At 42.6% G+C, this 60,948-nt stretch overlaps 12 protein-coding genes across 12 annotated transcripts in view; 6 read left to right on the top strand and 6 right to left on the bottom strand.

The window, feature by feature from the left end:
- Positions 1-12,297, bottom strand: part of slco2b1 (solute carrier organic anion transporter family, member 2B1) — a 26,296-nt gene extending 13,999 nt beyond the window's left edge. The window contains exons 1-7 of the mRNA XM_070917366.1: positions 12,182-12,297; positions 9,932-10,046; positions 9,171-9,308; positions 8,296-8,458; positions 7,988-8,212; positions 6,540-6,638; positions 950-1,080 (exon numbers count right to left, since the gene is read on the bottom strand). Coding sequence (XP_070773467.1) covers positions 950-1,080; positions 6,540-6,638; positions 7,988-8,212; positions 8,296-8,458; positions 9,171-9,308; positions 9,932-10,012 — 837 coding nt within the window. The 5' untranslated portion in view covers positions 10,013-10,046; positions 12,182-12,297. The remainder of the gene's footprint in view (positions 1-949; positions 1,081-6,539; positions 6,639-7,987; positions 8,213-8,295; positions 8,459-9,170; positions 9,309-9,931; positions 10,047-12,181) is intronic.
- An 8,325-nt stretch (positions 12,298-20,622) lies between these two features.
- Positions 20,623-21,567, top strand: LOC139295405 (olfactory receptor 52N4-like). The gene has a single exon (XM_070917599.1). It carries the CDS (start codon positions 20,623-20,625, stop codon positions 21,565-21,567), a length of 945 nt encoding a protein of 314 aa, XP_070773700.1.
- A 1,692-nt stretch (positions 21,568-23,259) lies between these two features.
- Positions 23,260-24,192, top strand: LOC139294980 (olfactory receptor 52D1-like). Its single transcript, XM_070917015.1, has one exon. It carries the CDS (start codon positions 23,260-23,262, stop codon positions 24,190-24,192), a length of 933 nt encoding a protein of 310 aa, XP_070773116.1.
- Positions 24,193-26,125: 1,933 nt separating this feature from the next.
- LOC139294971 (olfactory receptor 52N5-like) lies at positions 26,126-28,299 on the top strand. The gene is made up of 2 exons (XM_070916998.1): positions 26,126-26,148; positions 27,327-28,299. The coding sequence occupies exon 2, from the start codon at positions 27,349-27,351 to the stop codon at positions 28,297-28,299; it is 951 nt and encodes a 316-aa protein (XP_070773099.1). The 5' UTR covers positions 26,126-26,148; positions 27,327-27,348.
- Positions 28,300-31,210: 2,911 nt separating this feature from the next.
- On the top strand, positions 31,211-32,161 carry LOC139294941 (olfactory receptor 5B17-like). Its single transcript, XM_070916947.1, has one exon. The coding sequence runs from the start codon at positions 31,211-31,213 to the stop codon at positions 32,159-32,161; it is 951 nt and encodes a 316-aa protein (XP_070773048.1).
- Positions 32,162-34,834: 2,673 nt separating this feature from the next.
- Positions 34,835-35,764, top strand: LOC139294953 (olfactory receptor 52N5-like). Its single transcript, XM_070916970.1, has one exon. It carries the CDS (start codon positions 34,835-34,837, stop codon positions 35,762-35,764), a length of 930 nt encoding a protein of 309 aa, XP_070773071.1.
- Positions 35,765-38,308: 2,544 nt separating this feature from the next.
- LOC139294831 (olfactory receptor 5B17-like) lies at positions 38,309-39,265 on the top strand. The gene has a single exon (XM_070916768.1). The coding sequence runs from the start codon at positions 38,309-38,311 to the stop codon at positions 39,263-39,265; it is 957 nt and encodes a 318-aa protein (XP_070772869.1).
- A 1,058-nt stretch (positions 39,266-40,323) lies between these two features.
- On the bottom strand, positions 40,324-44,481 carry or6at1 (odorant receptor, family 6, subfamily AT, member 1). Its single transcript, XM_070917600.1, has 4 exons — positions 44,439-44,481; positions 41,984-42,165; positions 41,235-41,897; positions 40,324-40,452 (listed from the first exon to the last, which is right to left on the bottom strand). The coding sequence occupies exons 1-4, from the start codon at positions 44,479-44,481 to the stop codon at positions 40,324-40,326; spliced, it is 1,017 nt and encodes a 338-aa protein (XP_070773701.1).
- A 3,642-nt stretch (positions 44,482-48,123) lies between these two features.
- On the bottom strand, positions 48,124-49,068 carry LOC139294947 (olfactory receptor 52K1-like). The gene has a single exon (XM_070916954.1). The coding sequence runs from the start codon at positions 49,066-49,068 to the stop codon at positions 48,124-48,126; it is 945 nt and encodes a 314-aa protein (XP_070773055.1).
- A 2,804-nt stretch (positions 49,069-51,872) lies between these two features.
- On the bottom strand, positions 51,873-52,820 carry LOC139294968 (olfactory receptor 8G17-like). Its single transcript, XM_070916995.1, has one exon. The coding sequence runs from the start codon at positions 52,815-52,817 to the stop codon at positions 51,873-51,875; it is 945 nt and encodes a 314-aa protein (XP_070773096.1). The 5' UTR covers positions 52,818-52,820.
- Positions 52,821-55,114: 2,294 nt separating this feature from the next.
- LOC139294930 (olfactory receptor 8G17-like) lies at positions 55,115-56,068 on the bottom strand. Its single transcript, XM_070916933.1, has one exon. It carries the CDS (start codon positions 56,063-56,065, stop codon positions 55,115-55,117), a length of 951 nt encoding a protein of 316 aa, XP_070773034.1. The 5' UTR covers positions 56,066-56,068.
- Positions 56,069-59,603: 3,535 nt separating this feature from the next.
- Positions 59,604-60,548, bottom strand: LOC139294963 (olfactory receptor 8G17-like). The gene has a single exon (XM_070916989.1). It carries the CDS (start codon positions 60,543-60,545, stop codon positions 59,604-59,606), a length of 942 nt encoding a protein of 313 aa, XP_070773090.1. The 5' UTR covers positions 60,546-60,548.
- Between the last annotated feature and the right edge of the window lie 400 nt (positions 60,549-60,948).

Here is a 60,948-nt window from a genome sequence, read left to right on the forward strand (position 1 = left end):
AGATGCATAATATGAATAATATGCCAAATGCATACAAGACTTATTACAAGTCTGTGTCAAGTTAAATGTGTTAAATTAAACCCATAAGATAAATACGTGATTTTTCAAACATGACCAACATGGACGCCTCACTTCAGCTAAAGTCTGATGTTCAACGTCACTAAACATATTTTTAATTTATACACTGCTTCACTGCTAATGCACAGTATTTTTAACCTTCATGACCAACTTTCTTGAGTTGAAAATAACTCTATAACAGCTCAGAGGACAAAACTAATGGTGCATTCAGGTGCATCACATTAACTAATAGAGTCTGAAAAGTTTTCCCAGCAGGAAGTTTTTATTTCTAAGAGTTCTCTGATCCAAGTTTCTAAATTGTGACGTTGGATTTGAGCACATGATGGACAGCTGTCAGTCAGTGCAGCAGGTTTAAATGTGTCCATCTCACTTCCATTAGTGTGTATCCCATTGTGTGTAAATAAATGTACCGGCCTGTAGTGATGAACAACACGTCCAGGCTGCTAACAAGAACAAACGGTGGATCTTTCTTGGATAAACAAATGTTCACTGCTGTTCAACTGATTATTCATCATCAGCACCTGTCAGGTACAGTCAGTTCTGGTTAAGATTAGACAAATATAGTTGTCATGGTGAAATATTAAATCTAACATCTATGTAGAGTTGCCCCCTGAAAGTTGAAGATTTGAATCATCAGTCATCAGTGTGTTTCTGGGGACATTACGGTCCCCAGAAGTAGCTGCAGAGTGAGCGCTCCTCACTTTTATGTGATATGAAAAAACAGTATAGAAGTGTATCTGACTGGAACTTGTTTTTATGACCTATTATCATGTCTCTAAAGGAGACTCTAAAGGAGTGGCGCATTAACGAGACATGGCTGCAGAGTATAACACCTGCAGGCTTTAGATCAGGTGGGACGTGTTCTGCTCACCTCTTTGAGCATGTTTCTGGGGAAGAAGAGGTAAGGCAGCGCAGCGAGGAAGAGGAAGCAGGACGCCACCAGGAAGCCGAGCCACCAGGCTCCCACCCAGCGCAGGTCCTTGTGGTTCAACTCGATTTGGTCTGGAAAAAGAAGAGAGCACCCTGTGAGTCCCAGCAGAACGCACTGCCGATCAACACTTTGATGTAGCCTGGAGCCTCTAGCCTCTAGAGATGAGCAGCGGCCGACTGGTCAGCTCACTTCTTTCTAACTCCACTATTTTCAAACTTGTAGTTTTCAAGTGACCGCCGCTGACTCAAGTGACATCACTTGAGGACATTTATCAGACATCAGACTCCTGAGCTTCACCAGCTCGTCTCTAACGGTGTCTGTCTGCAGTTTAGGTCGTGTACAGTGACTTTTTACAGCTTTTATAAGGGTGCTGAGAGTGAACCAGAACAGTAAAGCTGTGGGTCCTTAACCTGAGGGGCACTTATGTAACATCAATGTACTTAAAATAAGACAAATAATTCTAAAGATGTTTTTTCTCGTTACCTTGATGAATTAATTCATCAAGTATGTTGGGTTTGTAAGGTCCACAGAGAAGCTGCATGATGAAACAGATGGCTGCACCACTGCCACACCTAAACAGGTCTGACAACACTGAGCTATTTAATATGTTTTAGATTACATGTAACCTGAGCTGTAGCTTTTTTCCAACATAAGGAAGTAAAGCTTCAGTCCACAAAGACAATCAAGTAATGAGAAGTGTTGTATAAGAAGTTGCTGCAGGTTCAGAGTTTAGATCGCTCCTGTCTCTGTCTCTGCAGTGGTCGGTTTCAGGACAACTCAAGAAGGGTTTTGTTTGTTTTTACATCCTTTCATGGATTTCTCCTCACATTTAAAGGTTTTCTTACTTTAATTATTCCTCCAAAAATGACCACTTATTATATTTTTAGCTCTGTTCATACTTACAATTAATTAGAATTGATTTCAATCTTTGTAATTTCCCAGATCTTTCTCACAGTGATCTTCAAACATCTCTCCAGCTTCCTTCTGTCTGACTTTGTAATTCACACAAATAAAGTTTGCTGGATTGATATCCAAAACTTTTAAATTGTCTGCAGAACTACACGACGTCTATTTTATGTTTCTTCCTTCTGTCTTGGTTTGGTCCTCACTGATCTATCTGGTCCCACAATCCAGCTGTTTTCATTGGCAAAGCTTTGTGTTTCAGTTGTCATGACAACCATGGCAGCACGGTAAAGTGACTAGCACATAGTGTTCATAAGCTTCCAGCTAAATTGCTGTTTTACTGCTGCAGTCGACGATGGTGACAGAAGCACAAACGTGTCAATGAAAAGAGCTGGATAAGAGATATCAAGAGTCAAAAAAGACAAAACAGAGCGACCACACAGCAAACTGCTATCAAACTAGAAGAGAAGGAAAAATAGAGATTTAAACGAGGGCTGCAAACAACATTTCTTTTCTTGGCTAATTCATTTATTGTTTGGTCTTTTTAATGTCAGAAAATACTAAACATGCCCATCAAAGTTTCCAAAAGGCTTATTGCTTGTTTTGTCCAATTGATACTGAAAAATCCAACAGATATTAGAACCTCAGCGTTTAAGCCAACATGGATGAGAAGTCTTTAAAGTGCTCAAAGATCTAATGATGTGATATAATCGAAAGCTCCAGAGCAGCTACCTAATGAACCTTGTGGTGAGATTGTTTTCTCAAAGATATTTAATTTACGATCACATAAGACAAAGAAAAACAGCAAATCCTCACAATTTAGAAGCTGGAAATAGTGAATGTTTCATTTAATTTAAAATCAATCAATAATCAAAATGGTTGCTAATTATCTATTTGTCACTTGACAAGACAATTAATTGAGTAATTGAATCAGCTTTAATTTAAACGTAACCGTTGTTTTTGTGTCACAAATGAGTCACATAACATCAACAGTAATAAATGACTGGTTTAGCAATAAAATACTGGTTTATATCCAGAACAAAGACCAGCTGAGTGACTCAATCATTCCTCAGTCCTTTATGGACACGCAAGCATGCTCATACACAAACGCTTTTCCTTGTGGGGATCCATACTTTTTAATTGTTATATATATGTAAGTAAAGTGAAAGTTACACTAATCTGAACCTCAAACAGCCATTTGAAGAAGAGAAAACCAGACAGGTCCTCACTATTCAAAGTGTCCTCACTTACCAGGTGAAGGTTTTCAAAGTGGTCCTCACAAAGATAGATGTACACACACACACACACACACACACACAGTTGTGTTTCCATTACATTGACCTACATTCATTTCCTGGAGACTTACCCTAACCATGACCACTACTTGCCTCATCCTGAAGTGAACAAACTTACAGCATTCCTCAAACCATCCTCTTCAATAAAAAGAAAGAAAGGATGAAGACCACCACTCTTCAAACCTAATCTTAATCTAAACCTAACCTTACCCTAACCTTAAACCAAGTCTTCGCTCTAAAATGTAATGAATTACCTTACGGGGACTTGCGTACATCCAGCATATTCAAACACATTCTCCTAAATCTACATATTATACGTGTATACATAAACACATACAAACTCTTTCCTGCACACATACACACAACATTACGCACACACACACACACACACGCTCACTTACACAATCCCCTCCTCCCTCCATTCACACACCCAGTGTGGTTTAAGGAAGCAGGTTTGTGTTTGAACAAGCCTGTAAAGAAAGTTGAATGCCTTTAATCTTAAAAGCTCTCTAACACTCGGAGCGTCTGAGTTTCACTGAACATCAACAAACTCTCCCAACATCGTTTCCTGAAACGGATCCCGAAATATGAGCAGAGGTGACCGAAATGCTTTGTGTTTCTGATGATTCTGCAAAGACACCTAAGATGCGCCTCATCTTCTTTCCACAAAACTAGCCAAGTCCAAACATTTGTTGCTTGCTTTAGCTTCTGTTCCACTTGCCTCTGTTGATCAGTATATTTTTCTCATAGGGAGGGTTTCAAAAGCTGAAACATATTACTGAGGTTTTCTGTTCATGCTGAACTCATTCTAACAAAGAAACAAAACAATTATCAGTTTGTTAGCATTCAGCTACAGCTACCGTTTGACAAAGCACCTGTGGTTAACTTTGGAGATGTTTTAAATAGTGACAAAATAATCATTTTTTATGTTTATGTGATAAAAAGATATTTAAAGAGGGTTTAGACTGTGTACAATAAAGTAGAGCAAAAGCTAAACCACAGTAGAGATTTGATTTTGAGGAGGTGAGCAGAGGTCAACACAGAATACCTGCAATGTCTTCTGTACACTTCCATGATGATGTTGTAATAAAAATGATCTTGAGTCAGTTTATTTAAAATGTCTGACTGAGAAGAGGACAGGTTGAGCTTTCAAGTGTAGTTGTTTTTAAGCAACTTCAGTTTGAGTAACAGATCCATTCGTCAATGTCAAGTCCACCATTTCAAAATGCTCGTCTGTTTCCAACGTGAACAAAAGGAGATCAGCAGGGTGTGAAGTAACTGTTTGCTTGAAACCTGTTAAACAAACACACAGCAGCCTCTGACCCACATTGACTCAGTGCTGAGCTTCAAACCTCCCTGCAGCCTGAGGCAATGTTCTGCCGTCAGTGTCTCTGGTGTGTTAAATCAAACTAAAATCACAGACCGGACTGAGTAGGTCGTGTTTACTTGTAATAATTAATAATACTAGTTAGAGCTATCAGCTACAGGTTAGCTTAGAACAGCTGGAACACTTATTTTGACTTGTTTGTTGACTGACGAGGGACTGGCTTGTGATTGACTGGAGGTGCGGACATTGAGGGCAACCTTTTAGTCTTTTTTCACAGAGGACATGTTAATGTCACGGCAGGAAAATCACAGGTGTATATTAAATGTAATGATGGCTGAATTCCATTTAGCTGCTTCAGTCTGAGGGCATTCTGACTTGGACCTGGATGTTTTGACTCTGACAAGTCTCTGTCTTGTGGACGATTTAACTCGAACTTGACCCGGCCTTGTCTTTGTGTTGTGGATGTTCTGACTCGACTTGTTTCGAGCTTGTCTGTGTTGTTCTAACTTGGCGTGGGTGTTTTGTATCTGACTTGTCCAAGCGTCTTTTTGGTCTCCTGGGTGTCTCGACTCGAACTGTCTCAGTCTTGTGGGTGTTTTGTATCTGACTTGTCCCAGCCTCTTTTTGGTCTCCTGGGTGTCTCGACTCGAACTCGTCTCAGTCTTGTGGGTGTTTTGTATCTGACTTGTCCCAGCCTCTTTTTGGTCTCCTGGGTGTCTCGACTCGAACTGTCTCAGTCTTGTGGGTGTTTTGTATCTGACTTGTCCCAGCCTCTTTTTGGTCTCCTGGGTGTCTCGACTCGAACTCGTCTCAGTCTTGTGGGTGTTTTGTATCTGACTTGTCCCAGCCTCTTTTTGGTCTCCTGGGTGTCTCGACTCGAACTGTCTCAGTCTTGTGGGTGTTTTGTATCTGACTTGTCCCAGCCTCTTTTTGGTCTCCTGGGTGTCTCGACTCGAACTCGTCTCAGTCTTGTGGGTGTTTTGTATCTGACTTGTCCCAGCCTCTTTTTGGTCTCCTGGGTGTCTCGACTCGAACTCGTCTCAGTCTTGTGGGTGTTTTGTATCTGACTTGTCCCAGCCTCTTTTTGGTCTCCTGGGTGTCTCGACTCGAACTCGTCTCAGTCTTGTGGGTGTTTTGTATCTGACTTGTCCCAGCCTCTTTTTGGTCTCCTGGGTGTCTCGACTCGAACTCGTCTCAGTCTTGTGGGTGTTTTGTATCTGACTTGTCCCAGCCTCTTTTTGGTCTCCTGGGTGTCTCGACTCGAACTCGTCTCAGTCTTGTGGGTGTTTTGTATCTGACTTGTCCCAGCCTCTTTTTGGTCTCCTGGGTGTCTTGACTGGAACTCGTCTCAGTCTTGTGGGTTTTTTGATTCGGATTTTGTGACTGAGAATGTCGAGTAACAACCAAATATCCTTCATTTTAGATGTGTAGTTTTATACATAAATGTGTGGAAGACATCAGAACTTCATACTTAATGCAACAATATTTTGTTTTTAATTAATTATTTTTTTTTTTTAAAAAGAATGCAGCATTTTGGAGATTTTCGTTGTTGACTCCAAAGGGCTGCCAGTTATTTGTCTGTTTTTATAGTGACTTGGTCTTATTCGTGGTCCTTGATTTGGTCTCAGGCCAGTTTGGAACTGGTATTGACTCAGATTTGACAAATAACTTAACACCAGGTGTGCAAAAAGGTTAAGGGAGTGGAAACCTTTTAAAGCAAGGCAGCATGAAAATGTTATTTCCTTGTAGCTTTGACTATATGTCAGTTATTTGTCTTCTTTCGCAGCAGCTCTCTGTTCTTATAGTTGGTACTGAGGAAATGACCAGCATTAATCAGCTTTTCACAGTTTTTCTTTCTCACTTAAACAGACTTAATGAGCGACTGCATGCAGGAAATCCTCCCCTTCCTTTCAAAATAAGTGTTATAAATGAGCTTGACTTTACTCGAGGTATTACACAGTATTTCAGTCCAGCTGTGAATCATCAGTGCAGTGTGTTTCCTCACCTTTGGATAACTTGTCAAAGTCGACGTAAAATCGCAGCATTAAGGAGCCGGTGATGAAGCCAAAGGCCGGGCCGATGGAGGTCACAGCGAGGAGGATGCCTGAAAAACAGACGGATGTCGTCAGATGAGAAGTGACATGCCTGAGGTTTAGTCTATCTGCTTCCACCACCTTAAATAATAAATCTTAAACTACTATCCACACTGTATGACAATATCACTTGTACATGTTCCATCACACATCGTGACCTTTAATTACAGCTTTCAAGCTGACATTTGATCTAAAATGAAACTGGTTCAAACTGTTTTTAGACAAGCTATTCACATTTTGTGAAGGTTTATTTTCAGTTTAATTTATTATTGACCATATAATAAGAAAAAGAAAAGGTTTAAAGGTTTAAAGTCACTTTATAACTTGGTTCGAGAAGGTTTTACCAGCAAAGCACCAATCAGTGTTTGGACTGTACACAGGAGGACCAATAATAATTAATTAATTCAGTAATTAATACATTGGTTTTGTGTATTAAAACAAAGTAAGTCTAAATTGTCGACTTGATTTTTGAAGCTAACAATATATTAGTCTTACTGCATAAAAATACTGCTACAGTTAATGAACAGTGACCTGGTTCAGTCTCAGACTGGTTCCAGGAAACCAATAAAAACTGGTTTATGATGTAAGCAGAGAGCCTGCAGATGCCACAGACTGGTGTTACCGTGCAGGACATGCACACGCTGCATGGAGGCTGCAACATCCCCAACATCAACCTGTTAACGTGGACAAAAAGCAGACGTGCTCTCCCGCTCTGACAGCGAGCATCAGTTCTGCAGATACAGCGGCCATGTTGTCCAGTCAGATGCTTTATGACAGAGTCTGATGTGATTTGTGTGTTTTGACGTTGGATTGATCACATGACATGATGATCTGCTCCTCACATGGTTTCATTTCTTTTCATGATACACAGCTAAACTGTAATGCGAGTACAGTGTGGACCTGCCAGCATGGAAAATATTACATAACCTGATTCAAGTTTCCATCTTCCACTTAGAAAATACCTCTCATGCCAACCACGTGACCAGGAGGGAGTCGTTTTTATCAGCGCTGTTATGAAGCAGTGGACATGTTTGAGGAGCATGAAGTACAAACATGACTGGATGACTGACCAAAGACACATGAAGTGACTAAATGTAAACGGGGTATGTGATGCTCCACACCTGGTGCTTATCAGCCAATCAGTGATGGGTAGACGAACAGGTGTTTGTCTTGTGTTGTTGCAGTTGATTCTGGCAAGTTGCAACTTTTCCCGTTATATGGGATATTTTCTATGAATAATTGTCTTTTGACTAGAACCTCCGTCCTGGTGGAAACCATTTAATCTGGTGTCACATAACTTTACTAATCAGGACTGGACTGTTTGGATGAAGACGATTCACAGTGTCCTCAGCGGGCGTACCGAGGTAGAGCGGTGAGTTCTTCTTGCTGGCGTAGTCGTCGATGTAGGAGATGCCGAAGGGCTGGATGGGGACGGCTCCGATACCCAGCAGCAGCTGACCCAGCAGCAGCAGAGGGTACACCACCTGCTGGGCGGGGCTGTCCTGCCGGCTGCAGCTCTGATTGGAGGATGAGGTGGTGAGCGTGCTCTCTGATCTGCAGAGTCCAGAGCTGTTATCGCTGGAGGCTGTTGGGAAACAGAGGGAACTGAGTTTTACAGTGTATTTCAGTGGGGGCAATGAAACTACATGTGTGTGTGTGTGATCTCACAGCTGATGCGGTCGGTGTATTCATACGGTCCGCTCAGGAAGTGCGGCATCGCCATCAGCAGCGAGGCCAGGCAGGCCAGCAGAGCTCCGCCTCCGATGAACCGCGGCCTGTGAACTCGACTCCCCAAGAAACTCACAAAGACGATGAGGACCGTGTTCCCCACCTGGACACACAGGAGACAGGCATGACATCCTGGACAATCCAACAGGCTACAATGATGAGAAAGTGCACCTATTTGTATTCTGACAGTAAAATAAAGAAGAACCAGAATCAGACGTGAACGTGCAGAAGAGCTGTTGTTCATGCAGATTAGGGTTAAAGGTTTTCCTGAGATCATAAAATGAATTCATGAAATCATTCTTTTCTCCGGGATTCCCGAGATAAGTGAAGTTTGATTTTTAACACAGAACTATAGATACATGCAATTAATCATAAAATAATGTTGTTAGATGTCTGCTAGATGATGAGGTGATACTTTAAGTAGGACAACAATGCATACAGGATGATGTAGTGTGCAAATAACCAAGCACCACACCGGCTCAAAATCCCGAGATCCTGCAGCTAAGTGGACCAGATACTTCCCAGTAATTCCCAGGAAATACTGGGATTTCAATTCCACGTATTCAACCGTCACGCAGACTGCAAAGTTGAGTTTTAAATGGGGTTTTTTTGTAAACAAGAAAATTAACTGGTTTTTATAACCTTTGCTTGCGTTTGTGAAAGGAGTTGGTCTGAGCAGGTGGAAATGGAATTATATGCCAAAATCTGTACCTAAATGACATGTTACAAGTACAAACGCAAAGCTGGAGAGACCAGCAGCAGACATCTTAACAAGCAGAGACGGGAACAAACTGCAGAAAGCTTCCCGTACTGACCTCGTTGAAGGAAGCCAGGAGCCCCGACTTCTGGCTGGAGAAGCCGTAACGTCTCTCGATGGTGGAGATGGAGCTCTTCATGTAGCCCGACACCAACAGCTGCGCCAGCTGCAGCAAACTGTGGCAAAACACAAAGAACTGCAGAGACAAGAAGAAGAAGAAGAAGAAGAAGAAAGGTCAGAAAAAGAAGGAGGAAGATGAATAAAAAGACCCGACTTGGCAGTTGGGTTTGGCTTTCTGCAGATGTGATGCTTTTCCACTTTTTTAATCAAGTTAATATGATTAAATCTGCATTAAACAAACTCCTGATATAAATGAATCAAGTACAAGAGTGCAAGTGCAGAAACAAGGACCAAAGATGAAAAGTGAATTTCTGATGTGCAACTCAGTGAGCTCATCAGAACTACGAGAGACGACCTGCAGAGAGGAAATGTTGTGACCACAAGAACAATACCAGGATGGACTTCAGGAAGTGAAGTTTCTCCTCAGACACGCAGACATCAGCTCAGCTGAACACAGTGTGAAAGCAACAAAACCTCTGCAACACCAACTCCCAAAGACTGCAGTGCTTTCCCTGATCTTTCCCTTCTTCCTCACAGCAGGGTCTTCCTCTCCCAGGAGAGCATCTGCCTTCTGCCTGATTTCAATCATTAGCATGATTTCACTCTCTGGTTCTGAAGTTAAAACCCAACACAGTAGATGCAGCAGTAGAGTTTCTGAATCATAGTTCATCAAAGTCTGGATGTGAAGCAGAGACAAACCTTGATGCTGTTGAAGAGACTCTGGTGCCGGGCAGGAGGTCGTGACCCCGCGGGGTCGGACTTGAGGTCGTTGGCCCCCATGATTTAATTTTTAGACTGAAGAACAGAACAAACCCTGTAAAATACAAACACAGTCCGTCAGAAGTTAAACCCACACTGATATCTAAGAAACGAGTATTTACTGCAGTCAGAAGTCACATTTCCACATCCAGACTCTCATCATGTGACGGCTCAGTTCCTGCTGTCGTAACACATTAACTTTTATGGCAGAAGGACCTGATTCTGAGCACAAGTGCAGCCCACAAACACTCGCTGTTCTCCAGAGCTCCACACATTCACGTTGCAGTTTTCCAGAATCACCGAGAGCACGTGTTCACACAAAGAGAGAGAGAGCTGGTGGCTGCGAGTGGACTGAAGTCTAAACCAAAGCAAAAAAGGAAAATATCAAAAACAAGAAAACGAAAAGAGAAAGAGATTAAAACGACTAAAATGGATACAACTCAAACAACTAATGGACGCAGGGTTGGTTTGTGTGATTTAACACAAACTATTTATTTTCAATGTCTACATGTAAAAAAGCTACAACCAGAGACATATTTGTTCTCTAATTGGATCTCAAATATTCATCGTATGTAACACGTAAATACTGCTCATTTTCTTTACATCATGCAGCGCTATTCTGAATTTTGAATAAAAAGTTTAGTCACAGAAATAAAAGGGACACAGATAAAGAAAAAAAACAATGGAAGATAAAGAGAAAGAAAGAGGTGGGCGTCAACTTCAGAGGAACAGGAAGCTAGAGGCTTCTTATCGGCAGAGGAATGTCAACAGAGGGAAAGCCTCTGAGTCTGGACTGTTTTGTCTCCTCTGAGCCCAAACAAAACAACGACGGAGCGACACGAGGGGCTCAACACTGAGGCCTCCAACACACTGAAAGAGCAACTCCACCCAGGCTGCAACTAGACACTGTGTTTGATTTACAAGGTCATCATTGGTACAGAGTGCCCGCTAGCTATGCTAGCTGCATGGCTCTATGAATGGTAATGTCAGTCTGTCAGTCCAGACTGAAATATCTCTATAGGATGGATTAAGATTTAATTTTGTTCAGACCTTCATGGTCCCCTCTCTGGTAACTCTGGTGATCCTCTGACTCTTCATCAGCGCCACCATCAGGTCAACATGTTCATGTGTCCAACACTTTGGTTTATGACCAAATACCTGCAGAACTGATGGCGTTCATCAGCCTCAGCTGGACTCTGTGTTTACTGCTAATTAGCAAATGTTAGCATAGTAACACGCTAACAGTAAACTGGCTCACTCACAGTATTTTCTTTGTGCAAAGGAGCTAATACTTCAGTGATGTATTACTGTGCTCTTAAGGAACCCACAGAGGTCAATGCAGCAGTGTTTTGTTCCACAATAAATGAATGAAAATGAGCTGAGAGGATTTTCCTGAATTTAGGGTACTAGTATTTTTTTTATCACTTTAGTTTAATAAAGATATTGTAGAGCAGCATCTAGTGGCCATTAGAGGAACTGCAGTGTTGCCTCAGTGAATCGGGCTTTTCTCTCTGTGAACTTCACTACACTGATGATAACTTGAGTGTATTTTCAGTCAGAGTTTGGTGAAGCTGGTTTACAAACCAGAGAGCATCTGAATTGAGTTTAGCTCCACGTGGTCACAGCTCATTATGACTTACTGAGTGAGCGTTGCTCTCGAAGCAGACACGTTTTATTGGCATTAAAAAGAGCTTAAATGTGTTTTACTGTCTTCATTCAGTTTTAAGCAGAATTACTGTGTTAATATAAAAACTGATATTATGTGATTTTGTTACTTGTCAAACATAAAAGCACAAAATGTCAAACTTACTGAAGAATGTTTTGCCTTTTACAAATGAAGTGCTCAATCTGAACTGTAGTGAGGTAGAAGTGTAAAGTAGCATAAAATGGAATGGAAAGTGAAGTACAAGTACCTCAATGTACTCAAACTGTAATCAAGTATAGTACTTGAGTGAATGTACTGTTGTAGTACCTGCAAACATAAACACAGTAACACAGCGGGAGAGTCAATCAATCAAATGATTGGACTTCTGGTTTCTGAGACTTTGTATTGCTTGATTTTAGTTTGGAAAGTGAGAGAACCAGCAACTCTCCTGCTTTTACAAACCAGCTCTAATGAAGCAGAGTCCCATTAGTCCCAGTAAAAACCTGACAGGTCCCAGACAGACGAGACAGAAATGATGAACTCACTGTGTGAAAGCAGCAGCTCGCCTCAGTGTCTCTGTTTCTTCCTTTCAATTTGCTGCAGCTCTGATTTTCTCTCGTGGTGTTGAAGCCATCCAGTCCTTCCAGCAGCTGACAGTCCTCCAGCCCCACAGTCGAGGGAGGAGGGAGGAACTGGAATTTGAACCCTGGGTGTTGGAGGCAGGACTCTGAGAAAGAGTGAAAGAAGGAGGAGGGTGAGCCACAGGAAGGTTTTCAGACCCACATGTATAATCTACCAGCCTGAGAACTGAACAGGTTTCTATCTGTTTGATCTCACTCTTTTGCTTGTTTATTTATTTTAACTTTCACTTATAGGGACAAGTGCAAAGTACATTGTACAAAGCATGGATCAGGGGTTTTGGAAGTGTAACCCCAAGTCAGTTAATAGTCAGTTAATAAACTGAAAAAAGACCTCAATACCACAAAAAAATGTTTTCCTGTTGGCTGATGTAGAAAACTTGTCTGTAAAGAGACGAAGTGATGAAATCTGATGGAAAAACATTTGTGGAATACAAAATGTCTGCTTCTTCTTCTTCAGGGTATGTTGTCAAACTTCCTCCAGAAAGACTGAAAAATAAGAAGAGCATCAAGGAGTCCTCGTGGTCCTCGTGGTCCTCGTGGTCTGGGACAAACACAAGTCCTCAGTTTCCGCTCTGAACTGTCACTCTCTACGGTGAAGTGAATAAAGGCAACATGCTCAATTATAATAACAGTTATAAAAACACTTATTGTCAAAAAGATTCATCTGCCAAATATTTTCTTGGTTTTGTTCAATAAGACGCACGAAAACAGTGAAACACGTCTGATTGTGAACGAGCTCTAATGTCCAAGTTACCATTCAAACTATCAGCTGATGGAAAGTGGCTCATGTGGATGATGTCACCTCATGAGCTGAGCTGACAGTGCAGTCATGTGACCAGCAGGTGGAGCCAAAGTCTTCAACTAGACACGGGCGGATGACTGTATTAATAGGTTTATTAATTATTTTACTGCAACATGTGGCACAATAACATCTTCATTTAACGCAGCACTTCAGAACAAAAGTATTACAGATTCAATAATAACACGCAGGCTTTTTTTGCACATATGAGACTCAAGCTGTTAAAACTCTGCTGCAGAGCTTCAGCTCCGGTCTTGAAGGACTGCGATGAGTCACCAGATGTCACGGTGTTGAATCTTTTCTCTAAAGGCTCAAAGCTCCACGAGCCTTCATCCTCCCGTCATCTCCGACCTGCTGGAACATCAGTTTATATCACATGCGTGCTTTCCTCCATATCTATAGAATAACTGATGATCAGTGGTGGAAGTAACTCAGTACATTTACTCAAGTACTGTACAGCTCTGACGTACTTGTACTTGACTTGAGTATTTGCATTTTATGCAACTTTATACTTTTACTCCACTACATTTATCTGACAGCTATAGTTACTGGTTACTTGTCAGATTCCTATTTTACATAAAAACATATGAAAAGCATAGACATACAGTGGGGTCCAAAAGTCTGAGACCACTAGTCGAGATACAAAATACTTTTTTCATTACAAATGATAATATTAGCTCAACAATTTGAGTGAAAAGTTGAATCTTTGAATAATGTTCAGGGAATTCAGAGAATCTCAGTCTTCGGTATGTCCCCCTTTTGCTTTAATGACAGCATGGACTCCACAGGTTTGTGCCAGACCTGATGACCCATGTTATCCCAGCATGACCTGACAATGTTCCAGAGGGCTTCTTGTGATGTCACAGAACGCTTGGCTTTCTCAGTCTTCAAGTGCCCCCATAAATAGTTCAATGGGGTTGAGGTCAGGTGACTGTGGAGGAAAGTCCAAGACAGTCAGGACTCCTTGGTCTTCTTTGGTCTTCAAGTAGTTCTTGCAAAGCTCTGAGGTGTGTTTGGGGTCCTTATCCTGCTGCAGTATGAAGCCCTCTCCACAAAGATGCAGACTAGAGGGTCCAGCATGTCTCTGAAGGATGGAGTGGTGCTTCTCCTTGGTCAGGGTGTAGTCGATTCACTGCAGGGGTCCAGCTCCAGAGTAGGCAAACCCCCCCAGACTTGAATATTTCCACCATGTTTCCCTGTTGGTTTGATCCACTGCGGTATCATTCTCTCTCGTCTCCTTACATACACCCTTCTGTTACTGCCAGAAGTCTCTCACCTGGATTCATCAGTAAATAGGACTTTTCTTTTTCATCCACAGTAAAATGCTGCTGTTTCTTAGCCCACCCCAAGAGTTTGGCCTTGTTTCCCCTTCTGAGAAGTGGTTTAGAAACTGCTACTGGTCCTCTGAGACCACTGCAAGACCGCTTTCTTTTGACAGGCCTTTTGCTGATTGGAGTCTGGCGTTCTTTATTTAGCAGATTGTGTATCTGTAATGAAGGTGCTCTTCTATCTCTCTGGGAACGAAGCTTGACGTATTGATCTTCTGATGGTGTGGTCACTGTTGGTCTGCCTGATCGAGCTTTGGATACAACTGATCCCGTTTCTGCAAAGTGTTTTTGAGAAAGCCCCTCTTTGCTCAGAATACCAGTTTGACTTCTGACACTTTCACTTAGTTCTGATGCCATGTTTCCAACTATCACAATGCTGCTTAGTGAGCAATGACCTGCTGGAAACTTGAGGCGCAGCCATATTTAGAACAGGTGAACACCGGCTGCAAGCTGAGGTCACTGAACGAGACTCCGATGAGGAGATCAGATCCACCTGAGAGTAACTGAGAGTCCATGCTTCGATGGAAGGACACAACTCAAAGACATCTGACCTTTTGGACGAAGGAGTTCAGTTGGTCACTACATGTCGTAACTTCTTGTGTTTTTAAATGTTTCTGAATCCTCAAACTTTGTAATTATTTCCAGGTTTACAAGAAAATATTTTTATATTTTCAATGTGGTCTGACTTTTGGACCCCATATATTATATTTATATGCATTACATATGAGACATTTTTCCAAACAGAGAAAGATGAAAACAAAACCAAGATACGAGCTATGAGAAAATATGATTTTAAAGCATTAAAATGTTTATTTACCTACAGTGAGATCGAATCCTCGACTCACGTCTGTTCCCTCATGTCGTTTCCAGATGTCTGCTGAGGTACAGATGCCGATGACGTCACCAGCAGTGAATCAGCCTTTTTTTCTGTAATGATTCACACAGAGAGGTTGCAGAGTAATTACCAGGTCTCTGTGTTAGTGTGACTGTTTCTGTTTACATCCACCAAAACGTAACCGATGAAGAATGAACATGAACATGAAGACAGAGAAACCAGAAGCTTTTGTGGGCGTTTAGATAAAAAGCTCTGATGGTGTTTCTGCTGTTTACAACATTTTCCACAAGTTCCTCGACACAAAACATAGTGGAGGTTTTTACTGGCTGAGACGTCTGAAAACTAGAAACTAGAACTCCCTCAAATCATGATGGACTGATGTGAAAACTGCTGTTCTGGGTTCAGATATCTCAGTAAACATCCTGCCTCTCGTCTGGTTGTTTGTATTAACACATTAAGATCACTAACTTTTGTTCAGATCTTTGTCGTACTTTTTGTCAAATTGTTGAAAATGTTTCTTGATGACGCTTCGCTTAAATCAATAAATCACCTTGTTTGCTGCAGAATTTCTCACCACAAACTGCCCTGGAAAGGTCCGTCTGAACCCCCCCTCCCCTCAAACCTTCTCTCTCAGCTCACTTTCGGTGTGAACAAACAGAACAGCTATACTCTCTGATGTGTTTGGATGACATGTTGTATGAACTTGTTCTTTTCAAGCTTACCTCAACCTTCAGGGCCTACAGCCATGCTAGCAGCTCTGCTGTGATCCCATCACTACACAGTCTACGACTAGATTTGGACTGGTTTCTGTTTTTGGTTTTAAATGAGGTTTTTCAAAAATGTAGAGGAGGAAATATACACACAAAATGTTACAGTTACTGATGTGACCTCTTCACGTTTGTTCAGACGCTGAAGGAGCTCATTGTGTTTGTTTGTGGTTAGAAACTCAAAGTTTGTTTCAGCTGTTGCGTGTTGGGAGCTCAGGGGACTACACTGCCCCCTGATGGTCCACCAGTTTAATCACTGTGTGTTCCAGTTGCCACAGCAGCCAGTAATGATGTTAATGTTTCTGAAACAAAGGTGATTATTAATGAGGTCCTGAGCAAACACTTACAACAGTTTCTGATGGTAATTAGTCCTCCGGGAGCAAAGACGGAGGCCCAGTAATAGATGTTTATCAGAGCTCAGGGGACAACACTGATTACGGGGGCTAATGAAAGCTCCTGGGATCTACAGGGACTCGATTCACAGCAAAACCTCTGACTGTGGATTTTCTACCATCGTCTAATACCTCCTTTCCACTAACATGAACCTAGTCCTGGTTCTGGGCTGGTTGCTGTTCGAACCTTCTAAGAACCGGTTTGCTTTTCAACGAGCTTCACAGCCACGTCATTACATCACTGTGTCCATCTCTGCTTTACCAGCAACACTAGCGCCAACTTCAAGCACAACAACAACAACAACAACAACAACAACAACGGTGGACTACATCTCTTTATAAGTGCTGGTCCTTGTTCTGAGAGTCTACACTGGCATTCAAACAGGACTGGTCCAACACATTTGTGCTGCTCGTCCTGATTGCTATGGTCGTCTCACAAGTGAGATTAAAGACAGAAGGCCGGTCTGCAGGCTGGAGTCTCTCCAGAGACAGAGAGCGGCTCCCTGTCCTTCGCCCCCTGAACGCCTCACTGCAGCTTTTAATTCTATTAACCTGCTGGTCACTGAGACACCTGGGAGGTCCGAGGCCTCCAGGACACTCATTACAGCCCAGTAACAACACACATGTATGCACAAAGCAGCGTGGACTTTAACACAATACTGTGCACATGTGGCTGCCATTCATTCAGTGTCATGACAGGACAGACTGCAGGCCACCTTTTGAAAAACAACATTACAGCAACTCAGTTAAATCAACAATCCCCTGATTTCAGAAGAAAGTGTCATTGTTTAAACTCAACAAACAACATAACACATGCAGCATAAACAGCAGCTGGTTCATGCAGTGTTTGCTCCATTCAAACAACCTCTTCTTCTTCTTCTTCTTCTTCTCATGCCATGATCTGAATTAAAGCAACATCTTCTAAATCACTTAGATGGTACGCTGACTTGTAATGTGGAGAATGGTGCCTCTGTCATTCTCACTCTGCGTCCTGAACGTCTGTTCCTGCTCTATGTAACTTGGTTAAACGGGTACGATCTCCCACGAGAGACAAGAGTCAATCTCAGACTGGCTTTAAGTTGTTGGCGAGAGATTCCAGAAATAAAAGGCTGCAGGACAGACGGCGAGCTGGCCTGATGGCTGCAGGAGTAGGAAGTAATGTTAGTCTTCCACGTCTCGTGTTGTTGCTCTTTCTTGATGTTTGGCTGTTAGCAAAGTTGGCGACTCGCTAGTTTTGGATCATAAGCAAAGTCAGCCCATCAAATCCTTCAGCTTGTCAACAAATGCTCGTGTCCAGCGGTCCATGAGGGTGAACTGCTCTCCGAAAACTGCAGGAGGCGCCAAGTTACATAAAGTAGTTTCAACTCTGTCGCCAGACAAGAACATTCTGCAGATCCCCAGATTACATTCAGTGACATCACTGACACGCTTCATGCTACACCCATCCACCACCCCGACCTCCAGACCGTCATAAAGGACACACTAATTCCAGCATTGGAACTGAACCTTAGTGGACACGTCCAATATGGATGGATGTTTACCTCTTCAGTTTGGACTGGGACCACTTCCTGTGATCAAACTGGCACCACTGGGAGACGATCTACAGCCGGTCTCCTACTGACCCCTGCCACTCCCTGTCACCGCCAAGTTCCCATTAACTATAATGAAGAGAGCAAACGATAACAAACGTTTTCTGTCTATCTGTCTGTGTTAGTTTGTGTTAATTAAACACAACTTTAATTGGGAATATTTGCATAAAACCAGCTAAAACTAACTACTGTTTTGACACAGGGTGTCTGTGTCAAAACGAGATTAGCTAATAATGCAATTAATATGCAATTTCACAATTTTTATTAGTTGCCCTCTTTGCCCTTTTTGCCCAACTGGCAATGCAGTCTTGCCTGGATGCCCTATGGTACAAACACCAAACCATAGTATTAAATAAGGTACATTCATAATTATTAACACAAAAACCAAATGGAAAGGTAGGAGAAAGCCAATGAATTGTGTCATTCTGTGATGTCAAATCATGAACTGTGTTTTGCACAGAGTTGAAGTCACAATATTAAGGTTAATAATGTTGTTTGAGTGTCTAAAACCCTTGGGGGGGGGGGCTTGTTGATTCAGTTGTTGGGGTGGGAGGTCAGGGTTAGCGGAGGATTCCCTGCAGAGTTTCTTCGGCTTATGGTACCAATTAGCAACAGCAAATAAACATTGGTGGTGAAACAGTGAGGTCATATTTACAACACATTAGTCGGCGTGGGAGGCCTCATGGCTCAGCCCGCACCAAAGCAGTTATCATTTTACAACTTCTTTTTGACCTTTAATCCAAACCGAGTTCATTTTCTGTTTCCGTTATGAAAGATGGCTCATGAGCACAAAACAGTAATTTTACATCCAGTGGCTGAAATCATACATCACTAGAAGACCTTTAATCACTGTCTTTGTCCGATAAAAACCTACAGTCCTCTAACTGACTAATCTCTGCAGAGAAAAGCCTGTTCTGCCTACTGGCCATTCAAGAGGGACACTGTCTCAGACAAATGACTGTAGCATCCTTCACCCATCACCACGTACTCCGAGTACTCCCATAACACTGCAGCACTTACACTAATCTGAGACAGAGAACAGGAGACAAACAGGAAAGGGTTCAAGTGTAGAATCAAGAAGATATATAACAGAGTCGGTAAACAGATGCAGAGAAATCAAGCAACGTATATGTAGCCAGACCCAACAGCCGATGACCAGAGGAACTGGGCTGTGGAGAAACCAGATTCAAAAAAACTCATGGGTTCCTGTCAAAATTGTTCCAGTCCTGAAAGGTTTTACCATCATTTTAATTTAAATACAAATTCGTTTTTGAACATAATTTAGAAGAAATGTGTTCGTCTTCCCTTTTTAGCTCTCCTTTATCTTCATTTTTAATGACCGGCATATTACTTAAATCCTGATGGACATGGATGTGTCAAATACGTATTATGTTCTTAATAGATTCCAGGCCTTTAAATTTCAGCACACTTCAATCAGCTATTGCATTTTCTTATATATAGTTTCATTCTTAATATGGGGGAAGTTCCCTAAGCCTAGGGGCCCTCGGCCTCTCCTGTCACGTCTGTTTAAATGCAAAATACATACATTACATGCTGTCTGTGAACTGGCCGTTTTCTTTGTCCATCAAGAGCAAATATTTTGGATTTTCAACATTTGCAGAAAACATTTGTTCTGGTGCAAAATGTTGAATGTAAGAAAACAATCAACAATCAAAAGTCCACAGTATTCTGGATGAAAACCTGTCAAGGCTAAAATAAATAAATAAACTCCAGTTCTGTGAATACAGGCACGGTTGTATATTTTGTTCAGTGACCCCCGTTCAGGATAGCGACACCAACATTTTGTTTTGTAATTGAAGTGTTGAATTGAAAGTGGCCAGAAATGACCTTCTCGGAGAGGTGAGGGCTGGAACGTAGATCTTCTGGCTTTCAAAAGCTTTGCCTTCAGGATCAGCTCCCTTATGACGGCCACGTTACTGCTGCCGTCGCACCGATCCATGTTGATGTTGGATACACTGGTGTCACTGGTTGCTAAGTGATAGATGACCTGTCAACATGTGACGCTAAATAAAACTGTCTGCTGTCTCAGTACTGGTCCAGGGTGGAGGGGGTTCATGGTGCACAAGGTAATGCTAATAAACACACCGTAACCTCTGCAGCTGGAAAGATATCTGTAGTTTATCATTGCGTGGCTGTATTGTATTGTGGAGTTAGAATTCCCTCCTTTCCTTTACAATCTGCTCATTCACTTCTCAAGCTGTTTTCAAATCTCTCTCAGGATGATGACTCTGACAAGTGTGACAAAATGCAAATAATATGTTGGCTTTATTCGTCTTCATTAGGACTGTTGCTTAAATGTTTCTTTCCTAGTCTGTAACCAGGGATGCATCGATCAGACTTTACTATCAGTGCTCTCTTTTCCCCAAATGTTATATCTGTAAGCTGAATGGAAATCATTGGGATCATTTTATGTAACATGTGGACAGACACTGAGTCAGCAGCCTGCTGTGACTTCACTGATTGAAGCAGAAACACTGAATCTGAATGACATTTACGAAGAAACTATTAGTTTCAGAACGGTCACAGCTGGCCGATACCTGGTCTGCTTAATAAGGTCAGTGTCAGTCTGTATGAATCTTTGTTGTTGTATCACAGACTGCGGTTTTACACAGATATGGGAAAGCAGAATTTAAGTGAGGATATGCTACTCTTGGAGGGGTTAAAGGTCTCCTCCCAGTCCTCCATTCCTACCTTCACCTTTCTTCTCCTCCTCTACATCTTTGCCATGGTGTCCAACATCAGTTTGGTGGTCCTGATCCTTCGGAGCAGGAGCCTCCACCAGCCCATGTACCTGCTCTTCTGCAACATGAGTATTAATGACATTTTTGGGGCTACGATTGTCACACCGCATGTACTCAGATATATTTTCACACCACATTCTCAGCGGTTCATTCATTACATCGACTGTGCCGTTCAGGCCTTCTGTCTTCACCTCTATGCGGGCGCCACTCACACCGTGCTCATGATCATGGCCTTTGACCGCTACGTGGCCATCTGCAACCCCATGCGATACGCCTCCATCATGACCAACCAAATGGTGGTGAAGCTGTCGGTGGGGGCCTGGATGGCAGCCTTAGTCTTGGTGGCGATCCTGGTGGGCCTCAGCGTCCGGCTGTCGCGCTGCAGGTCAGTTATATTCAACCCGTTCTGCGACAACGCCTCCTTGTTCAAGCTGTCCTGTGAAAGCGTCCTCATCAACAACATCTACGGCCTCGGCTACACGGTGGTCCTGCTGGGCTCCTCCGTCGGCAGCGTAACTCTCACCTACCTGAAAATTGCTGCAGTGTGTGTGAGCAGCAAGAACAAGGTGCTGAACAGCCGGGCGCTGCAGACCTGCGCCACCCACCTGGCCGTGTACGTCTTCCTGCTGGCGTCGGCCTTCATCATCGTCATCCTGCACCGTTTCCCTCAGCTGTCAGACCACAGGAAGGTGGTGTCGGTCTTATGTGGAGTGGCTCTGCCTGCCCTGAACGCTGTTATCTACGGGCTGCAAATGAAAGAGATCAAGCAGAGGATTATCGCTTTGTGTTCCAACAGTAAAGTGACTCAGAAGAAATGAAATGATATCAACTGAATCATTTCTGCAGGGTTCGTGTTGAAATGACTCTCTTGCCTGTGAATTTCACAGAAGTAAATATTGATGCCATTTGAGTATGACAGGCTTGATGGACTTTGTTGTATCTGTAATATTGTTTAATCTATCTCTTAAATGAATCACTGTTTGGCTGTCATATGATTCCATGATGGTTCTGTTATCTGCCACCAGTCAGCTACAGTCCTGTGTTAGAACAATGAACAGAAACAGAAACAGTTTTCAGCTGTGATCAAGAAGGAAAATGGTTTTGGTTTGTGATCGACAATATTCATTTAATATAACAAAGATGTTTTTGAGCAAAAATAAGCACACACACACACACACACACACACACACACACGCACAATACATAAAAACAATCTAAAATGAACTCAGTACGCTGAAAGAACCTTTGACTTTGAGATTTTATTTGATCACCAACAAAGTGCCTTAAATACAAGGTTCAATGTGTCTGTTCATTTCTTCTGGTCAGACACGAAAACACTGCACAGTTTAGTCATCGCGGCTGGAACATTCCTCACATGTCCACTCAGAGTTTCCTGATGTTTGAGGATTTCATGAAATCAATGAGTGCAAATGAGCTTCAAACTAAAAATGAGGTTGACTCAAAAAGCTTAATTGACCGATAAGAACTAAATGTTTCGAAAACATACACAAGCAAATATTTAGTGGTTTATACATTCATACACAAAATATCTGTCGCACACTTTATGCAAATATGTTGAATTAACACCCAGCGTCATCGTGCTGGGTGCCGAGAATCAACGGTTGCCAAGCAACAGTTGACGTGTCAGCATGGGATGCTACAGGCCGCTGAGGCACCAAATAAAAAGTGTCTGCTGTTCCAGTGCTGGTCCGGGGTCGGAGGGCAGTTTGTGTCGTGACGGACGCTGAAAGACCCTCAGCTGCTGCCTCATCAGTCAGTTACTGTTTGTCTAAACGAGTCGACAGCATGCTGTGAGAAGAATCTATGCTTCAGTTCCTGCAGCAGCAAAGAAATCAAACCTTCTACTGAGCACAAAACTTTATCTTTACTTGTCTTTAAGCTTTTTTAAAGAGTCGGTTCACCCAAATTATAGATCTAGTTTTAGTTTTATTTGCCATGTTTTCTGCCATCACTTCGGAGGTGAGCGGAGTTTAGTTTGTGCCGTTCACAGCGTCGTATCTGTCTTCCACTGTCTTCCCACTAAGAGAAGAAAGTGCCCCACCCGGGGAGCTTTCCCTGCAGGTCGAGGGTCTGAGGAAAGCGGAAGATTGTAAAACCCCTTGATTCTAACTTATTGACTTGTCTGTTACTCTGGACTGACACACACTGTCAGCGGTTTGCTTTAGTAGAAATGGCTTCCGGTGAAAAGGGTTTGTAGCATAACTGTTCCTGGAAACACTGTTCCTGGAAACACTGTTCCTGGAAATCTTTATATGCCATGTTAGGTGAGGAAAAGTTTTTTTGTAATTTAGGTGAAACAACCCTTTAATCAAATGGCAAAATATCTTGGACGTCTTATTCAGAATAACAGCAGCTCAGAGTAACAACGTTCTGTGTCTAAATATTTAGGTTGACTGTGAGTCAAAGTGAGATCCTCTCGCTTCTCTGTCACCGTAGACATCGCAGTTGTTATCCAGACAAAAGTCTTTATTGTTTGTGACAGATGAGATATGGAAAACCAGACTTTCAGTGAGGATATCCTAATCCTGGAGCGGTTAAAGGTCGCCCCCCAGTCCTTCATTCCTGCCTTTATCCTCTTCCTTCTCGTCTACGTCTTCATCATAGTGTCCAACATCGGCCTGGTGGTCCTGATCCGTCGGAGCAGGAGCCTCCACCAGCCCATGTATCTGCTGCTCTGCAACATGAGCATTAATGATGTTTTTGGGGCCTCGATAATTATCCCTCATGTGCTCCGAGATCTTTTAAGACCAAACTCAGAGCGGTTCATTCATTACGTCGACTGTGCCGTTCAGGCCTTCTGTGTTCATCTCCATGCAAGCGCCTCTCACACCGTGCTCATGATCATGGCCTTCGATCGCTACGTGGCCATCTGCAACCCCCTGCGATACGCCTCCATCATGACCAACAGGATGGTGGTGACGCTGTCGCTGTCGGCCTGGGGAACGGCGTTCGTGCTGGTGGCGATCCTGGTGGGCCTCAGCGTCCGGCTGTCGCGCTGCAGGTCAGTTATATTCAACCCGTTCTGCGACAACGCCTCCTTGTTCAAGCTGTCCTGTGAAAGCGTCCTCATCAACAACATCTACGGCCTCGGCTACACGGTGGTCCTGCTGGGCTCCTCCGTCGGCAGCGTAACTCTCACCTACCTGAAAATTGCTGCAGTGTGTGTGAGCAGCAAGAACAAGGTGCTGAACAGCCGGGCGCTGCAGACCTGCGCCACCCACCTGGCCGTGTACGTCTTCCTGCTGGCGTCGGCCTTCATCATCGTCATCCTGCACCGTTTCCCTCAGCTGTCAGACCACAGGAAGGTGGTGGCCGTCCTGGGACACGTTGCCTTGCCTGCCCTGAATGCTGTTATCTACGGGTTACAAATTAAAGAGGTCAGGCAGAGGATTATGGCTTTGTTCCACAACAATGAAGTGTGATCAGAGGACAGGATGCTTTTACAGTATAATAATAATAATATATTTTCTAATAATAATATATGCAGCAGGGTCGAGGAATAACCATAACATTGTATGCGCTGCCTGTTCATCACTCATTGTTACTGAACTTCTGTCTTATTGATCAAAGGTGTTTCACATGAAACACATGATTCCAATCCAGTATAATCTTTATAAAATCTTATGAACTAGCTTTTCTTTTTTTTTTTAAGGTTCCTTTAATGAGTTTTATTTTTTCAAATGGTTTTTTGAGGAATTGTGACTGTTTACTCTGACAAGAAGTATTAAAAGATATATGGACATGTTTTCATCACTGATGAAGTTATGTTGTTCGGAGTAAAGGGACACTTACTGCACTTCTAGGACTCACAAGGGACAGATCAAGGGAAGACAACTGAAGCAGCTTTAGGTTATCAGGGTTATTTTCTCCAAGGCAATTTACAGCTCAATACGGCAAATATTTTATATATAAATACATTAATGAAAACATTGTAAAAACAATAATAACTAATTTATAAAACATAATTGGATATTTATTGGCCATTGGTGAAGCCATTTGCCAACAAAGAATATGTAAACATGTCAGATTCATCACACACTGACTTGTAGGACACAAATGAGATCGTTCATTACATGTTGATGTATGAGATTTATTTGATTGATTTGTGCTGTTTTTCATTATGAGAAAAATATAAACTGTATTAAAGCAGTAAACAAGCAGCAGTTCTGGAGGCCTCGAATAAATGCATTCAGGACAAAACCTACACATGTGGATTTTGAACGCTCTCTAGTGCTTTTTAAATAACAGTAATGATTCTGGAACGCTGAAGACGCGTCCTTCGTGCCGAGTATACGTCACAGCTCTCACTGTTTATATAAGGACCGGAGGACCAGCGACAATGGCTCTGGTACCCCGTACTGCACACCGGGGACATGGTCGTAAGCCTTCTCCAAGTCCACCAAACACATGTAGACTGGTTGGGCAAACTCCCATGACCCCCCAGTAACTCTGCGAGGGTAAAGATCTGGTCCACTGGTCTACTGGTCCACGGCCAGGACGGAATCCGCATTGTTCCTCCTGTCTCTGAGGTTTGACAATCGGTCAGAGCCTCTTTTCCAGCACCCTGGAATAAACTTTCCCGGTGAGGCTGAGCAGTGTGATACACTGATAATTGGAACCACCACCCCTGCCACTGCACAGGCACTATCCTGGACCTCCACAGTCTGGCGCCTTGCCGCTGAGGAGCTTCTTGACTACCTCAATGACCTCTGCCAAGGATATGGATGAGGCTTCCCCTGGGTCTACAATCTCTGCCTCCTCAACAGAGGACGTGTTGGTCGGGTTCAGGAGTTCCTCAAAGTGCTCTTTCCACCGCTCGGCAATAAGCCCAGTCAGGGTCAAGCCCTGCTTTCCCCTCCGTCTAACAGTTAGCCAGAACTTCCTCGAGGCCAACTGAAAGTCCTTCTCCACAGCGTCCTGCTATGACAAGTCAAAATGTCTGCGGTGAAAAAGGTCTATGGTGAAACTAGCTACCCCAGCAGGCTGTATTAATATACTTTGATGCTAGCAGGACCAAAAATAACTAAATCAGCCACGTTGTCTGCCGGCCAGTTAGTGCCACTTAGTGGTGGACTCTCTCGCTGTCTGAGGGGCAGGACCAGCAGCATGCGGTGGGCCACCAAAATACAACGCCTCTGTAATAAAACACACAGGGAACTGTTATCTATTTTACCATTTAGAGGCTAACTAGTTTTCTAGCATGTAGGAGCATCCAAGGCACCAAAAGGAAACACAGTGTTGTTCATGCCACAAGTTGCCTGGTGACAAACTGTTCAGAGTGATGCAACAAACCCTGGAGTATGGGGGGGCAGTCATCCAGTTTATAAAAGGTGTCGGACCACCTCGCGTCTGAGCGGAGGAGGTTCATGTCAACAGAGGTAAGCATGACACTCATCGTACAAGGTCGAGAAATGATGTCGTTTGTTTACTGAACAATGCCAATCATGTTTTTATACTTCATGAAACGTTGCCTCAATTACTGCAACAGCCTTTATACTTAAATGAACATGTATTAATGGGCCACAGAGCTCAGTGAACATCACACCTGTTCCAGCCTCCTTAAAGTGGCTCCCAGTATGTTTCTGATTTGTTCTAATATCTTACTGGCTGAGTCATCCTCTAAATGTCTTCTTAAAACACACTTTAATCGGAGAGCGTATCCTGATTTTATGTGTTTTAACTATTTTACTCTTTTGTTACCTAAAGGTTCCCCATCTGATTAGACATTTAACACTTGAAATGAAATCTTGAAAACATGAAAATAATTGAATCAGAATCAGAAATACTTTATTGATCCCCGGGGGGAAATTATACACTTTACAAATATACAATTTGTATACATTGATGAACAAAAGTAACTTGGAATTAAATCAAAAAGGAAAAGGATTAAAATCTGGAATATAGCATTCAGTCAAATCTTCTACTGCAAAAGTAAAAATAAATGATGTTTAAAAGCAGTGAAAAGCAGCTGGTTCAACATTCACCACAACACTCTTTCTATTCCCAGACTGCACACAGCAGAGTTATTAAACCATCTGCAGATTGTTGTCTGTAGACTCACAGACGGACCTTGATGGTTCCCGACTGAACTGCTGCAGAGAAACCAGAGCTGCTGTTCTAAAATATGTCTGACAAATATATTGTTGTCTGTTGTTGATTGACTGATGTTGTATCCAGCCTATGACATTAAATCACAACCTAAATCAAATTCAAACTCTGTGAAATAGCAGGTTTATACTTTGGCGTTCAATGGAAGTTATTTGTCAAAAAGATTTCTATGTTGTTTCATTGTGTTGTACATCATGTGCACACAAAACAAATTACTTTATTTATTATTTGTAATTTCTGGACATACATTAAGTCCTGTTTCAATATGAACATATTGTTGTCTATTGTTACTAAGTGCTCACATTTCTAGCACTGAACGTCTACCCCTCCGTTCTTCCACTGTTTGTGTAGATTACTATCTACCCAGTTATTATTATCCTAAAGAACTTGTTATATATTTGATATTAAACGCAATTCAAATCATTCTTCTCTCTCCCATCCTCACTAGGCTTAAATCAACCCTCTTCACGATGGAGAACCAGACTTCAAGTACAGACATTCTGCTCCTGGAGGGGTTAAAGGTCACCCCCCAGTCTTCCATTCCCGCCTTCATCCTCCTCTTCCTCATCTACAACTTCATCATGGTGTCCAACATCGGCCTGGTGGTCCTGATCACCATGGAGAGGAGCCTCCACCAGCCCATGTATCTGCTCTTCTGCAACATGAGCATTAATGATGCGTTCGGGGCCACGACGATCATTCCTCACTTGTTAAGTGACATTTTTGTTCCAAGCGCAGACCGGCACGTTCACTACATCGGCTGTGTCATTCAGGCTTTTTGTGCTCACTTTCATGCAAGCGCCACTCACACCGTGCTCATGATCATGGCCTTCGATCGCTACGTGGCCATCTGCAACCCCCTGCGGTACGCCTCCATCATGACCAACCGGATGGTGGTGACGCTGTCGCTGTCGGCCTGGGCGGTGGCTTTATTGATGGTGGTGATCCTGGTGGGCCTCAGCGTCCGGCTGTCGCGCTGCAGGTCAGTTATATTCAACCCGTTCTGCGACAACGCCTCCTTGTTCAAGCTGTCCTGTGAAAGCGTCCTCATCAACAACATCTACGGCCTCGGCTACACGGTGGTCCTGCTGGGCTCCTCCGTCGGCAGCGTAACTCTCACCTACCTGAAAATTGCTGCAGTGTGTGTGAGCAGCAAGAACAAGGTGCTGAACAGCCGGGCGCTGCAGACCTGCGCCACCCACCTGGCCGTGTACATCATCATGTTTGTGTCAGGCTTCATCATCATCATCCTCCATCGCTTCCCTCACTTATCAGACCACAGGAAGCTGGCGTCCATCTTGTTCCACGTGGTCCCTCCTGCTATGAACGCTGTTATCTACGGACTGCAAATCAAAGCGGTCAGACAAAAAATATTCATCATGTTCACCAGGAATACAATGAGTGTGACGGAGGTGAAGTGACTCAACAGTGAATGAAATGTAAATAATTGTTAATAATTAAAAAACATGTTCTTACTCTACGTCATTTCTCTTTCTTACTTTTCAAATTAATTTCACTTATCTACACACCCATTCAGTCATTCATTCATTGTGTAAAAGTACTTTTAATTCATATAATCAAATAGTTTGACTTGCATGTTTCACAGCTGATGTAACTTACTGTGTTCACAAACACGGCTGTTTCGAACAAACCAGAAATCATAAAAGATGTATATTTGACTCGTTGTAGTTGCTGTGTTAAATGACCTGCCAGTCAGTTTGGAGGGATAACTGCTTCCAAATATGATACATATTTGAGTTTAAACATGATGTTTTGAATCTTTATATATATATTTATATGTACAATTACACAACATCTCTTCATACCATAAGTATTACATGCAGTGTGGATTTTTTTCCTGAATCAACTTAGTTTAAGCTTTCAACAAGTGACAAACATTCAAACAGATGAGATCTGTAATCACATTTTGCCGTCTCAGAGGGCTGAAACATGATTACAGGCTGGAAGAGACACTTTGCCTTCTCATTAAGGGGGGTCCCACAATGCACAATGCTAATATACAAGACTAAAGTCTGCCGTCATGCAAGCAGCTGTGAGGCTGCACTTTGGCACAGTGGTGCTTGGAGCTAAATGCTAACGGCAGCATGCTAACATGCTCACAATGACAACGCTAACATGTTGATGCTAGGCTGGGTAGGTATAATATTTACAATGCTGATCATTTCAGTTTAGCGTGTTAGCATCTTAGCAAGTTAACATTTGCTAATTGATCTCCAAATGTATGAATGTGAAGCACATTTCATGACTGTTGAGACACTCAAAACGGTGGCAACAGAACAAGTCAGAGGATCACGTAAGTCCGTAGGATTATGAACGTATGTGCAAACATTTGTGCCAATCCATCGAGTATATGTTGAGTTATCTCGCAGGAGAAGTGTAAAGTTTGACCTGCTGGTGCTGCTACTGGAGAAGTCAAAGGATCACCAAAGTCATTTGGATTCATCCTCTGGGGACAATGGATATAGTGTATGAACCAAACGTCATAATCCATCCAATAGTTCAGTCAAGACCCAGGTGGTGGACCGACCGACAGACCTGCATTACCTTCCATGGAGCGATGCCACTTGTATGTCTAGGAGACGCAGGGGAGACAAAAGAATATATGAGACATTTGTTAGTTATTTTATCAACCTGGAACCAGATCCAAAATGGACCCGGTTATCAAAACCCAGCCTTAAAAGCGGACTACTCATGTTCCATGTAACGCCAAATCTGGAATACGATCAAGTCTGACGTAAGACGACAGCGGACACGAGTTGAGAGAAGTTGAATAAAGTTGAATGAAAGGAAAACATCATTAACCATGCCATGCAGAGACAAAAGCCCTCAGGGGTGTGAAGGCCTACAGGGCACCAAGACGGCCAGAAACGGCCCTGATTGGAGAAGCAGGGGCCGTTCAGTCAGCTTATAAAAAGTCTGTGCCAGACCACCACTGGTCTGGCTGGTGGAGGTTCACATGAACAGAGGTATATCTGACTCACACACTCATACAGTCTAGCAATGTTGTCCTCTGCCGTTCACTGACTGTGTCTGATGTGTTTTGTTGAGAAAGAAAACAGTGAAATGTAAATCTACATGAAAGAACTCAAATCTGAAATGAAATGGACTGAAAGCAGGAAAACAATAATCAGTTTTATCCACAATTAATACTTGAAAGAATTCAACGTTCCTTAAATGAAACTTGATAAATGCATCAGAGACGCTTCGCATGAAAGATTCCTTCTGTCCTTTAAACACGGGATGAATCTGCTGTTTGTCTGAAGAAGCAACACCTTTAAGCAGTGAAGACAAAATAAATCTGAACTATACTTACATGAAGTGGTGACTTGTTTCCTGGCATTACATAATATTTTCACCAACAGTCAGACTGGTTGATTTATTGAACTGATAACATAACTCAGTTCAGTGGCGTCAGTGCTGCTGTGCTTCTGTGTCCCAGCTGTTTCGCTGCCGATCGAACATCTTCGAGCTTCGAGTGTTTTCAGGATTTGAATTTGTCGTTCACTGAAACAGGCACAGCTTGTGAAGGGTGAAGTGCAAAATACTCATGACTCTGGTTTTAGATACAAAGCTTTTATGTAACAGGTCTGATAATGTGACTTTATTCTCTGAAGGTTTTAAGACGTCCAAATGCTGTAGTCTTCTTTTACATGTTGGTGTCCTGAGTGACTCAGCAGCTGGTTAGTACCATAGTACTAATAGTACTACTATTAGTACCATAGTACTATTAATACTATAGTACTAATAGTACTATTAGTACTAGTAACATTCAACATTCAACAAGTGTCTAAAACAACGTCAGACAGAAATACACTCATACTGTGAGGGCAGGGGGGCCTTTTCACTCTAAATCCTGGAGTTATGATTTTTAAATCAGATTTGTTTAGTGACAATTTTGAGATTCATCTGGAAATAGGAAACGTGCAGCACACACACACACACACACACACACACACACACACACACACACACACACACATATTAAACTCTTAAACATCGAAGGATCTCCAGGATGTTGGTTGGATTTCAGTGTTTCAGCAGACACAAGAGCATGTAAAGGTGTTACGGTGCCTGTACGTAGAGTTCAGATAGAACAATAGAATAAAAGGGTTCTGTTAGAACATGCAGGATATTTAGACTTTACTGTAATTTCTTTGTACATTTTTCAAACTCGTCGCTGCCTCTTTCAGAGCTGCTCTCATGAAACAGCCCAGAAATGATGATGATGATCTTTATTGACACATCAGGTTTTGATGACTGAACTCTCTGTCTGTGATCCTCTCCAGGCCCCCCCCCCCACCCCCCTGCAGTATGGAGAACCAAACTTTCAATATGGATGTTCTACAGCTGGAGGGGTTAAAGGTCAGCCCCCAGTCCTCCATTCCCACATTCGTCCTCCTCCTCCTCATCTACATCTTCATCATGGTGTCCAACATCGGCCTGGTGGTCCTGATCCTCATGGAGAGGAGCCTCCATGAGCCCATGTATCTGCTCTTCTGCAACATGAGTGTTAACGATGCGTTCGGGGCCACGGCCGTCATTCCTCGTGTCCTGAGTGACGTTTTTATTCCAAACACAGACCGCTACATCCGTTACATCGACTGCGCCATTCAGGCCTTCTGTGCTCACTTTCATGGAGGCACCTCTCACACCGTGCTCATCATCATGGCCTTCGACCGCTACGTGGCCATCTGCAACCCCCTGCGATACGCCTCCATCATGACCAACCGGCTGGTGGTGACGCTGTCGCTGTCGGCCTGGGCGGTGGCCTTTCTCATGATTTCAGTGAGTGTAGGTCTCAGCGTCCGCTTGTCGCGCTGCCGGCGGGTTGTACTCAACCCGTTCTGCGACAACGCCTCCTTGTTCAAGCTGTCCTGTGAAAACGTTATTATCAACCACATCTACGGCCTCATCAGTGCCATGGTCACCATGTCAGCGTCCCTGTGCAGCGTCTCGCTCACCTACCTGAGGATCGTCATGGTGTGTTTGAGCAGTAAGAACAAGGCTCTGAACAGCAAAGCTCTGCAGACCTGCGCCACCCACCTGGCCGTGTACATCATCCTGCTCATGTCAGGCAACATCATCATCATCCTCCATCGCTTCCCTCACTTATCGGACCACAGGAAGCTGGCGTCCATCTTGTTCCACGTGGTCCCTCCTTCCATGAACGCTGTTATCTACGGACTGCAAATCAAAGCCGTCAGAGAAAAACTTCTGATCGTATTTAACAGGAATAAAATGACTGTGTCAGAGGTGAAATGACAAGACTGGAATAAATGTAAGGACAGTTAATGAAATACTTGACAAACGTAAATCCCACCATGTGTAGGATTTAAAAGTTCCTTAATCAGGTATATTCTAAAATGTAAAACAGCGTAGGTGGACTTTGTAGAACATTAACACAGTAAAGAGGTCTGTAAGCATTGCAGTGGCCCCTGCAACACAAGTGCATGATGGGACCATATGGGATGGGTCCCTGGAGACGAAGAAAACTGAGCATCACGTTGGGACTGATGGCTGCCTGTGTTCATGCTAATATGCTAACCGCATTTGAGCGTGACAAACTGGATGTTTTGTCTCCTTTATATTGTAATATTTTCTGATATACCATCATTGATTCGAGTGTAATTACACAAGCTCTTCATGAGATAAGTATTACATCTAGCATGGATGTGTTTTCATCATGAATCATCTTTAATTCAAAGAGAAAGGGTCCAGGCTAAACTCTGTGACCCTGTCTCCCCTCAACCCCCGATCGTCTCCAAACATTACAGCTGAACTGCATTGTCTCTGATAATGATTCTCTTTGAATAATAAATGAACAAAATTAGCAAAATGTCTTAAACAGGTTCGGTTGATGTACTTTGTGGGCAGCCCGAGTAAAGTCTGTCTGTGGGAAACACTAAAAGACATTATGCAGAAAGTTGAAAACCTTCAAAGGAAAGCTGTGAGGCTGTTCATGTTTGACTGGAAGCTATTCAGCTCATTCACATTTGTTTCATTTGAATATTTGAATAATATATAAAATGACTTCATCATGGAAACTGAGTCATTACAAAGTGCACAAAATGGTTTCTTCCTGTCGAAGGTGAGACGATAGTTGACGACAGTAGTTGTCTTGTGTTACTTCTGTAAACTGTCACCTATCGCACGCCGCAGCGCAGAGGCTGTTAGCTTTAGCTCGCTTGTGCTATTTCGTAGTGAACCTTGTGATGGATGAACGTTGTGTTATCACTGCTGCTGAAGAGTGAAGCCACAGTGGACTGATCAACGTGTGGATTTTACTTTGTTCAGTCTGTCTGTAGCCGGGTAGCTAAGGCTAGCTAGCTCTCTGGAGATATCGATGTCTTGTCCTGCACCGGTCCTCCTGAGTGGCTCCGCATGTCTTCCCTGAGACTAATATCCACGTTACAGTCGGCACTCGTGCGTCACAACAGTCGAAGAAAGTTAACTTCTGTAAAGAACGCATGTACTTGATACGAGTTTAACAAAGATGGATGCAACTTAAAAACATCATTAAGGTGTTTGGCTATGACGAAATCAAAGCCCTCAGGAGCGGAGGCCCAAAGTGGCCCGGAGCATCGTGAACCAGGGGCCGCTGAGTCGTCTCATAAAAGGCGTCAGTCAGTCCAAGTCTGGTCTGGCTTGGGGAGGTTCACGTCAACGGAGGTAAACCTGACGCACACTCATAAAGTTTAACAGTGGTGTCGTCGGTACTGAATGTGCTGCGTCGTATGTTACGTTGAGAAAGACGACGAGAGTTAAAGGTTAACACTGATGAACAAAATGATCTGTAGTCTGGAGAACTGGAAAAGAATCCAAGATGAAATGGAACGACAGCAGGAAAACAATAATCTGATGAAATGACTGAAAGGGTGAATGTTTCAGAGCTGCTTTTTTATTAAATGTTCATATTTGTTCTGTAAAAATGGTCACAGAGTCACGTGTGAACTCTTAAATATGAGATTTAAAGACCCTGTTGTTGCTGCTTCACTGCTGGACGGGTTGAATGTTGATTGAAATGTTGTTAATGGTGTTGCGTCTCACCAGTGAGGCTGTACGTTCCCAGGCTGCTGTGGAAATGAGTGAAATCACAGTGAACATAGAGCTGACCTTTGAGTTGTCTTTGAGGTGTTTTTAGGATCTGTAATTATTGAGATTCACTGTTGACTGTTGGCTTTTTGTACAACCTGACTTCTGTTTGGTGTCTATTTGTCCTGTTTTGACTTGAGAGACAGGTTGGACATTGTCCTGAAGCTAACCGTAAGACTTTCTCTTTGTGCCTGGATATGTGACATCTCAGCACGCAGTGAGAACGTTTATGTTTGAAGCCGGTTTCGTTCCTCCTTTAGGTTTAGAACGTGTCTCTGATTCTACATGCGATATTCACCTGTGACAGCGCTGATAACAAAGCTAATATAACTGCTGTGAAAACCTAAAATGATCTTGAAATGTTTGGATTTCAGTGCACCCTCCATGTTTTACTGGGTGCCTTGGCAACAGACCAAACTTACATTCAACCAGTGAAAACAAATATATTGAAAAATTAAAAGATATTCTAAATAATAGTGATAAACAGAACTGTGAGTGAAAAATGATCTTGATTTCAGTGTGACTAACTTTTACTGAAATTAAACAATTAAACAACTTCAAAATCACCTTAACAGGAGTTTTTTTTTTACGTTTGATTACTTTATTACGTGTACACACCTGTTACCTGTGTCAAAGAACTGAATCATGAAAACAATGTTTTTAATTTTTCAGGACGGGACTTTGGCTCTGTTGAATCAAGAGGTCACTTTATTCAACTTTCACCTTTTTAAACTCCTGATGATGATGATGATGATCTTCATTGACACATCAGATTTTGATGACTGAACTCTCTGTCTGTGATCCTCTCCAGCCCCCCCCCCCCCCCCCCCACCCCCCTGCAGTATGGAGAACCAAACTTTCAATATGGATGTTCTACAGCTGGAGGGGTTAAAGGTCAGCCCCCAGTCCTCCATTCCCACATTCGTCCTCCTCCTCCTCATCTACATCTTCATCATGGTGTCCAACATCGGCCTGGTGGTCCTGATCCTCATGGAGAGGAGCCTCCATGAGCCCATGTATCTGCTCTTCTGCAACATGAGTGTTAACGATGCGTTCGGGGCCACGGCCGTCATTCCTCGTGTCCTGAGTGACGTCTTCACTCCGGTCGCGCAGCGCTACATCCATTATTATGAGTGCGTCATTCAGGCCTTCTGTGCTCACTTTCACGCAGGCATCTCTCACGCCGTGCTCATCATCATGGCCTTCGATCGCTACGTGGCCATCTGCAACCCCCTGCGATACGCCTCCATCATGACCAACAGGGTGGTGGTGACGCTGTCGCTGTCGGCCTGGGGGGCAGCTTTCTTTTTGATTGTAATCCTCCTGAGCCTCAGCGTCCGCTTGTCGCGCTGCCGGCGGGTTGTACTCAACCCGTTCTGCGACAACGCCTCCTTGTTCAAGCTGTCCTGTGAAAACGTTATTATCAACCACATCTACGGCCTCATCAGTGCCATGGTCACCATGTCAGCGTCCCTGTGCAGCGTCTCGCTCACCTACCTGAGGATCGTCATGGTGTGTTTGAGCAGTAAGAACAAGGCTCTGAACAGCAAAGCTCTGCAGACCTGCGCCACCCACCTGGCCGTGTACATCATCCTGCTCATGTCAGGCAACATCATCATCATCCTCCATCGCTTCCCTCACTTATCGGACCACAGGAAGCTGGCGTCCATCTTGTTCCACGTGGTCCCTCCTTCCATGAACGCTGTTATCTACGGACTGCAAATCAAAGCCGTCAGAGAAAAAATTATCATCATATTTAAAAGGAAAAAATGACTTTGTGTGAGCTGAAATGACAAAACTGAGTTAAATGTAGAGGAAATGGTAATTAAAGTAGTGAAACGTTCCGTTTATATATATCTATATATCTATATATTTAGATAAACAGAATATCTGCCCGGCTGAAGCTGAAGGGTTGGCGGTTTGATCCCCGTCAGTGTGAGCAGCTGAATGAGATTAAGGAATATATATAAGAACTTCTGCTGTAACAGAAATAAAACCCCTCTGCACATTTCTGCTGTTATCTGTGAGGTTGTTGTCTTTATAGTCAGAAAACATTCAGACGCTAGCTTTAGCAGCTGTCAAGTCTATGCTATGACTTTATGCTCAGTATTTCAAATAACTGAATAAACTTTACGCATTAATATCTCCTTGTAACAGCTTCTTTATGGGAATGAATCCACTAGTGATAATAGTTCAGTTTCTTTATGCCAAAGTATTACAATATGGACGCGTCGTCACTATGTATTGTTCAAAGAAAGGACGGGTTGCTGGCCTTCACGTATGTGTGCGATGATAAAGACTGAGGACTCAAACGTCTGCCATGAAAATAAAGCAGCAGCATCGTTCTTGTGCACTAAAACAGCTGACGGCCAAAACCCCCGTGAGTCCACACAAACACTGACAACCTGCAGGATGATGCTGATGCCAAGTTGACAGCAACAGTCGCCTGGTGACTGTTGAGCAGCAGTATAAAGTGTCTGTCAGTCCACCTCCGGTCTGGCTGAAGGAGGTTCTCGTCAACAGAGGTAAACCTGACACACACACACACACACAAGCTAGCCAGGATGTCTTGATTGTGTCTGCTGTGTTTTAAAGGCAGAAAGCTGTGACAGAAACTGGTTTCCTGAAGAAAGCAGCGAGGTGTGTTTGTTCTGATGCTTTCAAGCTGCTTTGTTTTTTCATCAAAGCTACAGTTGGTAATATTATTGAATCATAACTTCAGTTGAAATAACTCATTTTTGGCCTTTGCATGACACTAACAATATCTAATTGAGGGGCTCCTTTAAAAAAATGTGTCTGTGATTCAAATTTAAACGTCAATGAAAGGAGAAGAAATGAAATAATATGAAACATGAATCTGTCCATGACGTGTTTACTGACCACATGACAACATTTTCATAAGCAGCATCTCTGGTTGATTAACTGAAATGATCTTTTTTCAGTCCTGTCGGTGGCACCGTGTCTGCAGACCGACTGACGAGACTCTCGAGTGTTTTCATGTGTTTTTAAGGCGCAGCAGCCGGAAGTGAAATCAGTTTGATGACACATGTTCATAAAGCTGAAAACAGGACTTTTGTGTCGATACCTGAGAACTTGATTCATGATTTCAGACTCCACGGTTTAATGCACTTCATCATGTTTTCTGTTGAAGGTTTCTGCTTAATTTCTCTTTTGACTTCAATATTTGTATATTTGAAACTTGTTTTATTTCTAATGTAAAGTCTAAAGTTGACTACAGAGTGAAAAGTGAAGGCAGTTTTCTTCAACTGCAGTGAAATTGTTTTGTTTTGTGACTGATTTTCTGTGACAGTGCTGCTTTTATTTTACACGTTAAAACGTACAAGTTCCTTTATCGACCATCGTCAGCATGTTGATGTAAATGTGTTACAACAAGTTGGACACAAACGCCAGAAAGACGAAACAGGAGAACATAAATGTATGAACTCATTTCCATTGTTTGATTTTCACATCAGATTTTGAAGCAGTGATATGTAAATAAATGGATATTTACATTCAAAGATGTGAAAACCTGAAATAGATTTCAGTTCAACCTCCATGTTGTTTTGGTGACGATGATGTCGTCCAACACGAACACATAAAGCAGCTTCGGTTATTTCAGATTTCTGGTTTGCAGTCAGCGGGTGTGTGTGATGTTTGTCCTCCACCACCATGATACATTTATTTATTTATTTTAAAATATAAAATAACTGAGGATGTTTGTTTTTTTCAAACTGTGTTGTGTTGTTATGTTTTTTGATTGTTGCTCATGAAGACATGAATATTGAGTATTTTGGAGAAGAGCGTCGAGGGAAACGTTGGCGGGGAGTGACTTCCCGGATCGAGAGGGGGGCGACATCACGACACCCTGTTTAAAATCAAGTCACTGTGTAAGGAGTGGCCTCGGAAGGCAACGGGCCCAGTGCATTCTGGTTGTTGTAGGTTTTCTACCTTTGGAGCAAAAGGGAATACCACAGCCCCGTTTCTCTGTTTTCTCTGGTCATGTAGCATCAGTTTCAAACATGTTAGCGTCTTTCTGCTGCACAGACAGCCGAAAAGGGACAAGGGGACAATGAGACAAATAACTACGTTATTTATATATAATCTGTGTGAAATATCTGAAGTCAATGAAAAACAGGTGTGTTCTTTTGTTCCTGTTCTTTTTTTGCCGTACTCAGGCTCTATTGGATTTTTCTCAAGACATTTCGAGGTTATTTCACACACGTGACTTCTTGTCAGCTCCTCTTTATTAGCAGCATCACGGACACAGTGCTGACTGAACTCTGTCTGTGGTCCTCTCCAGGTTCCTCCCCCTGCAGGATGGAGAACCAGACTTTCAATGCAGACATTATATTCATCGAGGGGTTAAAGGTCAGCCCCCAGTCCTCTGTTCCCGCCTTCGTCCTCCTCCTCCTCATCTACATCTTCATCATGGTGTCCAACATCGGCCTGGTGGTCCTGATCTTCATGGAGAGGAGCCTCCATGAGCCCATGTATCTGCTCTTCTGCAACATGAGTGTTAACGATGCGTTCGGGGCCACGGCCGTCGTTCCTCGCCTGCTCAGTAATGTTTTCACTCCGATCGCAGACCGGTACATCCGTTACGTAGACTGTGTCGTTCAGGCCTTCGCCTCTCACTTTCACGCAGGCACTTCTCACGCCGTGCTCATGATCATGGCCTTCGATCGCTACGTGGCCATCTGCAACCCCCTGCGATACGCCACCATCATGACCAACAGGATGGTGGCGAAGCTGTCGGTGGGGGCCTGGGTGGTGGCCTTCATCTCTGTTGCGATCCTCCTGGGTCTCACCATCCGCCTGACGCGCTGCAGGCGGGTTATAATCAACCCGTTCTGCGACAACGCCTCCTTGTTCAAGCTGTCCTGCCAGAACCTTCTCATCAACCACATCTACGGCCTCGGCAGCGCCGTGGTCATCCTGGGCTCCTCCCTGTGCAGCGTCTCGCTCACCTACCTGAGGATCGCCATGGTGTGTTTGAGCAGTAGGAACAAGGCTCTGAACAGCCGGGCGCTGCAGACCTGCGCCACCCACCTGGCCGTGTACCTGATCATGTTGGTTGCGTCCTTCACCCCCATGATCATGCACCGCAGCCCCGAGTGGGCGGACAACGGGAAAGTGGCGTCCGTCATGTTCCACGTCGCCCCCCCGGCCCTGAACCCCATCATCTACGGGCTGCAGTGTAAAGAGCTGAGACAGAAGATCGCCAGCGTGCTTCACAAGAATAAAGTCATGGAAGTGAAAACTTTGCATAAATAAAAATGCACACGGCCCCTAAAACAAAGGTCTCATCAGTCAAGAACCTTGAGTTCTCCTCAACAGTTTCAGGGGAATTTAAGGTCAAATTTGTTCTCACCAAAGCTTTTTCTTTAACATCAAGTTGAATTTGAGCGTATTTTGATGTCTGCAGTGAAATGTCTCAAACTTTACAGAAAATCATAAAAATTGGATTATACTCAATTGTTTTTTCTATTTTTAATCTGACTTTGTCATATTTCACGTTGACAACTTTGTATGTGTTGACATGTGATAATATTTCACATACATTTCAATTGATTAAGCTTGTTTTTTTGTATTCAATACAATCATCTGTCCTAATTAAACATCCCGCTGGTCACTTTCATAAAAACTTTATTGAATTTTACATTATTATTCTTTCAAAATATGGTCACTTCATATGCATATGGGCTCACAGGAGATTTCAGACACAGTTATATTGTTTGTTTGAATAATATGCTTTTAATACAGAATGTTTGAATGTGTCAAAAGTAAATCTTCATTTCTACATAATCAACTTGGAGCTTCCTCCTTATCCTGAATATAAAAGTATGGTCTGCATGTGACCTAATTATTATTATTATTATTATTATTATTATCCAAAAAACACATTTCCTCCACTACCTCGAGAAGGAATCTACCCATGCAGATAGTTTCCATTTTTTTGTTCAGGTTTTGAGATATTTAAGACTTCCCCCGGGGATCAATAAAGTATTTCTGATTCTGATTCTGGGGAGAAGTCAAAGGGAATCAGCTGCCTGATTGAACCCTTAATTAGGCTGCAATTGGGCACCTGGAGCCCCTAATGTTGTTTAGGGTGCCACACAAGTCGCATGCTCTAATAGAAGGTGCAAACAGCAAAGCATTGGACATGAATTCTGAGACATAAACAGGATCATAAACTAGTTTAATGTGACCCCAGAAAGCAGGTTTCACACAGTAAGTTTTGTGTACAGACAGCTGAACAAACATCATATGATGTGTCACAATATACAAAACAGAGAGGTCACTACAGGACGTTAAGACGGCTGGATGTCCAGTTAGCAGAGTGGCAGGTTTTCTTTCGCAGTCAGGACACTGTGCTGACGTCCTTCATGGGAAACACTGCAGCAGGTCTGAACCTGCTCAGAGTCCTTCTGACGGACTCTCGCAGCTCCCTGTTCCTCAGACTGTAGATCATCGGGTTTAGGAAAGGAGTCAGAGCAGTGAACAGCATAGACACAATGATACGAGCCTGAAACAAAATGAAATATAATGCTTTATTGAACACGCAAAGGTCAAAGGAGGTTGGTCAGTCTGTCGTCAACTCTTCAAAAATGATTGGCGGTTTGGGATTTCCATTAAATTTGCTATGAGTGCTTGTGGTTCCCAAATGGCCATGCAGCATCAACATGGTTCCTAATACTTTTGGTGACCACCAGACTTTTTATCGAGGTACTTTGATACTTTTGACCTGATTTTTTTTGGCCTTCTGCAGTGAGTGGAGTTGTTCATCATGTGACTTACGTTTGGGTTCAAGAATTCACTTTCCATTCATCTCACAAAACTCCTGAATCTGAGTTTTCAAGTTCAACACTCTTTTCAGCAATTTGAGACATCTGACATCTTTGTGGTGGGTCAGGGCTGTGTGTTCAGAGTCTTGGTCCTCCAATGCAACAAACTGTCTGTGGTTTAAGGTAACAGAAATTCAAAACGTAGGTCACATGATAACAACTAAAACATGTCCATGACAACTTAGCAACTTCATCTGCTGAGCAAGGCCCCAGGTTGATAGATTTGGAAACACAAGGCAAGTGAAGTTTTGTCACATTGCTGTTTCCAAGGTCAAGAATGAACCTTCAAACTCTTTGCTCGTCGTGTTTAAAATACTGGTGCTGAATACAGGACCTTAATTGTTTTAGTGGACATACGTAAGACGTATTAAGGTAAAGCTGGACGATTAGTCTCGTACCTCTGGTGAAAAGTTTCCCATCCGGTAGGAGATGAATACACAGGAGGCCGAGCTGTAAGAGATGGACACCACAGTCAGGTGGGCGGCACACGTCCCGAAGGCCTTCAGCCTCTGAGCGACACCCATCTTCAACATGGAAACACCAATCAGGACATAGGAGGTGAGGATGAGGACTCCTGTGGTCAGTAGCGAGAATATGGCGAAGGAAACTGACACTATGTTATCCACGGAGGTGTCAGCGCACACCAGCCGCCTCACAGACGACAGGTCGCACCAGCCGTTCCTCACCACATTCGGGCCACAGTAAGGCCGCCGCCAGGTCATGGAGGTGGCCGGCAGCGTGCAGAAGGTGCCGAAGCCCCAGGCTCCTGCAATGAGGAGCAGCTGGACGGGCCGGGTCATGACGGCATTGTAGTGCAGAGGGTTGCAGATGGCCACGTAGCGGTCGTACGCCATGACGGTCAGGATGGCATAGTTGGTAACGCCTAGCTGAATAAAGAAGTGCATCTGGAGGAAGCAGCCCGGGACGGAAATGGTTTTCATGTCCATCAGGAAGCTGGACAACATGCTGGGGATGGTGGTGGTGGTGTAGACAATGTCCACAAAGGAGAGGTTGTAGAGGAAGAAATACATGGGAGTGCTGAGCTTCGGATCAGTCAGCGCCTGCGTGAGAAAAAACAGTGGCAGTGATTACGATACTAATCGTTTCACCTTCGTCAGACTGAGTAACAGTGAGCTTTGTTTTGCACCACAAAGATGATCATGCTGTTTCCCCCCAGGATGACGATGTAAGCCAGCAGCAGGATGACAAAAAGGATTATCCTTTTCTCGCCGAGGTTAGGGAGGCCCTGGATGATGAAGAAAGTGACGCCATCAGGCTCCCAGGTGCTGTTAACAGACCTGTGATTGGTGGACGTGGGCAGGTATGTCTCTGGAGAAGGAGTGAGGTGATAGAGGCGTCAGTGTTGATCCACAGACATTTCCATCACTATTATTCATGCAGATAGACATAGATTGTGTATGTGAATGCTACGAAATATAAAAACACCAGGCCAATGAACACACTCATGAACAGCCTCTCTGTCTCCTAATGATTATCTTTATCTCATTAACATAATGAGGAAACATTTGTAATGAACGTATCTACAAAAATGTGTTTTCCTACATTACCCACACGTAGCATCTGAAGCATGATTAAACTCTTTCAAGGCTCTGTTCAGGAACTCTAAACTCTCGGTTAATCTCCCTGAACTTAAAGCTACAGTTGGCAATATTATTAAATTATAGTTTCGGTTTGAATAACACATTCTGACCATTGCATGTCACCAACAATATTTAATTGATCCTATTTAAATGTGACGTCTGTGAGCACCCGCCCCCTTTGTATTTAGTTTTTTTATTTTTTAAACTGGACCAGGTCTGAATCAAACAACCAATCAGGGTAATCAGGTGTTCTGCGTTGTGATTCCTCTCTTCCAACCGTTCTGATTCACTCTCCAGTGGAACCTTCTGTAGAACGGCCTTGTTTGTACAGAGTCGATGTGATTGGCCAGTTACGTGCTAGCTAACCCTGATTGGTTGTTTGATTCAGGTGTGGTCCAGTTTTTTAAGACTGAATACAAAGGGGCGGGTCACATTTCTTTAAAGGAGCCCTTCGATTAGCTTGAACCACACGCCCACCACCGACCAACTACTCATGTAACAGCTTCTGTACAGGAAAAGAATAATCCAGGAAGCAATTTTGTGTCCTTGAAAATGTAATTATCAAAACGAATTAGTAGTATATAAATGTAATCTCTCGGCAGGGTTGTAATACAATACAACATATGTGTTGTAGAGGGGCCTCTGGCAGTAGGAAGGAGTCAGTATTGCAAACATGGGGAGGCATCTAACATTAGTGGACCAGAAGACCAGGATAGTGGTCGAAAGTAACTACATTTACTCAACTACTGTATTTAAGTACTATGTTTATATACTCGAGTATTTTCATTTTCAGCTACATTTCACAGGGAAAACCTTTTATTATTCTTATTAGTACATTTATCTGACAGCTTTAGTTACTGTCAGATTAACATTTTAAAAATGATAAACGTTGAGGGGTTAAACTACCAAACACTAACATATATAAAGTATGGTAATTAAAATTAGCTCCACTAATGAGTACTTTTACTATTGACAATATATGTTTTGTTGCCAATACTTTGTATTTAAGTAACATTTTGAATGTGTAACTGATTATGTTTACAGTGTGATATTGATATTTGTAGTGAAGTACCAGATGGACTTCTTCCACCACTGCAGGCATGACGCTACCTCAGCATCAACAGGCAGCGAGAGCTTTTTCTTTCAAGGAAGCTCAAAAGCAGAAAAAAAGTGTGACAAAATAATCTCAATTTGAGGTTATTGTCACCCATTTTATTCTTCCACATAATCACAAGGTCAGGAAGAAAAGCTATAAAAACAAGTAAAAAAACATTCCCACGTGTACATGAACCAGGTTTTGACGGGCCATTAAAAGTTTATCTGAAGCTCAAATGAGGCTTCAGCTGTCTGAGTTACTTAAATCAGGAGAGTATCTTCCAAAGTTACAGTTATTCCCTCTTTTTCATTATGAAGTCAGGACAGAAAATTATGTTTGTAAGTTGTCTATTTTCGTGTTTTTTATAGCTGTTTTTCATGGGAGACACATGAAACCAGATTCCTCCTGATGGTCTTATTTGGTCTCATAAGAATACGTGTTACCTTCTCCAGAGGGAAGATACTTCTCAACATACTGGGTTGATTTTGCAATAACTATTATTATTTTCACACATTCAGCAGTTTGTTTAAACAATAAGGAAGTAAAATCAGGTCTGGAGGAGATCTGTGAGAGAGCCAGCTTCTGTCGTTCTCAAGAAAAGTAGATTTTAAGCTCCGACAACATGCATGCTGCTTCCCCTTGTTGATGACACCATGATACCGGTGAAATCACGTGTGTGTGTCGAGATTACAAATCAGAATAACATGTTTACCGTATCAGATACACAAACAAGACGCATGAATGCAGTTTACAGCTATGACATTGTAAGATAAGAGCATGATAATAAATAATTAAATAAAACAAATATATTCCTGATGAAGTTATGACTCATCAGCTTGATTGCAGCGGGCATCACAGACACAACAGTCCACCACACAATCACCAACACAGAAACACTCACAGACCTCTGGGGCTTTCAGGTGAAATATCAAACGGTAAAAGCTCCATCCGTCCTCAGCAAACAGACGGACAGACGGACAGAGGAATAGATGGACGGATGTGGACAAATCTGCTGTCAACACACAACAAGTGAGGAATCATTCACACTGGGGAAATGAAAAGCTTTGTATGTGACTTCACCTGTTCAACCTGTTCAAGCTCAGTTTGACACCAACAAACAAAACACCACTTCATATCAGCCTTTTTAAAAGTGCAAATATCTGAACATGGTTTATAGAATATTTGAAAAGATGCCATCGTCTTACCTGAGCGTGTGAATCAGACTTTGTCAGGCTTCGTCAGGTAAAGATAGAACCTCATCTTACGTCCACACGGCACCTTTTCAAGAGCAACCGACCTTTTTTCTGATTATAATGGAGATTATAGTGAAGCCGAGCAACATTAATTACACAAAGTGACATCAGATCGCTGGCATTAAAAATGTAAATTGTACACAAGATAGCAAAAGGATACCAAAGGGACCTATTTTTAGTCACCTCTGTGGCTATAAACAAGCATCTGGAAGGAAAACACAAGAAATATAATTGTCTTGTTGTTTGAACTCATTAACGATTAATTATAGAAACCTTTATTTTAATTGCTTGTGTGTGTGTGTGTGTGTGTGTGTGTGTGTTGTGAGGACCGTACCTGTTGTTGATTCTTTGGATTTCACCAGTTAGTCTGAGTCACTACTACGACTTCTTTCAAAGTTTCAGAGTTCATTTACAGTTAAATAGTAAAACAAATGCGTTCATACGTACAAAAATAGATTACAACAAATAGATTACAATAAATAGATCACAATAAATGAGGCTAAAAGCCTGCGGCGCCAGCAGCTCTGTCAGCTTCTAACGTACCAATTCATAAAACCTTCAAAACCATCAAACAAGACTGGAGTCCACAGCCATGTTGGGGCTCTGTTCTGAGACACAGCGGTGCTTTGAGCTAAATGCTAACTCACTCATAATGACAGCGCTAACATGCTGATGTTTAGCAGGAGATGTTTCTCTCCCCTCATTCTGAGCCACAGATTTGAACCTCATGGTGGCGCTAGATGAAACCGACCGACCGACACTGTGACCACAATGAACAGGGCCGAAGTATGATCTGGAACTGTGTCTTTGTACCCAAATGGTGTACAGACTTTACAAATCGAGTCTTGAATTGTACCTGGACATACACTATATTGCAAAAGTATTCACTCACCCATCCAAATAATTGAAATCAGGTGTTCCAATCACTTCCATGGCCACAGGTGTATGAAATCATGCACCAAGGCATGCAGACTGTTTCTACAAACATTAGTGAAAGAATGGGTCGCTCTCAGGAGCTCAGTGATGTCCAGCGTGGTACTGTGATAGGATGCCACCTGTGCAACAAGTCCAGCCGTGAAATTTCCTCGCTCCTAAATATTCCACAGTCAACTGTCAGTGGTATTATAACAAAGTGGAAGCGATTGGGAACGACAGCAACTCAGCCACGAAGTGGTAGGCCACGTAAAATGACGGAGAGGGGGCAGCGGATGCTGAGGCGCATAGTGCGCAGAGGTCGCCAACTTTCTGCAGAGTCAATCGCTACAGACCTCCAAACTTCACAGTGCGTAGAGAGCTTCATGGAATGGGTTTCCATGGCCGAGCAGCTGCATCCAAGCCGTACATCACCAAGTGCGATGCAAAGCGTCGGATGCAGTGGTGTAAAGCACGTCGCCACTGGACTCTAGAGCAGTGGAGACGCGTTCTCTGGAGTGACGAATCTGGCGATCTGATGGACGAGTCTGGGTTTGGCGGTTGCCAGGAGAACGGTACTTGTCTGACTGCATTGTGCCAAGTGTAAAGTTTGGTGGAGGGGGGATTATGGTGCGGGGTTGTTTTTCAGGAGCTGGGCTTGGCCCCTTAGTTCCAGTGAAAGGAACTCTGAATGCTTCAGCATACCAAGAGATTTTGGACAATTCCATGCTCCCAACTTTGTGGGAACAGTTTGGGGACGGCCCCTTCCTGTTCCAACATGACTGCACCAGTGCACAAAGCAAGGTCCATAAAGACATGGACGAGAGAGTTTGGTGAGGATGAACTTGACTGGCCTGCACAGAGTCCTGACCTCAACCCGATAGAACACCTTTGGGATGAATTAGAGCGGAGACTGAGAGCCAGGCCTTCTCGTCCAACATCAGTGTGTGAACTCACAAATGGGCTTCTGGAAGAATGGTCAAAAATTCCCATAAACACACTCCTAAACCTTGTGGAAAGCCTTCCCAGAAGAGTTGAAGCTGTTATAGCTGCAAAGGGTGGACCGACGTCATATTAAACCCTATGGATTAAGAATGGGATGTCACTTAAGTTCATATGCGAGTCAAGGCAGGTGAGCCAATACTTTTGGCAATATAGTGTATAATCACTGATGAGAATATCACGCTTCATCCAGAAAAGGTCAGGCGGCTGGATTCACCCTCACGCCATCTGCTCAATGTGATCTGCTCGTGTAGCATCACTCCACTCGAGTCGGGTCAAGTCGGTTTTATTTCACTCACGGGGCTTTACAATCTGTACAGCAAACGGCAGCCTCTGTCCCCAGGCCCTCGTGTGTGGTATGGTGTATGGTTGGTGGGGGGGGGGGGGTCACCCTGCTTTGACACCGCAGCAGCATCTGCACCTCAGCTGCTACTGATGATGGCCTCTCTTCTAGTGCAGTTTGCTGGTTGTTCTTCTTGGCTGGTATTTGCACCAAAGGGGCCTTGAAGGACTCATCCTTGCATGTGTCTACTGACTTAATAAGGTTTATGTTCACCTCTGCCCCCCCCTACCTCAAAGATGCCCAGACTATGACATATCGAATCAAACTGCCCACAGCTTTTTAGTGAAGTCTGCAACAGATTTTCATCCAAACTACGACAGCTTAAGAACATTCTTTATTCACCTCATGATGAGACTTTTTACATTGAATTTATGGCAGTTTGGAATCAAACCCTTCAGTGGATCATGAGGATGTTACATTAACAAAAAGTTTTTTGTCCTGTGCATGACAGTACAGGAGTTTGCTCTGTTAGATCAGGTGTGTTTTTGTATTTCACAGCCTCTCAGTTACAAGTACAGTACAAAACATTTGAGTAATACTTGATTCCAGGTACTTAACAGAGACCTGAGATCACGGCCGCCCAGACTGCCAACCCGGCCAAGTATTTCTCAGGTGTCCCCTGTATTGCATCCCCAGATTGGAAAGCTGGACTGGGTGCTGCTCCATGCAGGACCTTCAGCTCACCGGGCAGGAAGTGGGAAGCAGGATGGGCAGCACCTCAGCAGCTGGACCTCATACAGGGGACCACACATCCTACTTGGCATACATATCAAAAACGCAAAAATGGGAAGCAACACGGGGCGCGCGACAATCAAAAAGCTATTAATCTTTCCAAATGATTAATTATTCATTTCTTTTATACATCAGAGGGAAGATGCCACTTTGTCAGAATATTACTGGTTTTAAATACGCACAGCAATGCTACCACAGCAGTTGAAGTTATGGTCCTGGTTCCACTCATGCACTGTAGTCAGAAGAAAATAAAGACAAAACCCTGATTTATTTGAGTATTTTCCAGTGAGATGAGGGAATTAAAACCCGAAAAAAGACAAAACGACAAAAGACAAAACCCTGATTTATTTAAAATGTGGGCTTAACTTTTCTAAGATGAAACATATTCGACAAACACTTGTGTATTTCTTGCGACTGCAGCCCGTAGATAACGGGGTTGAGGCTGCCGGGAATAACATTAAAGAGAATGGCAGAAATCTTCCTGTACTCTGCGTACTGAGGGAAGCGATGGAGGGTGATGAGGATCAACCCACTGACCAGCATGATCAGATACAGGCACAGGTGAGTGCTGCAGGTCTTCAAGGCTTTACTGTTTAAAGACTTGCTCTTACTGGTCAGACAGGCCACTGTGATTTTAGAGTAGGTGAGGACTATACTGCCGATAGAGGACGAGAGCAGGACCACGGTGAACGCGAGGCCGTAGATGTTATTGATGGACACACTCTCACAGGAGAGCTTAAACAGGGAGGCATTGTCACAGTAAGGGTTCATGATCAGGGTCCTGCATCGGTTCAGCCGGACGGTCAGACCGAGCAGAATCCCAACCAGAACGAAGGCCACTCCCCAGGCAGAAACTGTCAGCTTGATCACCATCCTGTTGGTCATTATGGTTGAATAGTGCAGGGGATTGCAGATGGCCACGTATCTGTCGAAGGCCATGATCATGAGCACAGTGTGTGCGTTGGTGCCGAACATGTGTGCAGTAAAGGCCTGCATCACACACTCATAGAAATGAATGAGGCGCTCAGAGGGGGGCACGTGGATGTCCGTGAGCACCCGTGGAACCAGGAGAGAGTTTCCCATGACATCATTTATCGACAGGTTACAGAAGAGGAGATACATGGGCTGGTGAAGGCTTCTCTCCGTCCATATCAACACCACGATGCCCACGTTGGCAATTAAGATGAACACGTAGGCCGAGAGCAGGAAGAAGAAGGCCGGGTACTTGTTAGTCCTGGTGATGCTTAACCCCTCCAGCTGAAGAGTGAGACTGTTGTACGTATAGTTTTCCATCTGAGCTACAGTGAGCAGAGAGAGAGGAAGGGAAACATGAATGACAACGAAGCTGGAACTTTAAATTCTACAACTGAAGAAAAAGACGAGTAGTAGTACTCAAGTGTACTCAAAGGTACACAGCACAGCACTTTAGCTCTGTACAGTTACAGAAATCTGACTCTTCTATCGTTGCTTTACATTTAGCTGCACTAATTCAATTCAGTTCAATTCAGTTTTATTTAAATGGCGCCAAATCACAACAAAAGTCACCTCATGACACTTTACAAACAGAGCAGGTCCAGAGCGACTCTTCATAATGTTATTACAGAGACCAGCAGGTCCCACCATGAGAAGCACTAACATCCACCTGCTCCAGCTGCAGCAGTGCAACACAAACCAGTGAACGTGGAGCGTCAATATGTAAGCAGCAGCTGCACATCTGTTGAGTATCGACAGATATACACAGTCCATTTATACAGAGAAGATTTGTGAGACTACATGTAGTCGTCAGATTGAACACTCCACGATCTTAAAATGATCTTTATTTCTACATCTTTTCTAACTGTATTCTACATGTGATTGTATCTGGTGGATTTTCTATCTATGACAAATCCAGTAAACTACACTTATAACACCAGATGTGTAAATCATTTGCATCTGCAAGGGTTTAGAACAACTGTGGTAATTCTTTATCGGGTTCAGAGGATTTCCCATCATGTGATTTAAATTTCTGCGAAACCCTCAAAAAGAGAACCCTTCAAACATTATGTAGATGTTGCCGTGCAAACATGAAATCTTGAATAAATTAGCTTACTCTAATAATAATTCTATTGCATCCAATCTGATCTTATTTCTAAGTGAAGAGACACATTGCCTGAGCACAAAGTCGCACAAAGAAATCATTTCAGGTGAATGCTGAGTCAGTAAAGCAACAATAATAACCTCTTGTCTTCCACAACAGACTGCAGGTCTTCTTCTTCAGGTCTCCTCTCACATGTAAGTCTGTTTTATCAGCATTATGTCCTCTGGGAACATCTCGATCATCATCAAGAAAACATTATGTAACGTTCATGGGGTTATGAACACGTGTTTTTAACATCTGATAATCTAGATGTTGGAGTACATAGACCACATACTGTACATCTATAACCCTTATTGATAACAACTCTCTGTGTACTGGCTTTATTTACTCTGACAAATCTGATCATTTTCCAGGTTTTCAACTTACTATGATTAATATGGTAAGCACAGAAGATACTAAATGCTAACATCTACATTTAATGAATGTTTTCTTTTTGTTAACATTCCTAAAATATAAATCTCTAGTTAGACTATAATGTGGTTTATGGACCCAAAGGTCTCCAATAATCAGACCAAAGTTTATTTAAAATATATTTAAAACGATCCACCTTGGATTTGTCAATCTACAAGATACAGAAACACATTTAACCATTTAATATAAATTGCAAAGACAAAATATGCCACAAACATTTAAACATGGAAACCAGCTCTTAAATAAGAAAAAGACATCTCTAATCATGTCTTTACAATTCATTTATGAATAAATAAATAAATATATATATACATATATTTGCTCCAGAGAGTGAGGTAATTGATATTATATCTAAAGCGAGGAGCTCAGCAGCAGGTCGTTAAACCTGTGGAGATTGTTTTCTTATTATGGCCCTCTTTCTATCTGTCCATGCTTTTCAAAAATACTTTGGAAAGTTTGGTGTATAATAAAATCTTCAAGAGCGAAGCAATTTGTATGAACATCAGAATGGATTCAGAAATAAATCATTCCACAAACATGGCTGTTATTCAGCTGGTTGACAAAATGTAGTTCTTGTACAAAAGTTCTGGGCGCTAAAAAGTTCCTGTTCACAGTTTGCAGGGCTGGGGGGGGGGTTCAACTTGCCTAATCGTCCTGGTTCTTCAGGGACTTTTAGTTCAGATTGTGGTTCCAGAGATTAGTTCCTTTGGTTCCATAGTTCCTGGTACTTTTTGGTGGAAAAGAATTAAATTGAAATGGTTTAAGTTAAACAAACTTTCTTTGAATGTTAATAACCTAATTTTATGATCATGACATAATAGCGATAATGCCAAAACGTTGTTGTAAACTAAATAAACAAGTAATCTCTTTTAGTGTCACATCAACCATTTCTTGTTTTTTTCTCTCTGGAGTAAGATAACAAAATCTATTGGTATTATCAATAAAATGTGTAATTTAGTTCATCGCAAAAAGTGTAGTTAATTCACATATCTCAATATTATTAGGGCTGCAACTTATTCCACCAACCTTATTAAGATCCTTTCTTTACAGAAAATACACTTTCTCTCTCTCTCTCTCTCTCTATATATATATATATATATATGTATATACACACAAATCCAGTAATCATCCAGTAATCAGGAAAACAGAATGTGTCAGCGATGATTGACAACTTGTCCAGTGTGCACCCTGCCTGTCCCATGAACCTGCAAAAGACAAGCAGGTGTAGACAATGGTGGACGGAAATACATTACTATACTTTTAACTTTGATTTCAGTTAACTTTCCTAATAAATAAAAAATGTTTTATATCTTGATGAGTTTGCGAGACACAGAGAACCAAATGTGGTCTCCATCCAGGGATCCATGCTGTGTTACACAAACGGGGGTGTTCTGGGAAATGTAAGACAGCAGCAGGAGAGAAATTCAAAAACAATCCAGTTGTCACAGATCTCACCAAAAGCAATCCAGCATGAATGAACATTATAATGTGAAATACAAAACACATTCTGCAAATGTCTCCAGGTTTACCAACTTTAAAAATTCTCAACTCAGAATAACGGCGCAACTGGTTTGGATCTGAACAATTTTGATAAGGATTTGCAGATTTCTGCAGATTGCACCCCATAAATAATGGGGTTGAGGCTGCCGGGGACGATATGAAACAGAATGGCAGAGAGTTTCCTGTAGTCTGAGTACTGAGGGAAGCGGTGCAGGATGATGACAATAAACCCACTCAACATCATGATCAGATACACAACCAGGTGAGTGCTGCAGGTCTTCATGGCTTTACTGTTCAGAGACTTGTTGTTACTGGTCAGACAGACTACTGTAATCTTAGTGTAGGTGAGAACCATGCTGCCTATAGAAGCTGTGAACAGGACCACAGTGAACGTGAGGCCATACACATTATTAATGAACACACTCTCACAGGAGAGCTTAAACAGGGAGGCATTGTCACAGTAAGGATTCATGATCAGAGTCCTGCATCGGTTCAGCCGGACGGTCAGACCGAGCAGAATCCCAACCAGAACGAAGGCCACTCCCCAGGCAGAAACTGTCAGCTTGATCACCATCCTGTTGGTCATTATGGCAGCATAGCGCAGGGGATTGCAGATGGCCACATATCTGTCGAAGGCCATGATCATGAGCGCAGTGTGGGAAGTGGTGCCGAACATGTGTGAGGTGAAAGCTTGGACCACACACTCATAATAACTGATGAGGCGCTCAGAGGGGGGCAGCAACATGTCTATAAGCAGACGGGGCACCATGATGGAGTTTCCAAGGATGTCGTTAAAGGGCAGGTTGCAGAAAAGGAGATACATGGGCTGGTGAAGGTTGTTGTCCATGAAAACCAGAACAGCAATGCCCACATTTGCAACCATTATAAAGAGGTAGGAGAAAAAGAAGAAGAGAAAGACGGGGTGGACAGAGTCCTGGGAGATATTCAGCCCCTCCAGCTGGAGTGTGAAGCTGTTGTAGGTGTAGTTTTCCATCAACCTGCAGCAACAAAGATCAGAGATGACTGATATACTCAATGACAGTAGTGACTTAACAAATAACCAAAAACTATATAATCGTTATAGCATTTCATTGTAAACTGTTGGAGAAAGACTATTTGTTGTTCAGTCATACCTGCTTTGAGTCTTCTGGGTCATCGTTCTTTAGTTGTTGTTTTTCAGTTAACATCCAGCAAAGACTTCGTCCTCGGTTGCAGTTTCATATAGTCCCTGATTTATTCCCAGGGGACTCATTCATTGTTGACTCAGATGACTTGTGATGCAACATTATGAAATCATGGTAAGAGTTATCATAACTGTCAACAAGCTCCAGTATATGACTTTAAAGGGAAATTCCTGTGTTTTTAAACCTGGGGTCTAAATGAGTAATGGTTCCCAATAGTTTTGAAGTTGGTCCAGTAGATTGCCTCAGCTGGTAGCCACGAACGGGCTGCAACATAATCCTTTCCCTCCGTCAAAAGCATGTCCAGGAAAAGTGCTTGTGTTTGCCGCCGACAGGCTCCGATTGTTGTCCGACAGCATTATGGAAAGGATCCCTAAAGAGAGAGACCTTTTTATTAAAGAGTTAGATCCTCTCTGTTTCACCAGAAACACCGGCGTCGTCCTGCAACAACTCACCTCTCGTGAGATTTCAGAGAGACTTCTGTTTCTGGTTAAAACAAAGATTTCACTCTTTAACAAAAAAGGTCTATCTCTTGATCTATTCGTATTCTTATTCAGCTTTGAATGTGACAACAAATTCTTTTCAGACTTGAACACCAACAAATCTTTAATTTAATTCATGTATGTATTTAAATTGATTTTAAAACAGTTTCATAAGTTGCTCTCAGAGGTGGCAGGAACGTCTTCACTGAGTGAGCAGCTCCGGTTCAGATGTGACACCAATCCTCTTCTGCTGTGAACGGTAAATGCAGTCGGGTTTCTCTGGTCGAACAGCTGAAGTCTTCTCACCTTTCTGGATCATGCAACTGATTTGTATCTCATCTCCATGAATCACCAGGATCTGGCCAACATATGGTTTGTCATCACTTTGCACAATGACAGATTTCCTTTCTGTGCACTTCTTCCTCTAGAAGTCATCCCATTCAAGTTGGCGCTGAGTGGCAGCATCGTCTCCGGTCTGTGGAGCTTTTCCAAAATCTTTTTTTTTTCCGGTGTCGTGTTGCGATTGTGTTACCGGTCCATCTCTGAGGACATGCAGTGTGTCCGTGTCTCAGACATGTTTCCATTTGACATCTTCCAGAGCAGGTTTGACGTTCTCGTCATGTCTTAATGACGGTGACGGTGTTGAATAGCTCTGGGATGCCTGTGATGTCTTTGTAACGGCAATATGGATAATGACTTGATGTCGATTTCCCCCAAAATGAAATGCTGGATTTCTGAATTAAGCTTGCATCCATAGTTCCCTGAAGAGTCTATTTGTAGAAGCAAATCTGTACATATTTTATATTTTCCGTGTATATATTTATTTTGTTCCCCATATTTTTTATATCTGTATTTATTATATGTATATTGTTTTTTTTTAAATACTTCTGGTTTTTATTGACACAGCGCTGTCTGCTGTGTGTTTCTGCACCTTTCTGTCTTTGCTGCTGTGACTTGTAAATTTCCCCGCTGTGGGATAAATAAAGTCTAAGTCTAAACTTTTCTTTAATTTCCCTAAATTGTCCGGCCTGATGTAGAGAGTTGTACTGGTGAAAACATGTAATAATAACATGAAAATAATATTTCTTCATTGTTGTTAGCATATTACTCATTTATTGACCTCATTTGCATCAAGATTTCAGTAGCAGTGATTATACACTGATGTTTCCCATTATTACTGACAGAATACTGCTCTGATATAACAGGATTTTTATGAGCTGATTAGCCTTTTGTTACCCAATATAGCTGTGTAAATATAAATTACACCCAAACATGACCAATATTCTAATTGTCAATACCAAGATATTACCAGCTTATTATACCTGTAATTACCATGGTATAATTCAATTCAATGTTATTTATACAGCGCCAAATCACAACAAAGTCATCTCATGACACTTTACAAAATAGAGCAGGTCTAGACCGACTCTTTATAATGTTATTACAGAGACCCAACAGTTCCCACCATGAGAAGCACTATGGAGACAGAGGACAGGAAGAACTTCCTTTAAGAGGCAGAAACCTCGAGCAGAACCAGACTCTAGGTGGGGGGTCATCTGCTTTGACCGGTTGGGTTTCCACATTTTATGTTACTTGTATTGATAATTTTACAAAAATAACCTTGGAAACTAACTTTTTAATGATGGCAAAATCTTCTTGGACTTAAAAAACTTTGACAACAACTTCTTTATCTCTTTTGACTGAGCACCATAAATAATGGGGTTGAGGCTGCCGGGGATGATATGAAACAAAATGGTACAGAGTTTTCTGTAGTCTGAGTACTGAGGGAAACGATGCAGAGTAATGACAGACATCCCATTGAACGCCATGATCAGATACACAACCAGGTGAGTGCTGCAGGTCTTCATGGCTTTACTGTTCAGAGACTTGTTGTTACTGGTCAGACAGACTACTGTAATCTTAGTGTAGGTGAGAACCATGCTGCCTATAGAAGCTGTGAACAGGACCACAGTGAACGTGAGGCCATACACATTATTAATGAACACACTCTCGCAGGAGAGCTTAAACAGGGAGGCATTGTCACAGTAAGGATTCATGATCAAAGTCCTGCATCGGTTCAGCCGGACGGTCAGACCGAGCAGAATCCCAACCAGAACGAAGGCCACTCCCCAGGCAGAAACTGTCAGCTTGATCACCATCCTGTTGGTCATTATGGCAGCATAGCGCAGGGGATTGCAGATGGCCACATATCTGTCGAAGGCCATGATCATGAGCACAGTGTGGGAAGTGGTGCCGAACATGTGTGTGGTGAAAGCTTGGACCACACACTCATAATAACTGATGAGGCGCTCAGAGGGGGGCAGCAACATGTCTATAAGCAGACGGGGCACCATGATGGAGTTTCCAAGGATGTCGTTAAAGGGCAGATTGCAGAAAAGGAGATACATGGGCTGGTGAAGGTTGTTGTCCATGAAAACCAGAACAGCAATGCCCACATTCACAACCATTATAAAGAGGTAGGAGAAAAAGAAGAAGAGAAAGACGGGGTGGACAGAGTCCTGGGAGATATTCAGCCCCTCCAGCTGGAGTGTGAAGCTGTTGTAGGTGTAGTTTTCCATCAGCCTGAAATCCATGCATCAGGGATCAATTCATGAGAAAATTGTGATTTTATAAGTACAGTTAAGTTGTCAGCTTTCCCCCAGAATCTTTTTCAACATTTCTACATATCTGTACCACCATCCCTTTTTTCGGGGGGGTCTTTTTCTCCTGCTGTGAAAGTAGCTACGACCACAAAAGTGTCATCCACAAATCATTCAAGTAAAACAATGAAGGTTTAAGAGGCAAACATTATTATAGATGTTATGACTTTGATCAGATACTCTGAGAACATTTTATGGAAACTGTGATAAAAGAAAGTTTCTTGTAGATCAGTAATACTCACTTTAAGTATCTGTAGTTTTAGGGTTAGGGTTAGGGTTGTGATGATATCCACCAGCTCCAGTGAAGAGCTCCTCTACTGCCATATTTTATAGACGTGATTGTATCTTCAGGGGAATCAGTTATCATTACATCAGACCAAGTGATGAAACATTGTTTGAAATGGTTGACAGACACAAGTTACAGTAGTGATTAGAGAAATATTTCTAACTAACCACTGTAGATGAGTATATGACTAAAACAACAACACTAGACAGCGCAATGTAATACAATAGGGTATTAGACACTAGGCTACATCTTTGAACCGTGCTGACACTGAGCTGTCAGAGAGCAGTAAGTGTGTCTGTTGTGTTAATGCTAACACGTTTAATAATATATACACACAGTATATCATGCTTCAAAACTACTACTCCTTCTTTCCGTTGTAATGTAAATATTCAAGCTAACGCTGTGAAGCGGTGTGTATTTACGTTACCTGAGGAAGGCCATCTGTGGTTGAAAGAATTCCAGTTACATCCACATCAGATAAATGTTTTTGCAAAGTAACAGTGCTTTTACTTGAGTGCAGTTTTTGGCTACTCTACCCCCCTCTGTCCAGCAAATTTGACCCCTCCCCAATACTCCATGGGTCAGGACTTGAGAACATTAATGAGGATTTCATCCACTTCATAGATAAGATCAATTATTTTGCGCAATGAGCATGTGAATAGGGCCTGAAATAACCAAACTGTGTGGCATCGGTCCTTGTGGTAGTTGTAGTCAAGGGCTGTGAGCAGGGTTCTGGCCTCAAATGCAGGTGGGCTAAACGCGGAACGCTTAAAGACTCAAGGTCGGCTGTTGATCTGTGAAAAATGCAGTCATGGGCCAAGATTTAGTCATTTCAAGTGTAACCTACACTACACATACTTCTGTATTCGTATTAAGATATTCATACTGGCTGGTTTGAAAGGGTTCCACTTGATGGACATCCAATACTGGACAGTGCCATCGAGTGATGCTTCTTCCACTGTCTTACTAGGGGTGGAGGTGCTTGGACCTGCTTACCTAAAACGAATATATCATAAGGAACCTATGTACACAGAAAATTGTACATCGTTTCACTAAAATATCTACTTAGCAATCCCGCTCACTCCTCTGGTGTGGCTGATAGCAGTTGACGTTAGCATGTGTTAGCATGGCGGTGTTAGCCAGCACTAGTCGGGATCACTTCACCGGCTGTGTGTCTCAAATACTTGCTGCCTTGATAACCCAGCTGCACAGTACTCAAATGTTGAAATTACTTAAAATTCTCATTCCTACTAGTAGCCTTGATAAATTAGTTAAGGTTAGCTAACCTTAGCTGAAGCTCAGTGCTTACCCGTTCTGGAGAAAATTAGCCAACTCTGCATCCGTCTTGAAATCCTTGAAATCTAAGCTGTCTCCATCTTTCAAATGCATCTCCAGTATTTACCCACGTTTTACTGCGTCTCTGGTCATGGAGCTTTATAGAGGGATGCCGAGGCTTTTTCGGGTTGGGTAGTATCTAACATGATCTCTGTTGATCCAGCCTGTTTGCTTGCTTCCATAGCTGCAGCGCGCTGTGTATGCCTGTCAGTATCTTACCTGGCAGCCCGGGTGCCCAATGGGAAAAGGGGAATGGGCAGGAGACGGGATCACACAGGCCATAACACAACGACAAGGAGAGCATATTGGTTGTAGCACTGTCGTTGGAGAAGTCTGCATTTCACTTTAGCATGGTTCCTTAATCTGATGACATATCAGGGTAATTGTATGATTTAGTACTGTAAATATATTACATATTCCTTCCATAGTCCTTTAACGATGAATCCTCGATGCACGCCAAAGTTTTTCATGGAGTTCCACAAGGTTCTGTGCTCGGACCAATACTATTCACCTTATATATACTTCCTTTAGGCGGTATTATTAGAAACACTGCATAAATTTTCATTGCTATGCGGATGATAGCCAATTATATCTATCAATCAAGCCAGATGAAACCAATCAGTTAGCTGAACTTCAAGCATGCCTTGAGGACATAAAGACCTGGATGAGCTGCAATTATCTGATGTTAAACTCAGACAAAACTGAAGTTATTATTCTTGGCCCTGAACACCTCTGAAACACAGTATCTAAAGATAGAGTTACCCTAGATGGCATTGCCCTGGCCTCCAGTGCCACCGTGACCAATCTCCATGTTATCTTTGACCAGGACATGTCCTTTAACTCTAACGTAAAACAAACTTCAAGGACTGCCTTCTTTTACCTCCGTAACATTGAAAAATGAAGAAGATTCTGTCTCAAACAGATGCAGGAAAACGAGTCCATGCATTTGTTACGTCTCGGCTGGATTATTGCAATTCCTTATCATCAGGCTGTCCCAATAAGTCCCTGAAGACTCTCCAGCTGATCCAGAATGCTGCAGCACGTGTACTGACAGGAACCAGGAAGAGAGATCATATTTCTCCTGTATTAGCTTCTCTGCACTGGCTCCCTGTAAAATCCAGAAAAGAGTTTAAAATCCTTCTCCTGACCTACAAAGCTCTTACTGGTCAGGCACCATCTTATCTTACAGAGCTCATGACAGGAGGAGCTATCTCGGGCGCCCTGGCTTGGAAAGTAAACGTTTCATACATTTTTCTCATAGATAGTATTACATGACAGTTAGAGCACTTCTACAACACTGGTAGGCATGAAACTCCCTTTTAACTGCATCAGAAAATATCTGGTTATTTGATAAAAAAAGTTACAAGCCTGTAGTCCTAAAAACTTGGAAGGAAAGGAAAGATTACGGAGTTGAGAAAACTGACGATACAATCTGCAGCTCATCAATTGACTTTTGGATCAATTCAGCAACTATTTTCTCACGTATTCTGTATGTACAGTCTGATATGTCAAAGACAAATCAAATATTACATATATTGTAAAATATATATTATTGGAGGCTTGGGTTGGTGAAGAACAAAAAGAACATCTGTTTGTAGTGATGAATATTATAGAAAAGGATTGGCTTTGTAATTTAGTATTGTACTAATGCAACATTGGTGTTGATATTAGACTTTATTGACTCATTATTAGTAAGTGTAGAGTGATGCTAATGAGTTGCCCACACTCGTACTTCAAGGGACAAACACAAGATCATGGAATAGAGTAGGGTACTCTTAGTCCACATTTTACGTTTTTTGTGTTGATGAATTTAATAAACCTTGGAAATTCTCTTTATTATGATGGCAAAATCTTCTTGGGCTCAAACAACTTTGACAAGAACTTCTTTATTTCTTTTGACTGAACACCATAAATAATGGGGTTGAGGCTGCCGGGGACGATATGAAACAAAATGCTACAGAGTTTTCTGTAGTCTGAGTACTGAGGGAAACGATGAAGAGCAATATTAGAAATTCCATTGAACACCATGATCAGATACACAACCAGGTGAGTGCTGCAGGTCTTCAAGGCTTTACTGTTCAGAGACTTGTTGTTACTGGTCAGACAGACTACTGTAATCTTAGTGTAGGTGAGAACCGTGCTGCCTATAGAAGCTGTGAACAGGACCACAGTGAACGTGAGGCCATACACATTATTAATGAACACACTCTCACAGGAGAGCTTAAACAGCCCAGCATTGTCACAGTAAGGGCTTTCTATCAGAGTCCTGCATCGGTTCAGCCGGACGGTCAGACCGAGCAGAATCCCAACCAGAACGAGGGCCACTCCCCAGGCAGAAACTGTCAGCTTGATCACCATCCTGTTGGTCATTATGGCAGCATAGCGCAGGGGATTGCAGATGGCCACATATCTGTCGAAGGCCATGATCATGAGCACAGTTATACTGGTGGTACCAAACATGTGTGAGGTGAAAGCTTGGACCACACACTCATAATAACTGATGAGGCGCTCAGAGGGGGGCAGCAACATGTCTATAAGCAGACGGGGCACCATGATGGAGTTTCCAAGGATGTCGTTAAAGGGCAGGTTGCAGAAAAGGAGATACATGGGCTGGTGAAGGTTTTTGTCAATAAAAATCAGAACAACAATGCCCACATTCACAACCATTATAAACAGGTAGGAGAAAAAGAAGAAGAGAAAGACGGGGTAAACAGACTCTTTTGAGACTTTTAACCCCTCCAGCTGGAGTGTGAAGCTGTTGTAGGTGTAGTTTTCCATCAGCCTGAAAGAACAAAACAACGCTCTTATTGTCACATGTAATGTGTTATAATCTAGGTATCAGAGACCATTTTCTAGTTCAGATTGTACAACCAAACACAACATAAACTTTCTGCTTTTCCCAGATATTATTAGATATACTTGTCCATGGTATTGTATTGTAGAATACACAGTTTTTTTTTCATTTTATGAGGCAGTATTTCTACACCTGTCTGCAAAACCTTGTTGTATCTGAATACAAATTGTTGTATCAATGGAAGCTGAGGAACTGAATGTTAATTACGTTTTTTTCATCAGAAATTACAATTGTGAAGAAACAGTAATACCTAGTTTGAGCGTCTCTGGTTTCGATTTGTCTTCTCTTTTGTTTCTCCGTTCTCTGCTGGTGATACCCACCTGCACC

The sequence above is a fragment of the Enoplosus armatus genome, chromosome 13 (genome assembly GCF_043641665.1).
Source record: "Enoplosus armatus isolate fEnoArm2 chromosome 13, fEnoArm2.hap1, whole genome shotgun sequence".
In the NCBI taxonomy this organism is placed as follows: domain Eukaryota; kingdom Metazoa; phylum Chordata; class Actinopteri; order Centrarchiformes; family Enoplosidae; genus Enoplosus; species Enoplosus armatus.

Coding starts and splice junctions, on each gene's coding strand:
- LOC139295405 (XM_070917599.1), top strand. CDS start 20,623: ATGGGAAAGCAGAATTTAAGTGAGGATATGCTACTCTTGGAGGGGTTA.
- LOC139294980 (XM_070917015.1), top strand. CDS start 23,260: ATGGAAAACCAGACTTTCAGTGAGGATATCCTAATCCTGGAGCGGTTA.
- LOC139294971 (XM_070916998.1), top strand. CDS start 27,349: ATGGAGAACCAGACTTCAAGTACAGACATTCTGCTCCTGGAGGGGTTA.
- LOC139294941 (XM_070916947.1), top strand. CDS start 31,211: ATGGAGAACCAAACTTTCAATATGGATGTTCTACAGCTGGAGGGGTTA.
- LOC139294953 (XM_070916970.1), top strand. CDS start 34,835: ATGGAGAACCAAACTTTCAATATGGATGTTCTACAGCTGGAGGGGTTA.
- LOC139294831 (XM_070916768.1), top strand. CDS start 38,309: ATGGAGAACCAGACTTTCAATGCAGACATTATATTCATCGAGGGGTTA.
- or6at1 (XM_070917600.1), bottom strand. CDS start 44,481: ATGGAGCTTTTACCGTTTGATATTTCACCTGAAAGCCCCAGAG. Junction 42,166..44,438: donor TTCACCTGAAAGCCCCAGAG/GTCTGTGAGTGT, acceptor CTCCTTCTCCAG/AGACATACCTGCCCACGTCC. Junction 41,898..41,983: donor ACAGCATGATCATCTTTGTG/GTGCAAAACAAA, acceptor TTTCTCACGCAG/GCGCTGACTGATCCGAAGCT.
- LOC139294947 (XM_070916954.1), bottom strand. CDS start 49,068: ATGGAAAACTATACGTACAACAGTCTCACTCTTCAGCTGGAGGGGTTA.
- LOC139294968 (XM_070916995.1), bottom strand. CDS start 52,817: ATGGAAAACTACACCTACAACAGCTTCACACTCCAGCTGGAGGGGCTG.
- LOC139294930 (XM_070916933.1), bottom strand. CDS start 56,065: ATGGAAAACTACACCTACAACAGCTTCACACTCCAGCTGGAGGGGCTG.
- LOC139294963 (XM_070916989.1), bottom strand. CDS start 60,545: ATGGAAAACTACACCTACAACAGCTTCACACTCCAGCTGGAGGGGTTA.